The sequence below is a fragment of the Ptychodera flava genome, unplaced genomic scaffold (assembly GCF_041260155.1).
Source record: "Ptychodera flava strain L36383 unplaced genomic scaffold, AS_Pfla_20210202 Scaffold_38__1_contigs__length_1544198_pilon, whole genome shotgun sequence".
Classification (NCBI taxonomy): Eukaryota; Metazoa; Hemichordata; class Enteropneusta; family Ptychoderidae; genus Ptychodera; species Ptychodera flava.
Window position 1 is genome coordinate 1,070,414 of NW_027248360.1, and position 72,089 is coordinate 1,142,502.

The window sequence follows — 72,089 nt, forward strand, 5'->3', positions numbered from 1 at the left end:
GTATAGGCCAAAGTGATATCACCATAAAGTAATTGAACGCCATATACACATTCTTCCAGAAAACCATTTTATTTTTTAAGAACTCGGGCAGTCCTCAGGCAGCTACGGGCAGTCACGGGAAGTAATTAGTATGACCGCACTTTTTGATTTTATTCTATTTTACAATGCAATCCATATTGGTTTGTGATCACTATAGTATGACTCAAGTACACCACTTTGCATGCAATGGATGTTTGTGTAAATGTGATCAAGGCATGATCCATAGTCTGTTGTTGACTGCTCAATAACTTGCGTGTAGTTGAAGTGCTTTGTCATAAGTTCAGTTAGTTGTTTTGTAGATTGTGTTTGTTTTAGTAAATCAACATTAAAATCACCAATGATCACGGTTGGTAGATTGTACTCAAGTGTATGGATGAGCTGAATGAGAGCGTGTTGTAAGTTTGATGTAGGTGATGATGGTGGATTGTAAACACCAACAACTTGAACTAAACCAAATGTTGTTTTGTGTATTGCAATTAAGAAATCTGTATTAAAACAATGCAGTGTCTGTGGGGTAGCTTCAAGAGTGTTTTCTTTGCTGTACATAACCATACCATGATATGGCCTGGTGTTGTGTTGAGGGGTTTCATCATCCTGTCTGAAAGTTTGAAGTCTGCTATTTTGAAGTCATCATTGTGATCGCCGGTTTGTAGTCTTGATTCACTGCAAATTAGTACATCAGCTGAAGTTAAGCTGAAATCACTAGCAACATCTTGAAAATGGCAATGAAGAGATCTCACATTTTGATAAGTAACAATGAATCTGTTAGATATAATATATGGTAATGTGAGTTGTAACAGTGAATCTGTTAGATATAATATATGGTAATGTGAGTTGTACAGAGTTGTAACATGGAATGGGTTCTCATGCGTTGCATCTCTTGTGTAACATCAGTGCTAACTGATATTTGATTTTCTTGTAATGTGGTTATGCTGAGACCACTAAGTCTAGTCACTCTGCTTAAAGCAACATAGTGTACATGACACTGATTTCTCTTGCTTGCTGTACTGAAGTCCACAACCACATTGTTAAGTGTATCACCTTGACAACGATGTATTGTTTTGGCACTAGCTGGTCTGAGTGGAAATTGTTTTCTCACAACTTCTGCATTTTGTGTCTTCCCACTCTAAATTGCCGTGATATCTGTAAAACTGGCGTCCATCTGTGAGATACTCTGGCATGTGTTAAGTGTCGTTTTTCTCGTCGCAGGTTTTTCCCAACACAATCGTCATCAAATAAAATCCATAGAATAGTGACATGATCCAAATCAGGTCCATCGATATATTTGATTACTCCTGGAGTACCATTTATCAATCCATCATTTACAGACAGATTAATGCAAAGCTCAATACGCTGATTTGTTCCAATTGATAATTTAGAAACTAACCCCATTGTTTTTTGAGCAGGAAGCATGACAACAATACCTAATGTTTTGTGTTTTATGATTTCAGAGACATCGCCAATGACAGTATCAGTAGCAGGTATACATGTTTTTATTCCTGCAAGTCTGTCATATGCTATTGCATTGTGGTCATCAACACGTCTGTTCTCGCAATAAAGATGTACTGTTGACTCATCAATAGATGAGGTTTCTTTATCAACACTGATTATTCGAGTTTGCAGAACTTTTATGTCATGAGATGTATGCTTTCCCTCACGTATACGGTTGAGTAATTTAGCAAAATTCTGGTCATCTTTTTGCCTCATAATATCTGTTAATTCAAACATTTTGAACAGGTCTTTCCAGGTATTGACAGCCAATGGCCCATAATCATGTTGAAGGTCGTTAAATATCCAACCATCAAAGACAGGTTTTAGTTGATATAAGTCGCCAAAGCCAACGACGCTGACACCACCAAAGATTTTATTGTTGGCCATTATCTGTTGTAGTCTGAGATGATATAATTTAACATACCATTACCAACCATGGAGATTTCATCTATGAATATGACTTTTAAGTTCCTGTATTTTGCTTGTAGAGTATTAAGTCTTTCAGATGTCAGTGGTCTATAATGAAAACCTTGAGATGCAGGAATTGAAAAGCTGAATGAATTGTAGTACCCTTAATGTTGTAAGCGGCTTTTCCAGTAGGTGCAACTAGTAATAAGTGTATGTTGTCAGGATTTTCACCAGGAAGATTGAAAGATATTTTAAAAGTACTTGATACAATGATTTGAGAACAACAGATTTCCCTACACCAGCGCCACCTGTTACAAAAATATGCAACGGCTCTGTCCTTGTTTTCATCCAATGTACTATGTGATAGAATATTTCTTTTTGTTTCTTGTTGAGTTTCTGTAAAAGTGGATATAATTCATTATCAGCCATTCGTGGTTGTTGAAGATCTTCAATAATGGGATTATTAGTACTGATGCCAATGTCCTGTCCAATGTCATATTGAGAATGACTGTCATCACGTGGTGCAAACATACTTAATGTTTCACTTGCCTTGATCCTTCTAAAATGTCTTGTTGTTCTTGATGTTGTGTGTTTGGAGCAACATTATCAAACATATCAATGGCTGTGTTCTGTACTGCTTCAATAGCTTGATCTAATTCCTGAGCATTTTTATTGTACTCCTTTTCTTTAGAATCTACTTCACATTTTACTTGCATATAGCGATCATAGTATGTTTTACATCCTGCAAGGAGTTCATTTTCATTTCGCCACGGATAAAACAACATTATTAACTCTCTGTAATGATTTTCTTTGTCTTTTTCCCTATGAAAACGAACATATCTGATAACTTTACTTTTGGTGCGTTTTTTATACAGAAGGCCACGTATCTGATATGCTGTTTTGTTTTCATCATCATCATCCTCTTCATCGGTTTTGTACAAGTCATCATTATCTTGATAATGATTTTGCGGGTTATCTTTTAACTTTTGAAAACTGTACCATGCTGCCAAGTCTGCCAAGCACAATTTTTCAAGAGCTTTTGGGCGCCTCTCATATTTTTTCAAGATGCTATCACTCTCTATGTCAGTAGCATTTGGACGCATGTTTTGTATGTCATCAAGAGGTTTCAATAGGATAACTCTATCATCAGGGGGTGATGTGTTAATAAATATGAAGCCGCGTGAAGCTCTTCTTAGTCTCATTTGCATAACAAGGTAAACTGCCTCTTGAGCACTAACTTCAACATGATTAAGGAATTTGTTTCTATATGTCTGACACTTTCTCTGATATCATGACATCCTTCCCTTGCTTCTTCCACAGCTCTACTGAGCAAATTACTCATTCCACGTTGAGCTTTACTAATGTAAGATGCGATGTACATGGCACATGCATATGGATCTAGTATGAATTGAATGTCCATGTTTGCTCTCCAAGCTTTGAGTAGGATTTCATTGTAGCTGTTAATTCTTATTTCATTTGGTGACCTCTTGAGGAATATTTTATCTGATGTTAGAGATGATTGTATTGCATTAATATAGGTTTGTTCATCAAGTTGTAGTTTATTTAAGAATTCAGAAAAAGAGACAGTTTCTCCAAATTTTTAAATCAGCAAGTACAGTCTTGATATTGTCATAGTGCTTTTGAAGGATCTGTTCTGTGTCTTTCATCAGTATCCATTGGCATGGCTGCAATATCATTGTTCTAGGCATAGGTGGTACAGGAAATCCAAATCTGCAAACACATTGGCCTTTTCTCTTACAGGTTTTTGCATGTCTGTGCATCTGATAATTTATCAATTCAGCGAAGGATTCATTAGTGGTATCATTTGAACATGTAATATACTGATCTATAAACTTTGTGATCTCATCATCACTATTTTCATTATATTGCGGTGCATCTTTAACCCATACAAGCATGTGTATATGTGGTGATCCTCTCTGTTGGAATTCAACTCTGTAAAAGTAATCCTGTATTTCACCAATTGGATGATGTGAGCTCATTAGGAAATCATGCATAAATCGTTGAAATGAATAGTCAAAGTGTCGAGCACAAGTAACAGGGTCAGATTTTATCAAATCAGATTTTGTATTCCATGACATGTTCAATACATCATCATCTGTGTATTCCTTATTGTGGACTGTCCTACCAAGAATTTTCAATAGATGTATCCATTTAGACTCTGCTGATGAAAATGACATGAAAAATGTTGGAATACCACGTTGACGTATCATGGCAAATATATCTTTCTTTGCGCTCTCCCAGTATGGCGGTGAACCTCTAAGTGTCTTAACACTCTAAATCCCTCATCAAGTCGAACAATTTTATCAACATTTTGTGGTGATTGAAGTTCACCAGCTGTTAATTTACGGCCTTTCAGATTACATTTTCGCAAACACAATGTTGCCTTGTCTTTAATCTGCTTGATTTGTAATTTTTTCAGTTTAAAGAAAATGTTAGGCATCGACTTTGCAACCCTCCTATCTTTGTGTCGAAGTTCCCATTTACACAATGTACTATATAGTACAGGGACTATGCGTTTCTTTACTCTGGGCTGACCACAATATATTGTTGGAAATGACAGTTCCTCAGAATATTTGTCTTGAAATATGCCTAGTGGTTTATTATTTTCGCCTGGTGCATAACAAACAGCGCCATCAGACTCTGTGTGCTGATCATATAAAGGTGACAGCATTGTATCCAATGTGCCAGCAGGATGATCTTCCAATTTTATTTCTTCAGTCCAATTATCATCATCATCATGATCATCATGATCATTACTGTCATCATGTTTACATGTTTGTTTGTCAGACATCTGAGAATAATCGTGACCATCATTTTCTTCACAAAATTCCTGCCAATTGTGGTTTTCATCCTTTCTGCAAACAACCCAATCTGTAGATATTGTAATCTGTTCTGCTTTATATAAGGGGCTATTTTTAACTAACCAATTAGCTGCTTTTAACACTTTCACTGGTCTGACATTTTCTACCTGATAGGCATGACTGTAGCTCATCTTTCTTTTAAATTTGACAGGTATTGTCTGTGATTCATTCAAGGTTCTAGGTAATGTAGAGACAGTAGTTGATACATCAGCTATAACATTGACTATGTTACCTCTGAGACTAACTTGTCTACCTCTTGGCAATTCTCTTATTTGCATAAATGGAATGCGTAAGGCAACAAGTCTTTCTTCCAGTGGATGTAACTGTAACTCAGGGGGAATTAATGGAAATGACATGTTATTTGCCACAGAACAAGGAGGCAACTTTGACTCTTTTAAATATGAATAGCAAGTTTTACATAATGGTGCCATATCATTATCTGTAGCCTGAGATGATGCAAAGGTGTTTAACTTTTCTTTAACATTATTGTAGTTCAAAACACTTTCTCTGTACCACAGCTGTTGGCAGCACACACATACAAAATTTGGGCCATTCTGAACTGCACCGTGAAAAATTTGTATAAGCTCTTCAATAGATTTGGCAGCACTACATCTTCTGTTGTTTAGTTTGTTTAATCTATCTCTCATTTGCTCTCTCTCTCTATATGATTTATCAGTTCTTTTAATACTTTTAATATTGCATCTCTGATCTTTTCGCTTTCCCTGAAGAGCTGGTCAGTTCTCTTTGTCTTTTTGGCATTTGCATTTCTTTCCCTTTCATTTTCTCTGTACTCATCATCACACCGTCTTAATTTCTTTGATGCCCTGTTTCTCTTCCGTTCAGTTTGTCTAAATAGTTCACCAGATCGTTTCGTTTTCTTATCATTCAAATCCCTTAGTCTTTCATTATGTCTGTACTCATCATCACACCGTCTTAATTTCTTCGATTCCCTATTTCTGTTGTTTTCAGTTTGTTTATATACATCATCACTTCTCTTTGTTTTCTTAGCGATTAAATTCCTTTGTCTTTCAGTTTGTCTGTATTCATCATCAGACCTTCTCAATTTCATTGATGTCGTGTTTCTCTTGTTTTCAGTTTGTTTATATACTTCATCGGTTCTCTTTGTTTTCTTAGCAGTCGCATCTCTTTGTCTTTCAGTTTGTCTGTTCAGTTCGTCGCTCTCATAGTTTTCTTAGTATTGACATCTCTCTGTCTTTCAGTTTGTCTGTACAGTTCGTCAGCTCTCTTAGTTTTCTTAGCATTGACATCTCTTTGCCTTTCAGTTTGTCTGTACAGCTCATTAGTTCTCATAGTTTTCTTAGCATTCATATCTCTTTGCCTTTCAGTTTGCCTGTATGCCGGATCAGCTCGTTTATTTTGCTTAGTTGTTAAATCTCTTTGCTTTTCGCTTTGCCTAAACTCTATTTTTTCTCTCTTTTCTCTCTTGGCAATCATGTCTCTCTGTTTCTCTATAATTTACACAATTTTCATTTTGCGCCATAGAAGATTTCTCTGTTTGTGCTGATCTATAACTGTTTACCTTTATTGCTTGTGACATATTTTGCTCTGTGCTTTGCAGAAAGTCATAGTGACCACTATCAATTTCTCCTTCAACACGGATTGCATGATACAAAAGATGTATAGTTACAGAAGAATTACCAACAGTTTGTAATGGTTCACTTAAAGTGTCAAGATGAACTGCAATATTAATGTTATATGCAAGTGCTGCAGCATTTATTTCAATGTCCCCTCCATAAGTTGCGTTACCTGGTTCAGATCTGGACATATACTTCCTATAGTCATCTTGAGTGACAATATGCCATCTTTCATATTCACCTTTAATTGGATCCTCATATCTGTCCCAGTGTTCAATTACATAGTCAACAGTACCTACTCTTATTGCATGATGATGATCTTGTGTCCCATAGAGTCCTAGACTTATAGCACGGAACAAGCAATTACCATCACCTTCGACATTAACCTTTGTGTAACATCTGTGAAGAATCTGCAACTGTCTTTTTCGTTGCATGTACATTTTACTTCTTTCATTTTTTGCTTTTATGCTCAGTTTTTTTACTCTCATTGTTGTATTGTAGTAACGTTGTGTTATGGGTGTGCTTAATATTATAATAAAGTTCTTGCAGTCAATTCAAGCACTTGTGTAGGTAGATAGAAATTAATAATTTGACTGATGTTGCTTATTGTTTCCTTGATTTCTTCTGATTCTATGAAAAGTGAAACCTTAACAGTTGAAGTATTGATGTAAGAATGTGTTTGTTGAGATTGTAGACTATGTATTTATTATTGCTTGTCAATATTGTGCAGTATAAACGTTGAACCCTTTCACTACCAAATTTAGGTCCAACTGTATTGGGGAAGCTGGACCTAGACAGAAAAAAGCAGTTAAAAGGGTTGTCAGATATAAGTAGACAATGATAGAGTGTGGTGTGACTGTTCTTGTTTATTATGAAGTAAATGAATGCAAATTTTCAGAAATTGTTGAGAAATGTCAGTCTTCCTAATATATTCAGTACGCTGAAGTAATTCTATTTGATTGCAAATAATCTGCCTGTAAACAATACTCTTGTTTCCTATCAGGAAGTAAATGATAGAGCACTAACTTGTGTGCTGTTAAATATTCACGGTATAATTTCACGATGTACACTGAGGAAGACAAAGACAAAATGTACTGCCTTATTTTTTTTCTTCTGCAAGCTAATACTGAATGTTATCAACATCAAATCAGTTGTGATCTAAATACGAAGTTAACCACAACAGGGATTTGCTCAAAGTTCTAATCAGCAATGCTGTAATCAATGCTTGTTGATTATCAATTTGTGATCTTGAATGCGCCTCTACAGGCAGTCTGTACCTCCTATGGGCAACTGTGCCTCAACCGGGCAGTCTGTACCTCTTATAGGCAAGTGATTGTGTTGTACCCCTTTGGGCAAGCTATTGTTTGCGCCTCCTATGGGCAAGTTATTATTGCGCCTCCTATGGGCAAGTGATTATTGCGCCTCCTATGGGCAAGTGATTATTGCGCCTCCTATGGGCAAGTTATAGCTGTGCCTCCTATGGGCGGGTGAATTTCACCACATATATGGCCTCCTGGTATAATCTGTTAAAGAAAGAAAAAATCAAAGTAAGACATCCATTGCACCTGTTAAATGTACATATTTGTACCAATGAGAAAAATTGGCAAAAATGATGAATTTGATGTTTTACAACATGTAAAGAACTTATTCCATTTTTTCATGGAAATTATTGACCAACAAGTTCATCATTGATGACACGACACCATTCCCAAACGGCAAGTTTCCATGAAATGGTCCAGGCATGTCAGATATATCTTTGTGAATGGCCAGAAAATGTAACATAATGGCTGCCTGATGGCACTGATAGGATCAAAGAACAAATTGAAATCGGTTTGGGCATGTCTGAAATATCTACCTAGATGCCTGAATGCACACACAATGAAAAGCTGCATGGACTAACTAAGAATGGCAAAAGTGAATGAACTCACACAAAGAATACGTGGATTTGATTGGACTGTCCTAATAAATGGCCTGTGGTGATGTAATCATCAATAGACCACTTCTGCAAATGAAAAAAACATAACATCAAGGATTAAAATGACCACTGTCATAAATTTTGTTTACTCCATGAAGTGCCATATAATTTACTAGAACAGTGATACAACATTATCGACAGCTCTGTTAACCTTTGTCACACAACTTTCATGTCCAACAATCTCTTCAAGTAGCTATTTTGATGTTTTTGATGTGTGCATGGTGTGTCATTTTATTTTAATGAAATAAAGGGGCAACACACGTATGTTAATCTCTTCAAATTAAGTTTATCTTTTAGGACCCATTTCAACCTCATTAGTTCATTCATAGCGTATACTTTTCATTAATAACAAGTCATTGACAATGACATAGTCCCCACTTGTAATAGGAGTATTAGTCTTGATGGGGCAGGGAAATGTGGTCATTAAGAAGTATAACTGGAGTGTATATGTTCAGATCTATGGGCACGTAGGTTTATGTCATTTCCCAATTTATAACAAGAGGCATGTCTAAGTTATGGTTCGAAATCGGGAAAAAAGATCAGACCTCTAGCTGTATTGGCCAGCCAAGAAATACATATGTGCATAATAAATGAGGTACAAGATGTGACATCTTAAGGTCTAATATCCTATCAAAATTGAAGCATATAGAACTTGTGGTTACTGAGTTATGTATATATATGAATAATCAAGGTCAAAGGTGATCAAGGTCACGTGACATTTTGGAAAAAAAAAAAATGTATTGCTAATTAATCCCTATATGCCAAAATTCAGACCTCCAGCTCTATTGGCTTGCCTAGAATTAGATATGTGCATAATTAATGAGGTAAAGCCTGTGTTGTGATAAGGTCTCCCATCCTACTAAATATAAAGGACATAGCACTTGTGGTTACTTATTTATTGACATAAACGTATATTTAAGGTAAAAGGTTATCAAGGTCACATGACATTTTGTCAGAAAATTTCTATCCTATCGTTATCCCTATATACCAAAATATCTGACAACCAGCTCTATTGGCTTGCTCAAAATTAGATATGTGCATAATTAATGAGGTACAATATGTGGCGTCATAAGGTGTCCCATCAAACAAAATATGAAGGGTGTAGCACTTGTGGTTACTGATTTATGGAAAAGTATGTATATTCGAGGTCACCAAGGTCACGTGACATTTTGTCAAAAAAAATGTATTGCTAAGTTATCCCTATATACCAAAAATCAGACCTTTAGCTCTATTAGCTCGCTCAAAATTAGATATGTGCATAATTAATGAGGTACAATATGTGGCGTCATAAGGTGTCCCATCATACCATATATGAAAGGTTTGGCACTTGTGGTTACTGAGTTGTGGACAAATATGTATATTTGAGGTTAAAGATCACCAAGGTCACATGACATTTTGTCAAAGTGTCTGAGATATCTGCGTGAATGGATGGACTCACGGATGGACATGTCTAAATCTATAAGCCCCCCTGGACTTTATTTGTGGGGACTAAAAACTGTGTCACTGCATCCTTTTTGCAATATGAATACGATGAGAAACCAAATTTTTATTTATCTTGGCCTTATACATAGGAGACTATGGAGAGCTGCCTTATACATGGGAGTCTATGGACTGCCTTATACATGGGAGTCTATGGAGATGTAAACTAAAAAGTCCTCTAACACGGCCAAATTTGATCGCATTGTGAAACAAATTGACGTGCATCTGTATGAGGTAGGGTACTATTCTTTTCCAAAGTTTGAAAGAAATTGACCTGGGCATCTCTGAGATATGTGCGTGAATGGACGGACGTACGGACGGACATGACCAAACCTATAAGTCCCCCCGGACGATGTCCATGGCGACTAATAAATGAATTCATGGTTTATCATCACTTTGTCCTATGACATTTCATCACATTAAAATTTTGTCCTCATGATGACTTCATTCAACACTAAAAGCTGGATAAGAAAGGGCACTAAAATTAATCTGCATATTACTAAACTTGTGTAATTGGTCTGTAAAGTTGTTCCAAAATTTGCTTCAAACGTTGCACCGACTTCTTAGCTGCGGTGAAAATCACACAGCTTTTATGGACCCTTAATAAACACACACCAGTGAGTAGCCTTTGCAGTGCACTTCACATACACAGAATCATATTGCACTCCTTACCATGCTGCCCTATGTTACATCGTATCACAACCGAGTCAGAGTTGGTATTAAAATTTTGTTGCCTTTCATTGCGTGAAGTTCTCTGGCAAAAACAAACATGATCCACAGGAAAGAGGTGTAAATAGGTAACAAGCTGTACTTTAGAAAATTGTCAAAATTTACAGGATGGAAAATCAGGAAATCTCCACACTACACACACAGACACTAATTGATCAGTTCCTTCCAGCCGACAGGCTTTATTGATCTATCAACAATTACAGTGGTAGCCTACTCACAAAGTCTTGCAAGCAATATTTGTCTGGAATTTTTGAATATGATGAATAAATGTCATTTTTGCATTATACAAGCCTTCCCACCCATGGACTGTTTTCTTCAAAATACTATAAGACACAAGATAGCTAGCCTAGGGTTCAACCCCGGTGCAGGGTATAAAAGACCCCTAACAGTAACACATCGAAAATTCATAATGGCGCTTGAGTGACAACTGGCAACAGCAAGGTAGACCGCTACGTGAAAATCAGCCGAAGCCATTCTCAGACAAACATTATTGGCATACCATAAACATAGACTGTTTCATCTTAATCATTGCCAGCCATGCAATAAAATATGACTCCATAGTAGTTGACGTACTAATAGGAAACTAAAAAAGTCTGTAAATGGTCAGACATATTATGGCGATTTCATGAAAATATTACCTGAAACCCTTTCGGAGCACAACAACAGACCCTATACACAAACAATAATAGTAACTATTCATCATTGCTACCAGTGTACCCATGTGATGATGTCCCCGCGATATCTAGAACGATAACTGTAGCCCTATCTAAAATCCCTAACCCTAATCTATGGTTTTGCATCGACCAGGTGCCACGACAAAATTAGCCTATTCAGCCTATGACTCTCGTCGATTGTCACAAAACAATCTTTACGTGGACTATCTTTATGAAGTAGTAATAATATTGACACCAGTCAAGTTGTTATGAGTAATCTTCGTGCAGAACCTCTCTTCAGTTTCGAGGTACACGCTTAGGGATACGCTTTCGGGCCCACGTGGGTTTTGGCCCGGCGACGTTGCAGCGTACACAGAAATCGAGCCAACTGTACAAATCTATGCAATGAAAAAGTCAAGTTCGGAACTACAGCTCCCAGTCGCGATCGAGTCCCAGTCGCGCTCCTTCTCAATGCTTTTGATGCATGTTCCGTATTATTCACTTACTCAATCGTAATCTCAAAGCATCCCAGTCAAATCGTGGTATCGAACAAAGGTGCATACATCAAATCATGACATAAAATCAACACACAAATAATCTGATTACTTTGAATTACTTACCGACAGTGCGACACCACACCGACAGTCCACCAAAATCACGCTTCAGAATTTGCGTACTCACAGCACAGAAAGGCTGTGGAGACAAGCGAAGAACTACGTGCTTGTACTTAAAATTCAAGTTATGATACGACGGTGTTACTTGGTTTACGCGACGATGGCGGCGAGACAAAGTGTGCAATTCAAGCACAGCCGGCCTGGCTCTATATGCTATTGGGGGCTCTATGCCGCTAGGGTTCGTGGGTAAAACGTATCAGGCATGCCGCTGTCAACATACTTTTTTGAAAAAGATAAATTCATTGCAAAAAAGTGAAAAACAAAACAAAACACATCTACATAACTATGAATGTGTCAAGCGTTTGAACAAATTTAATAAATTAATTCTGTCAATACACACCATTTGAAGAAGCAGTTGTAAAGCGCCCTCAACAGGAGATTTGGTAATGCCTTTTTTTATTTCACTGACAACAAAACCCCAATCAAATTAATTTCAGTTATGCCCATTTACCTAATTATGTATCCATATCATACATTGATTGAACAGGTAATGTCATTGCACTGTTGCAACAGCCTACAAACGTTCACTTCACTCAGACCATTCATTTGTAAGTTATAACAAGTTTTAATAAAATACATAATTATGCAAATGAGGCTTAATTATGCAAGCCACACCCACCAAAAACTAATCAGTTCTTGCCATTTGCTAACTGAATCTATGTACCAGATTTGATTCTGATCTGATCAGCCGTTTTTGAGATATCGGACCAACAGACAGACAGACAGACAGACAGACACACAGACAGACAGACAGACAGACAGACAGACATCGCTGCGACATATGCTCACGTGTGTGAACACGTGAGCAAAAATCGCTAACAAAATGGACACCTGTCAGCCATATTGGATCATTTCACAAAATAAATTGGTGTTCATATGAAGGGCATACTATTTTGCTTTTGTGCCAAATTTGAACAGAATTGGTTCAAGAATGTCTGAGTTATGGTCCATAGACATGAAAAATCGCAACAAAATGGCCGCCTCACACCCATATTGGATCGTATCGCAATATAATTTGACATGCATGTGTAGGCCATAGTGTTATGCCTTTGTTGCCAAATTTGAAGAATCAGTTTGAGGATGTTTGAGTTATGGTTTAAAGACACGAAAAATCGCAAACAAAATGGCCGCCTCGCGGCCATATTGGATCGTATCGCAAACTTATTTGACATGCAGATCTAGGCCATAGTGTTATGCCTTTGTGCAAGTTTGAATAGAATCTGTTCAAGGATGTCTGAGTTATGGTCCAAAGACACGAAAAATCGCAACAAAATGGCCGCCTCGCGCCCATATTGGATTATATCGCAAAATTATTTGACATCCATAGTGTTATGCCTTTGTGCCAAGTTTGAACATAATCTGCTCAAGGATGTCTGAGTTGTGGTCCAAAGACATGAAAAATCGCAACAAAATGGCCGCCTCGCGGCCAAATTCGATCGTATCACAAAATAAATCGACGTGCATCTGTAGGTCATAGTGCTATGCCTTTGTGCCAAGTTTGAACGAAATTGGTTCAGCAGTGTCTGAGAAACTGTTGATGACGGACGGACGGACGCACAGACGGGACCCAATCTATAAGTCCCCGCCGGACGAAGTCCGGCGGGACTAAAAACAAAATGTACAAGGTCTATATTCAGAAAAGAGTGTGTGAACAGGTAGATACGTTCACTCAACTGTTGGAAGTTGCATACATTTAGTTTTTTTAACGACTGATCAAGTGATATGTGTAACCCTTGGCTATGCGTCTTATTAAATAGAAACAAAAATATCGATACTTATTGTCATGATTGAAAGCATTAACCTTGACACCGTGAGGAAGGAGAGAACTTTAACTACATGGCAAGTTGACTTTGTATATGTTGCACTGGAGACGTGGATGTGGATACATGCCCAGCAAAACTCGATAGTACGCGTGTAGAACACGTCCGAGGCCTGGCGATGCAAATCGTCAGTAAAGAGAGGCACATTGTTTTCCGTGGGCGATCTCATTCACGCTTAGACTTGGTTCAAGTCGGTGAATTAAAAAACAAACATTTGTAATAGTTTCTCTTCTGTCTCTTGCATTTCATACAAACCTATTTGGAATTTGGGAGCTCAGGCCATGTTTTCCTAGCGATTGAATGCGTTACCTTCGAGTATGCGCAGTAGTAAGTTTCTGCCGGTTCACCTATATGATTGGGGAGAAACTCCCCTGTATAGCGTTTACCCCACTCACGCGTTTCATATGGAAGATGACACAAATCATCACGTTCATCCCACTCAACATTCACAAATCACCAACTTGCACCAAGTCTAATTCACGTTGTACAATACAGACATCGTCTGAAGAGAGGCACGTCGCACGGCGTCTGACATAAGCCCGACCACAGTCCCTCTGTGCCTCGACATGCTTTTGACGGTAGCGGCTCAAAAGCCGCAATGTAAGTGGTTATAAGCAAAGTCCCTTCAAACTCATTACTGAACAGAAATAAATCGGAACTTTTAAATTATGACATGGCACTAAAATACCTTGCGATTGGTACAATATCAATTTATTATTGTCTAAAAAGTATGAGGGGCGACCACAAAAGTTTAATGTATAGAAAATAACTTGATTTGTGACTTGGGCTTCAACCCCACTAACCGTTTGAAAGTACTAAATTTGAGTCATAGATTTTAATTATTTCCTTACTGTGAGACTTCAAATCCCAATGAAAGACACTCAAGATGGCGAAAATGCAAATAACAAAAAAATTCAACGAAACACACATTTATTTCTGTTCTAAACACTTTAATGAGATTAAAGTCACTGAGATTGCTAACACAATTAACAAAATGTCCCCGTCGAGCAACAACAAAACCATCATCATGATCAACATCAACAGATTTTCTACTTTAAATAACAGGTAACTAAGCAAAAACCGCAATCCTCCATTTTTACTTTTGCATGCTCCACTAATACAAGGAGATGTTACCCAAAGCGCAGGTTCTAAGCGCATATAAAGTATTAAATATCAAAACACTATGATCAGGGTAGGAAAGACGACCTTGAATTTGGAAAGGAAGGCAGCGGCATAGTGTCAAAAGTATGCGCCGTTAAGCTTATGGCTTTTCAAGTTTTAGAACGTAGAGCGAGCATCATGGAGGTCTCTTCCTACCTCAATGGAGAGAGTAAGGCACTCCTTGACAGCGAAAATGTTCGTGGTGTATTGCTGCCAACAAGAAAATATCTTTGCTGACAGTTAGGGATAGGAATTTGTGTGAATCAGCTCTGTTAAAGTAAAATTCGCGAGTATTTTCGGTGTATTGTACATTGTCAACAAACCAGATCGAGAAGACGCTCATATCCAATCGAGTCTGTGTACTTCCGCATTCATATGTTTCAAATAACACGCAACTCTTATCGCGATAATTTCGGATTATGAGCATTTAACTTGATCGTCAGTGAAATAAAAAAGTTGTCTCTCCATATCAACAGGGTGTACATACGATAGTTTATGGGTCCGTTTACTTAATAGACGTGAACATTTGGATTCATGATCTGTGATTCCCGATCCCGTACCCGGGATCCCGTGGCATGACTCACTGGACGTCTTTTAGTGTATGACCCCTGACCCGAGCGCAACCAAAACGCACGCCTGAGCATCGCCAGCTGTGGAAACGCAGCTATTTGGTGGTGGTGTAGCCCGCGTAGCTATGCGGGTCAAGCGTAAATCTAATTTTAAGCGTTGGAAATCAATCACATTCACCTTAAAAATCGAAAGTCTAAAATGCACATATTTTTCATGTCTGAGAGTATTTTGCTTTTGAACTTGCTGAACCAGACTTTCGTGCTGTTGTCTACAGCGCTGATCGCGATTTCAGGTTTGTACTATACCTGCACACGCGCGACTTTGTTGGTTGTGCGGCTCCGCGACAAACACGAGTATACGAGGACGTCCAACAGAAAAAATACCATGGCATTATATCTTTATCACATTAACAGTCTTCACATTTTTCTTTTGACGTAGATGGATCAAAGTTATTGTAACAAATTGCATGAATTTCGTCGCGATTTGAGTTTTATTTACGCGGATTACTCTCATTTAATGAGTAAGGTGTCAACTTGGAAATACGTCATAAATCCCACCAAACTGAAATTTCGATAAATCGAATGGTATCTCCACCAACCAGACGTACAATTCGGTCACGTGAACGTGCAATCAGTTATTCAGAATATTTAAAAATAGATTGATGAAGTAAATGCAACGACACGATCGAAACAGTATTTCTCATTCTCAGAGATGCCGTAGCTTTTGAAAATATCACACAAGTTTACGACCTTAGCGAGCGCAAAAGATTCCGTTCGATGACACACAGAGTGTACTTCATTGCATGTTTGTGCCCACAACGCTGCCGTCACCGGTCTCTGCCGGTGTCAACTCGTCAATCCCGATCTCAGTCGTCAATGTTTTCGTCTTACGGACTTCGATGTTTGCAGTGACACCTATTCCCCCGTTGATACATCCTAGATTTGTTACTTGACGGAAACTCTGCTTTAAGTGTTGTCTGAGTTAACTTTCGAAGTATATAGGATTCCACAGCGCTGCACTGCAGTGCAGAGTTAAGACTTACATGTATATAAGCTTACAGCTCGACAGAGAATGTCTTCGCTGCAGCCTTTAATACGCCGTGCTGAAGGTTTGATTCTCCGAGCAAGCGAGAATTAAGGAATTTTTTGTGTGATGAAAGAAATATATGCTTGTAGCTCCAAAATCACTTTCCCAAAGATTATACTGTACTTATTTACAGTATTCAGTTGAACTTAAAGTTGCAATATGGATCAAAATTGTTGATTTTTTTTTCGTAAAACTAAAGCAAATAGACCATACTACGTTGAAGTACTCTTCTTAGCTAAGCCTCTTACCAATCCCGGCACACAAACACGTTCATTTTGATACGTTGCGACCGCCTAGAAAAGCTGTTTTGTAAACAAACTTTCAAACAAAAACATTGGCGTTTTCTGCTGTGCACGTGACCAGTACAACCAAGAGTGATGACGTCTCAATAGAGCGCACGTTGGAGGGGCGATGTTGACACAATGACAGAACTTGACATATATAATGATAATTCATTGTAAATTTTGCGTTTGCCTAACTTTGGTAGCATCACAAAGTTTCAGAAATATAAGTATGTCGATATGATAAAGTACAGCAGTACAAAAGATCGTGTGATTGATTTTTTCACCCATATACATGTACCGGTATGTCAGTGCCGCGCCGTGTGCACCTACTGTGTACGTTCAATTGATCAAGCTCCAGACCACGTACACCGATCTGGTTGTGTTCACCGCGTGCCGGACAGTGTTTCCGCAATCCTCTCCCCGTGCATGTTGCTACATTTTTCATGTTAAAAGGCGAGGTATCTGCACGCTATATTTATTTGAAAGCTTTGCCCACTTCAGTATCATCCACCACTGCAGAAGTTCGGCAACTGTCTTGCCCCTCAGTTTGGTCTTGCATGGCCATGTCAGCGCGTCGATCGACGCGTCGTAAATGATACCGTGCCATCAATGATGGAGACTGCAGTTTTTCTTTGTTTCCGAAAAATGCATATTTAACTTGAAGGATATAGATTATCAATGAATGCTAATAGATTTAAGTTATTTCCTCGCGGAGGGACTATGTCCCGGTTCACATTGCAAATCGTGGGGTCCGCACGGTGTTGGTAGGTCGGTGTTGCCCGAGGAAACACCGCTGGCTAGCGAAGTTGATCATCACACAGTGGCGACGTTGGTGTTTTCGCGAGAAACTGTAGACAGTCTGCCTCCTGGACGTGGTGCAGTAGTCGCGTGTCACCCTTTTTTTCTGGTTCTATCTTTCGATCTGACCAAACAATGTTTATTTTGCCGACATTTTTGGCTAATTTCTTCCATTTTTACTGGGCTGAATAAGTCAGCAGAGACCAGGGCATGGGCAGAGACCTGACCGCTTGCTTGCCCGTGAGAAGGCCAGCTGGGCATGTTGACACGATGTTGCAACCGTTACCATGCACCAAATACGCATGCGTATATATGAGTCAGAATATGCTAATATGTATAAATGTGTATGCCATCATAAAATGTGTAGTATTTTCAACAGTTTTAATTTTTTCTAGGGTTTTTGTTTTTGAATTAACACTGTAATGATGGATATATAATACAGATATTACCACCTTCCTTGTCCCTCACTGTCCTTTCTTGACCATCATTATCGAGATGACCCCTGCCTAAAAAACATGTGCATCATGGGACAAATAACAATAGTCAAGCTTCAAACCTGAATTTTAAAGTGATTAAACAAGTATAAACAGGTTTCTTGTGGCCATTTTATATTTACATATATAGCGAATTGCCATGGACAAATACCAGTTGGTTTGATGAAAATTCTGGCGACAGGAAAGCAATATAATTTTCCTGTAACGCCCGTTATTGTGTCTGTCAAAGAGACTGTCCATTTTGCGAAGTCCGTAGTCGTCATATATTCGATGATTTTGAGGTCATTTCCTATTGTACCCCCTTTCTGTATCCTTTTTCATTATTTCCGTTGATGCTGCCATTGTAAGTGAATGTTTGTCAACAAAATTGTAAAAAGTCCGAAAATCTGTGTTTGTCTGTCAAATTTTGACGTCCGTTACGTGAACCCATTCTCACCCTGAATAATTTGAATACAAATGAATATGCATGAAGAAGTTTGGCGAATGCGTCACGTGATGAATGGGCAACAGAAACGTTCTTCCACTATCAGAGGAATGGCGGCGGCTGGTGTTTAGTCTGGTCTGTCCAGGTATGTAACGGGCGTGACAACCTTACGTCCGCATTATTTTAACCTCACGAGTCGTGTTATGACGAGACTTTGGACAAGTACATCGATACTCATAAAATTGTACAGAGTGATGAAGTTTTTCAGTCACATTTTCTTTCACGTTGGCGAAACCAAACACGAGTGCAAGTTCGAATTAGACTTCTATGACAGAAGCCGTTTGCACGGACGTCATCAGAGACGGACATCGGTCGGTGGTGAAATGATCAGAGAAGTTCTGTTACATCTAACGTTGATATCAAATATTTAGACGTAGTCTTTTGAGAGACAAATGTTCTTTGTAGAAAGAGACTGACATTATAATCCTAATTTATCAATTTTAATCAAAAAATATTTCAACTCGGTCCAGATTTTATGCCGTTTGTGTACGGACGTCATCAGAGACGGACATCTGTCCGTGGTGAAATGATCAGAGAAGTTCTGTTACATCGAACGTTGATATCAAATATTTTGACGTAGTCTTTTGAGAGACAAATGTTCTTTGTAGAAAGAGACTGACATTATAATCCTAATTTATCAATTTTAATCAAAAAATATTTCAACTCGGTCCAGATTTTATGCCGTTTGTGTACGGACGTCATCAGAGACGGAAATCTGTCGTTGGTTGTATAATGATCAGAGAAGTTCTGTTACATCGAACGATGATATCAAATATTTTGACGTAGTCTTTTGAGAGACAAGTGCTTTTTGTAGAAAGACGCGGACATTAAAATCGTAATTTATCAATTTTAATCACAAATATTTCAACTCGGTCTAGATTTTATGCAGTTTTTGTACGCCCGTTATATCTGACAGACAAGCTGTTGTGTTGGCCAGTGGGAGCACACTAAATGTGCCGAATCAAACAACGCCTTCGATTTTAATCCTGTAAAGCTGTTTAATAGTGGAGAAGAAATGACAGCGTTGGCTGTGACTGTGTGGTTCACCCCTTGCCATCATTTTATTTTCGTTATCATTCGAAACCCGTGTTTGACGAAAAAATAGTCGTAAGCATTTTTGGCGGAACAAAATGGCGGTGACTATCAAATGTCGATGTTTTTCATATATTTTGGGAACGTTTCGTCCGTTGATTTGAGTATTGAGTATCTGGCTACTGACATTTTAATTTTGTGGCAACGATTATTTTGTTACTCATGTAAAGTCGAAATACAGAAAATGTAAAGTCGAAATACGGAAAACAATCACAGACGTAGTGTTGACAGACATCAGAGTATGGGGTCGTTTGCCAAGTGACGCATTTGGTCAACGTATTACCATTAGGCGAATGGGTGATCGATAGCCGCCAAAATTGTACTTGGTTAAGTGCTTAACCTAAAATATTATCGTGTCATTACAATATAATGCGCGAGTATACTTGCAATTTCAACAATTTGAAAGAAAAAACACCAAATAAAGCCAGTCGATGAAAGAATGGCATTTTGGCACTGACGGATAAGTTCACCGCTGAGGGCGTTTTCAATGGAATGTCAATTACTGGGAACTTATGTTGAAAAAACGAAAGCATGCTCACTTTAAAAGTTTTTAAAATTTGTTAACATCTTTGAGATTGTCTCACGTTTTCTGTTCATTATTTTGGTGGGTGTTCCTTTATCAACGTTGTCTAGATTTTGTCCTGCAAGGTTGTGATTGTTGTCGTATTGTTTATTACTTTCACAGATTCTGGTCATGTTGGATAGGCTGCCACTTGTTGTTTTGAGACAAATCTTCACTTACCTAGACATATTTGGTATTTTGGCTGTATGTTTTACAAACGTCTACTTGTATGAAGTAATCAGTGCGTTTAATATTTGGCATACCATTGACCTATCAAGCCAGGAAGTAAGCAAGCAATATGCTGACAAGATTTTTCACCACTCCAAGGAAGTAAATACCCTCATATTTAAATATGATAATCAGGGCTTAAGAAATGACTTGAAACCTCAAACAATTGAAAATGCATATATTGCAAAATGTACTAATTTGCAAATTCTGAGCCTGTGTAAAAATTACACAATATCATCTTTATCTTTCTTATCAAAGATACATGCTTTGAAGAAGCTAGACATCACAAAGTGCTTAAATATCAAAGCTGCTGACATAGTTCGATATATTCCTGCATGTAAGAACTTGACAGTTTTGAATATCTCAGAATGCTTTGTGGAACTTTATCACATTGTCGACTTGTTGAAAATGACACCGAATTTACAGCAGCTGGATGCAAGCTATACAGTGCCTGTTGGAATTGGTGAGGCAGGTGAATTAATGAAGCATGAAAGTCTGAAACATATAAATTTTCATCCCGATGTATATGACCCTGATGACTGGCATAAATTTCTATGGGACCACATGGATTTATCATTCGGCAAACACGTAGTTAGTGGAACTGGGAACGACCAGGAATATTACCCAAATTTTAATATGTATATTGACCCTTTCTTGTCTGAACCATGAACAAATTGCGTCTTCGAAGTTTGGATAGACTCTGTAGTCAAACAAATTCAAACATCACAGTGACCAATACCGATACTGCAACACCAGCAGCACAGAGAATGAGAGCGTACAGAAACAGGTTGAAAAAAGACAAGGAAACATGGGAAACCTACAAACGGTATGAAGCACTGAGAAAATTTGAAAGTCGTTTGAGAAGAAGTGATGCACAGAAAGAGAGGGATAGAGAAAACGCACGCATAAGACAGAAGAAATATCAGGAGAGAAAGAGAGCAAGAGCTGCTGATAATCTTGTTGCACCCACCACAAAGCAGCAACCTGTGTTGACTCGAGCAAAAGTACATGAGCTGAGACAGTACTGGAAGGAAAAGAAACAAAAGGAACGAAGACTGATGAGTTCTCAAAAGAAGAGAAGAATCAGAGAAAAAGATAATGAACGTAAGAGAATTAGACGGCAGAAGATAAAAAAATGAGGGAAAAGCTTGCAGCTGAAAAGCAAATTAACAGACGTACAAAGAAATCAAACATTCTAGATGGTCAACCACACAGTACCGGTAGTGCTACTCCAGATGGTGGGTACCAAACTTCTGATGCTGCAAGGAAAGCTGTATATAGGGCAAAACAATCTCTCCCAAACAGTCCTAACAAATACGCACAAGTTGTTAAAGGTTTAATGAAGAGCGTGTCACCTCGAAAGGCCAGTGCATTGAAAGCTCAAGGTGTTCATCATGAAACTGGGCTCGTTGTAGATGGCGTTATCAGAAGTCTGCAGGCTTCTTTGAAGGAATTAAAGAACAAGAGAGCAGACAGAGACAGACACATAAGAAAATTACTAGTCAGTTCAGTACTTGTGAAGAAAAAATACAGAAAAATCAGAGCACAGGCAAATATGCTCGGGCTTCCATATGGATTTGTCAGAAACTGTACTGGTGTGTCGGTGTCAGAAATCAATAGAGCCAGGAAAACCAGGTCAGATAAGATAGCATCAAACATATCACAAAGTGTAGTAGAATTTTACAAACAACCAGATGTTTCAAGAGAACTTCCTATGATGCGTACTGTATCTAAAAAGACCATGGAACCAAGAAGGGTGATGGAAGTATCGACTGATGATGCATATAGAAGGTGGACAGAAGAAAACCAACACATAAAACTTAGTGCAGCAAGCTTCAAAAAGATGCGCCCCAAAAGTATAAAACCAATCAGGACACAACAACTAAATCAATGTTTGTGCGAAAAATGCACAAATGTGATGTTGATGCTGAGAGCAGTAAATTCAGCGGCAGCTCGTTACAACTTCTTTGAAGTAAAAGTCAAAGACAAATATGATCTTGTTAATTTGACATTGTGTGAGCGTGAACACGGGAATCATTCCATCGAATGTGTAGAAAGACTGTGTACAAGCTGTGGGGTGAAGAACCTAGAAAAGAGGTTTGAGACACTGATCAACAAACATGGTGAAGAAAACATGTCATGGCTGACATGGGAAGTGCAGAAGTCGAATGTTACAGTTGATGGAGTTGCAAAAGTAAGGTCTAGGAAAGTGATAGCTCAGAAGATTAACACACTGAATTCACTGGTACAACAATTGATACATGATGCTGACTCATTAGCAAAACACCTCTTTGTGGCCTCCTGGCAGCATAGACAATATTCAAACCTGACAAGATCTGTGCCACTTCCTGCAAATACAGTTGTGATGGTGCTCGACTTTGCTCAAAACTACAATTGTATTAACCAAGATGAAATACAGTCAGCGCATTGGACCAATGTACAAGTCACACTGCATCCCATTGTCACTTTCTATAACTGTACTAACTGTACTACAGACCACACGATTCAGGAAGCCTTGGTATTCATAAGTGATGATCTCACTCATGATACCCATGCAGTTCAGCATTTCATAACATTAGCTAACTCACATCTTTCCGAACACAGAGATGTTACCATTGAGAAACAAATTCAGTTCAGCGATGGATGTGCATCCCAATATAAGTCTAAAGGGGCGTTCTGTGACTTATCTTACTGCAGAAGTGAAAATGGATTTGCAGTGGAACGGCATTTCTTCGGTTCTCAGCATGGAAAAGGGCCGTGTGATGGTGATGCTGGGACAGTTAAGACAACTGTTAGACAAGCACTTGTTGCACATAAAGTAGTGGTTGGAAATGGTAAACAAATATATTCATTCTGCCATGAGAAGCTGACCAAGGATGGTTTGTGTACCAACAGACAGTCCTTCTTGCTTGTTCCAAATGATGTTATTGAAAGGAATAGGCTCACAAGAAATGTGACAAAATCAGTTCAAGGCACTAGACAACTGCTGGCTGTAAGAGGTTTAGCCCAGGGATGATCAGTGTCCGAAAACTGAGTTGTTTCTGCAGAAACTGCATGATCGGCAGCTTTTCACAGTGTCAAAATACAGCTCATGTTGGATCTTGGCAAAATGTACCGGTACAGCTGAAATTAAAATCTAGTCAGAATATCACAGAAGAGATCAGAACTGATAGTGCAGTTCAAAAGAGAAGTGAAAGAAGGCGTAGAGTGACAAAGCAGCAGGGGAATACTGAATGTAACGTTGATGGAGCTTTAAACATGCATCAGAGTAATGACGATTGCAACAGTGATATTGGAGCAACACAACAAAGTATGAATGAATTCAATAATGATGTCAGAGCCATGCAACAGAGTGGAAGAAAATACAGCAGTGGTGTCGCCATGCAACCATTGAGTAGTAGTGAATACAGCAGTGGTGATGTAGCCATGCAACAGAGTGGAAGTAGTGGTGATGTAGCCATGCAACAGAGTGGTAGTAAACACAGCAGTGGTGTCGCCATGCAACCATTGAGTAGTAGTGAATACAGCAGTGGTGATGTAGCCATGCAACAGAGTGGAAGTAGTGGTGATGTAGCCATGCAACAGAGTGGTAGCAGTGGTGTCACCATGCAACAGAGTAGTAGTGAGTACAGCAGTGGTGATGTAGCCATGCAACAGAGTGGTAGCAGTGGTGTCACCATGCAACAGAGTAGTAGTCAGTACAGCAGTGGTGATGTAGCCATTCAACAGAGTGGAAGTAGTGGTGATGTAGCCATGCAACAGAGTGGTAGCAGTGGTGTCACCATGCAACCAAGTAGTAGTCAGTACAGCAGTGGTGATGTAGCCATGCAACAGAGTGGAAGTAGTGGTGATGTAGCCATGCAACAGAGTGGTAGCAGTGGTGTCACCATGCAACAGAGTAGTCAGTACAGCAGTGGTGATGTAGCCATGCAACAGAGTGGTAGCAGTGGTGTCACCATGCAACAGAGTAGTAGTGAGTACAGCAGTGGTGATGTAGCCATGCAACAGAGTGGTAGTAGTGGTGTCGCAGCCATGCAGCAGAGTAGTAGTAAATACAGCAGTGATGTAGCCATGCAACAGAGTAGTAGTGAGTTCAGCATTGGTGATGTAGCCATGCAACAGAGTGGTAGCAGTGGTGTCACCATGCAACAGAGTAGTAGTGAGTACAGCAGTGGTGATGTAGCCATGCAACAGAGTGGTAGCAGTGGTGTCACCATGCAACAGAGTAGTAGTCAGTACAGCAGTGGTGATGTAGCCATTCAACAGAGTGGAAGTAGTGGTGATGTAGCAATGCAACAGAGTGGTAGCAGTGGTGTCACCATGCAACAGAGTAGTAGTGAGTGCAGCAGTGGTGATGTAGCCATGCAACAGAGTGGAAGTAGTGGTGATGTAGCCATGCAACAGAGTAGTAGCAGTGGTGTCACCATGCAACAGAGTAGTAGTGAGTGCAGCAGTGGTGATGTAGCCATGCAACAGAGTGGTAGCAGTGGTGTCACCATGCAACAGAGTAGTAGTCAGTACAGCAGTGGTGATGTAGCCATTCAACAGAGTGGAAGTAGTGGTGATGTAGCCATGCAACAGAGTGGTAGCAGTGGTGTCACCATGCAACCAAGTAGTAGTCAGTACAGCAGTGGTGATGTAGCCATGCAACAGAGTGGAAGTAGTGGTGATGTAGCCATGCAACAGAGTAGTAGCAGTGGTGTCACCATGCAACAGAGTAGTAGTGAGTACAGCAGTGGTGTCACCATGCAACAGAGTAGTAGTGAATACAGCAGTGGTGATGTAGCCATGCAACAGAGTGGTAGCAGTGGTGTCGCAGCCATGCAACAGAGTAGTAGTAAATACAGCAGTGGTGATCAGCCATGCAACAGAGTGCATTGGTGATGTAGCCATGCAACAGAGTGGTAGCAGTGGTGATGTAGCCATGCAACAGAGTAGTAGTAAATACAGCAGTGGTGTCACCATGCAACAGAGTAGTAGTGAGTTAAGCATTGGTGATGGAGCCATGCAACAGAGTAGAAGTAGTGGTGATGTAGCCATGCAACAGAGTGGTAGTAAATACAGCAGTGGTGTCACCATGCAACAGAGTAGTAGTGAGTTCAGCATTGGTGATGGAGCCATGCAACAGAGTGGAAGTAGTGGTGATGTAGCCATGCAACAGAGTAGTAGAGAATACAGCAGTGGTGATGGAGCAATGCAACAGAGTAGTAGAGAATACAGCAGTGGTGATGTAGCCATGCAACAGAGTGGTAGAAGTGATGTCACAGCCATGCAACAGAGTAGTAGTAAATACAGCAGTGGTGTCACCATGCAACCAAGTAGTAGTGAATACAGCAGTGGTGATGTAGCCATGCAACAGAGTGGAAGTAGTGGTGATGGAGCCATGCAACAGAGTGAATGCATTAGTGATGATAATGGTGAAGCCATACAGCAAGGTAATGATGGATGCTGCAGTGATGTGGTCGTACAACCGTGTACAGATGAATTCAGTAGTGGTGTTGGTGTGGCATGTTACAGTCCTGGCATGTTTGTTGCAGTAAAAATTGAAGGCAATAGAAAACACAACATCTATGTAGCTCAGGTTAGTTGTCATTTTTTTATTGATATTTGTTTTCCTTATGTGCACCTTTTTCATTAAATGTGAAGTTTCATGTAGTCCATACATTTGGTAATATTAAATGCATGCATATGCAGTTTCATATCCAGTCATGATTGACATTGTTACAAATATTACCTCAGTCTACTTGGTTTGAGAACCATAATCTTACCTTAATGAGCATTGGTAACCGAGACTATGGTATTTTTATTTGTAAACAGCTGTTATTTTGTAAACAAATCAAAAATGGTTATCTGCAAGTTATTCTACTTGGCAGAGATAACTTTTGGTATGGAAGATTTCACAGAAAATAGTACAACAAAGTTTCCTGTGTGATGAGTCTTTAATGAAAACATAAACCGTATGTTGATTTATGCTTGTCACTCATGCAGGGGATCGCGGCAGAATTAACATGTACATGTAGTGAAAGCACATGGGCAAATACCTGAGCAAAGGGAGCTTGCATTGTCAGGGTCTCACCATGAGTTTCTGTTATATTGTTTCTTTACAGGTGCAAGCAGTTGACGATGATGTACTTCATTTGAAGTATTTAAAGAGAACTGGGTCAAACATTTATGTTTGGCCAATTAGAGAAGATAGCTCATGGGAACCGATGGAATCTGTGATTAGTCCAGTGACATTGCATCTTGGACATGGCAGATCACTTCAGTTTGCACTGTCCACTGAAGATCATACAGCCCTTTCTGAAGTCATGAAAAAAAATAAATACAGACTATGTTAGACACAAAAAAGCTGGATTATAAAAGCTGGATTATCGTAAATCTATGCAAAAGTAGAAAAGCCTCACTACTGGTTGGACATGCTGTGTTTGTCCAGAATCCCACAATTTTGCCATGTTTCAGACCCTCATTGTGATTGAATCTTGCATGTTGTCTGTGAATATTATAGCGACTATACTTGAGTCGAAAACGAATTGAGAAAATGTTTTTTTGTCAGAAAACTCACCTTTCAAAATGAGTTCACTCATATTCACCATGTTTCTGAAGACAGCAAGTTTATTCATTGCTATCCATGTTTAAGAATGTGTTCACTCGTGTTTACCATGTTTCTGAAGACAGTTTATTCATTGCTATTCATGTTTCAGAATGTGTTCACTCGTGTTTACCATGTTTCTGAAGACAGCAAGTTTATTCATTGCTATTCATGTTTCAGAATGTGTTCACTCGTGTTCACCATGTTTCTGAAGACAGCAAGTTTATGATTTATTGCTATTCATGTTTCAGAATGTGTTCACTCGTGTTTACCATGTTTCTGAAGACAGTTTATTCATTGCTTGAAAACTGAGAATAATTGACTGGTTTTGTACCAGTATAAATGTTTCTAAAGCATTGTTTGAAAACTGAGAATGTATTGGTTTGAAACTCATAGTTGCCTTTAACACGTATGTGAATGCAACCGTGCATTTTTGTCAGCAAAGAGAAAGTACTAGTATCCTGGTGCTTGCAGTCTTTTATTTTATTGATAGGTAAACAATTACGAACCAAAACCACTATACTTTGGGTCTTCTTGTGCAAAAATGCATTTTCGCAGATCTTGATATTGAAATTGTAATCGACAAGTTTTATGAACTTTTTAGTAACAAGAAATATCCCAAATACCATATTTTTATCAAGCATACTCTACAGCATTGAGAACATCACGAACTCATGTGTTTATATAATCAACATTTACAGAGTTGGACAAACTTTGAAAGGATTGTATGGCTTGCACTGCTCGTTGTGTCACGACGCACCACTCCGCAGAGTGTCTAATACCAAACTCTTACAATCTCAGAAATAGGACAATAAATGCATTACAATCTCAGAAATTGAACAATAATTGCACTTCAACCTGGATTTATTTGTATGTATTAGGGAAATATTGAAACGTAGTTCTTTCTGACATGTTCACCATGAACATTTCTTGTTGGATGTAAGATGTCCTGGACTTAGCATATTTCAGGATTACTAATGGTACAGTAAAGGTTGTTATGACATTTGTGCAATTAATCCTGTAAAGTAGTTATCACAAATTTCCTTTATAATGATGTTTAGGGCTGTTGTTGACTATGGCACCTATAACATAGTCACCTCATTTGTGTTCTCTCTCAAGACGGCTAAATAATGGCCCAAGGTTTCTTGACTGTCCGTCCCCATAACGTCCGTTACATATCAAATGAGGAATATTTTTCTCCATTTAGTATTGTTCTGATGCCAAAATGATCTACTTACTCTTATCAGTATAGCTATTTTACCAATGAGAATGCACTTCAGTGATAATTATGGTCTTATACTGTTGTCAGGGGAGTGAGGAATGAAAGAATAATTTGACATGGCTGACAGTCAGTTTAACAAGTGATAGCTACGCTTTAAAAATACCCCAAAAAATGATTTAAACGTCCATTTCTAAAAGAAAATTACCAATTTCAAAGGGAAACACTTAAATCTGCATAGTTGAAAAAAAACTGATGTCTAAACTGTTAAGGAATGTAAGTTTGGTGTTTTGTGTGCAATGTCTGTCAAATATAACGTCCGTTACATCCATTTGAATGTGACAAATTATAGACAAAATGTGGCTGTTAGTTATCTTTTTAATATTCAATATGACTACACTCTGGCATGAGGATTATTTATATCTGACCTATTTCTTAGGGGTTAGACTTTTATTTTTTGTGTCCTTGTCCCACTTTTTATACACTTTAGCATATTCTGACTCATATTCAAATAGTAAAAATGACAATTCAGATTCTGTGCTTTACTCTCGCAAACAGTACGTACCAAAACAGCAATTTATTCGGTAATTAAATCAATTTACTCAAATTAGAGCCATCCCTGTGTTCCTGTTAATGGTCGAATCTGCAAATGAAATTGTTATGGATTTTTCTATAAAGTTAAATCTTCGAAATATGAATGTCAATTCTGATCCATATTGCAACTTTAAGTTGAGGTGTAGATTTCGGGTTTATCGGCAACCGGGATCGCCAGGTACGATATCCACATATATATTGAGCCTTACGACTCGACTGGAGCTTAGCCGCGACGTTACTGAGCCATTAAAATAAAACGATCGACGGTATGCCCATTCGATTTTGAGTTTTAGCAACTCAAAATTCCATCGACAAATACATGTGAACTGGCCCGAATCGCCCCCTGTGTGACGTAATAGAACAGGACGGATAAGAAATCTGAATTACTCCATGCAGTTCCCGGCCCCATCCACGTCATTATACCGTTGATACATGCAGGTTGCGACACATACCGATTTGTTGTAATCGATGCCGTGCTAGCTCTTATGACATTGTTACAAAAAGGTGACCCGATAATTCCAGACATGGAAACATAGAAGCATAAATTTCTGAGAAAGCCCGAGGTGCAATCATGAAGCTAGAAAACGCCGCGCCGCGCGGAAGTACACACAGTTTTAACAGGCTATCCAGAGAGAAGCGTGGATCGGCATATGACTAAAAATGAACCAGTATTTTATTCTTGTTTTAACACTTTGCTGGGATAAAAATCCATTTCGCCACATCAGTTTTCAATCCACACTGGTGAACGTGAAAATGTGCAGCGCTAGTATCACATAGTACTGCATACCAAAAGACACATCACGGTCCGGAGGGACCGTGCGCACGTGTACATATTCATAGGTTTTCATTCTATCGGCACAACCAATATCTGTCAAATACTTACGTTTATTCCCATTCTTATATCTTTAAAAATGTCGGTATTTGCTGAGATTTGTCGGCACTAAGGGCAAATACAATACAATGTCCATTAGTCGAAATATCAACTGAAAAAAAAAAATTACCGTAAATAGTTTTCATAAGAGCCGTTCAGGCAATTCAGTCCAGTCGGCCGTATGAATGTTCACATCACCTGAGTCGTGGTAATCCCTGCGGAAAACGATCGACTAGTATACCGCGGGACGTATACCAGGTAACACCTTTCTGAAAATGATATCTTCCATTATAATTCCCTCTATCTAGGTCACATTCCCGGGCACGGTTATGCCAAAGTTTGGCGAAACAAGAGCTTTGTCACTTGCCCTGACTCTTGCAAATTTGTCTTACCACGACAGCTGCTGGCTTTCCTTTCAGGCCTTGCACTTGCAGAAAGCAAGAGGCGAAAATCTAACACCACGTACAATGCCGTGCATAATTATTCATGAAAATGTCATGGACTAAATAAATTAAACAGCGACGCAAAGCAAAGAGACACAGTGTAAGCTCAGCAAGGTCGGTTATTATATTTACTTCAGCCCTAGGCCCTGGACAACCGTGCGCCATGCTTACCGTTCCAGTAAAATATCGGACCGCAGAAAATATTAAACCCCTCTTGTGTAGAGACGTCTCACTGTTACCTAGCTGATATTTGCCGTCCGACCCAAATGAAATACCCAGGCAAAACCTCGAGCTACTGTACTGCAGCTAACTGTCACCGTGACTTCCCCTGGGGATTTCACACAGACTGTCTGTACTTGTCGTGAACACACATTATTACTGCCAATGTCATAGTGAGCGGAGGTAACAAAATTACGTCCATGCATAGTGAAAACTGAACGCAATAAACAGACCGTCTTTTAGTACAGAACTACGCACGGCATTACTGTTTATTTTTCCCCACTTCTGTCAAAACAGGCAAACAGCTATATACAGCAATATACAAGGGATAAGCTATTGTTTCACAGTGAATTATTCCATGGTAAAACTAGTGAAACAATTACAACCAAAATTGTTGCTTTTGTTACAGCGGGTGGAGGAAGTTTGCTTTTGTATATCATGCTACTGCACAGAATAGCCATGGCAAACATCGATAGGTAGTGGTTCGACCCTGAGCGTTGAGGGCACAGTCAAATAAAAACTGGAGAACAATAAACAGACGTGTACGCAAAGGTCAAAGTACACAATGTTAACTTTTGAGCGAACCGACCCACGTGTTCGTCTGATCACACAAGCGCGTATATGCTCGCGTTGCACTGATATTACGCGATAAGAAACCGTGCGTACAGGTAAAAAAACTTCAATCACGTAGGGTAAATATATTGTCCTGTCTGGCCGCCTGACACTTCTTTATGAAAATTAATTCTCATTGTCAAACACTAACCATGGAAATTCAACAAAACATTCTCATGCAGTTTCCTCGTTTTTTTTATAACTTGTCTTACCCCGCAACTCGGCGAACGGGCTGCAGTCACGGTGCAATTTTCTTTTCCGCTGACTTCGAAGTTGTGCTCGGACATGCCAGCCAGCCTAGCATTGCTGCACGTTGTATGTATATGTAACTGCCTCTGCCGTCATGTCCTTCTTCTCGTCCTTGTCACACTGGTTTCATTCTGTTCACCAGCCTTGCGACCATCGGCGGCTGCTGTCAGCTGAGCTTTTGAAAGTACCCCGCAATCGAATAGTGTTTTCTAACTGCGTAGGGCCGTTGTTTACAAAGCACTTGTCATGAAACGAAATCACCACATGCAGCCATCTCGTGGCAAAGTACTCCCTCAGTTACTGATTGCAATACATGTCTGAGACTGCGCACTAAAGCAAGGAAAGAATGGCTACCTAGGGATGTTGAAAAATCTCTCTGCCTGTCTGCTGCATTCTCGATCAGCAAATTGGCCCCCTGAAAAATTTGGTTCGCCAGTTTGGCGAAGAGGGGCTGAAAACATTCGCCAATCCGACGTTTGATTCGCCATTTTGCTGTCTGGCGAGCGGCAGTGGAAACACTGCATAATTAATACTGAATCGCATGGTGTGCATGCCCAGCCGCCTCACGATTAACGGTAAAAGGAGTGAAAAATGACTTCTTGTCCGGACCAGAAGTCAGCTTTGTTGACACACGAACGAAACGTAATCACACCACCGCGCATGCTCAACCACATCTACGCAAGTTTTACTGTGGCGTCCGTAGAAACTATACGCTCTTCGAAAAGGTCTGGTCCATCGAAACTGGAGACTCAGCTAAAAACGCGCGAAAGTTGGGTGAAATACCGTAAAGATATAAATATGTAAGTGTTCACAGATTGTTCCGACTATAATGAGCCGTGCAACAAACAACGCCTTGAACAGCTAACTAACGACGGAGGCAGTCGATTATAGGAGTACCAGTCAACTCGCACTTTTTCCAACCCGCCCAGAACCAACTCGCCCGATTCCAACTCGCCCGATACCAACTCGCCCGATTCCAACTCGCCCGATGCCAACTCGCCCGATGCCAACTCGCCCGATACTATTTTGCAATTTTATGAGTACCTGGTACTTATAAAACGTTTTATTTCTAACAACAAATATTTCTAACATTGAGAACCACAGGTGCGGCTTGAAATATGTGCCAACACGGAAAACTTTTTATTTGCGAATTTCACGTTTTGCAAATCTCTTGAAAAAAATAAATTTCGTTCGGCTTCTTTACGTATAGAGATAGTTACTGCGTACTGGCTCACGTCTTTAGGAACAGCAGGACCGTCTTTCACGAGTTACTGGCCCGGGGTTACCGGCCCGGCATGATATGAAAATAGCTGGCCTCGGGCCATCGGGTACATGGAATCTACAACTACACCCCATCTCAAAACAACGGGCAGGTTGGCATCGGGCGAGTTGGTATCGAGCGAGTTGGAATCGGGCGAGTTGGTATCGGGCGAGTTGGAATCGGGCGAGTTGGTATCGGGCGAGTTGGAATCGGGTGAGTTGGTTCTGGGCGGGTTGGAAAAAAGTGCGAGTTGACTGTAATTCGATTATAGGCTTCATGCATGCATTGCACGTTTTGACCGACGGTACGGAGATCAAGTTGGGTGCTGAATGAATTGAGAGAGAAAAACATATATAAATAAAAATCCAACACTTCACCATTGTAATCATTGAACTAGTTGTTTCTTCCATTATGGAGTATAATGAAAATTTCGTTGAAAACAAGTCATCGTTGATGACACAGTCCCCACGTTGTTAATGGGTACTTTGATCACATGTCCTCAGAGAGGATAGAGACGTCCTGTGATAAAAATACTTTGATACAGATAGCGCTCAATGGCCAAGAATGACCTACACACAAAAAGACCTACATATGTATGACATAGGTTAATGTCCTTGTACCAACTTTGAATAAAATCGTTTGAGATATGCCTGAGTATTATGGCTCTGTACATGAAAAAATCGTAACAAAATGGCCGCACGGCAGCCATATTGGATCGTATCACATAACAAATTGACATGCATATGTATGACAGTAGTCAATCTCCTTGTACCAACTTTGAATAAATTCGCTTGATACATGTCTGAGTATTACGGCTCTGTACATGAAAACATCGTAATAAAATGGCTGCCTAGCGGCCATATTGGATCGTATCACAAACCAAATAGACGTACATATGTATGACATAGGTCGATGTCCTTGTACCAACTTGGAATAAAATCGGTTGAGATATGCCTGAGTTTTGGCTCTATACATGAAAAAATTGTAATAAAATGGCCGCCTGGCAGCCATATTGGATCGTATCACAAAACAAATCGACATGCATATCTATGACATTGGTCAATGTCCTTGTACCAACTTTGAATAAAATTGGTTGAAACATGTCTGAGTTATGGCTCTGTACATGAAAAAATTGTAATAAAATGGCCGCCTGGTGGCCATACTGGATCGTATCACAAAACAAATTGACATGCATATCTATGACATTGGTCAATGTCCTTGTACCAACTTTGAATAAAATCGGTTGAAACATGTCTGAGTTATGGCTCTGTACATGAAAATATCGTAATAAAATGGCCGCCAGGCGGCCATATTGGATCGTATCACAAAACAAATAGACTTGCATATCTATGACATTGGTCAATGTCCTTGTACCAACTTGGAATAAAATCGGTTGAAATATGTCAGAGTTTGGCTCTATACATGAAAAAATTGTAATAAAATGGCCGCCTGGCAGCCATATTGGATCGTATCACAAAACAATTGACATGCATATCTATGACATTGGTCAATGTCCTTGTACCAACTTTGAATAAAATTGGTTGAAACATGTCTGAGTTATGGCTCTGTACATGAAAAAATTGTAATAAAATGGCCGCCTGGTGGCCATACTGGATCGTATCACAAAACAAATTGACATGCATATCTATGACATTGGTCAATGTCCTTGTACCAACTTTGAATAAAATCGGTTGAAACATGTCTGAGTTATGGCTCTGTACATGAAAATATCGTAATAAAATGGCCGCCAGGCGGCCATATTGGATCGTATCACAAAACAAATAGACTTGCATATCTATGACATTGGTCAATGTCCTTGTACCAACTTTGAATAAAATTGGTTGAAACATGTCTGAGTTATGGCTCTGTACATGAAAAATTGTAATAAAATGGCCGCCTGGTGGCCATACTGGATCGTATCACAAAACAAATAGACTGCATATCTATGACATTGGTCAATGTCCTTGTACCAACTTTGAATAAAATCGGTTGAAACATGTCTGAGTTATGGCTCTGTACATGAAAATATCGTAATAAAATGGCCGCCAGGCGGCCATATTGGATCGTATCACAAAACAAATAGACTTGCATATGACATTGGTCAATGTCCTTGTACCAACTTTGAATAAAATTGGTTGAAACATGTCTGAGTTATGGCTCTGTACATGAAAAAATTGTAATAAAATGGCCGCCTGGCGGCCATATGGATCGTATCACAAAACAAATCGACATGCATATCTATGACACTGTCAATGTCCTTGTACCAACTTTGAATAAAATCGGTTGAAACAGTCTGAGTTATGGCTCTGTACATGAAAATATCATAATAAAATGGCCGCCTGGCGGCCATATTGGATCGTATCACAAAACAAATCGACGTGCATCTGTATGACATATGAAGTAATCCTTGTACCAAGTTTGAATGAAATCGCTCCAGGCATCTCTGAGATATCTGCGTGAACGGACGAACGCACGACACGCACGGACGGACGCACGCACGCACGCACGGACGCACGCACGGACATGACCAAACCTATAAGTCCCCCCGGACGGTGTCCGTGGGGACTAATAAATGACTGACTGATTCTGCTCCGTCTACTCAAACGAAGTTTTGTGTACGGCCAGGCTACGCTGCATGCAACACAGCCTATCAACTTCGTATATTGTTGCCGTAATTGATAATGCTGACTGAGAAAGGAAAAATTATATCTTAAAAAAGTCTTACTTATTAAATTTAAAAGTATTTCCAAATAATATCGAACGTAACGGGTATCTAATCCTCACAAGGACTACAGTAGTACAATTATCAGCTACTACTGAGGCATGGTAGAAGTTCGAACACAAGAGAGATCCGGTCTCACTGCAAAGTCGTCCCCTGCACACCCGCGCCCGGCCGACAGCAAACTAACCTCTTGGTTTGATTCTGTTGTTTACATATTTTTGTATAAAATTCATGATACATATATCTGACTTTCACAACTGTACAATTTGCTTAGGACTGTGATTTTGGCTGTAGTCTACAGACGATCGGAGGGAGCTAAGGCAGGTCCCAAATTTGCATGGACAATGCCGGGACAATTATACACGCAGATGAGAAAGTCATTCAAACCTAAATGAAGTGGTCAATACAAAACTTTTAAACATCACTGGTTCTGAAAATTTATGATCAATGGTTCTGACCTATGGATTTTACACTGCGGCGCTGTTTTTTTTGTGTGTTTGGCCGGCTGCTAGTCCTGTAAGGCTGTACTACATGGAGGTAGTAGACTGAACAAGTGCAGCGGGGCCGGGCCGAGATTGGCGTGGGGCCTGCAGCAAGGTAAAGTTGACAGCGTCCATTGCAGAATGCCCGCGTGTTATCCTTTCGCGTTTGGGAGGAAATTTACCGCTGTATTCAGAATGCCTTTTTACCAGTATAAAAGCTCAAACTGATGCATCAAGAGCCAAGAGTCTGTAAATTTCTTAGCAGTAGCTCCATTGTTTTTTCTAAATTTTCGCTGAGATACAGCAGTCGTATACTGGTCCCGATCGTTCTGACTCAGGCGTTCACAGCTGTTTAGGGAGCCGTCATTATTTACGACCTGGGGGTCGGAGTAATTACATTAGAAACTCCGAATTTTTGAGTCACACCCAGCCAACCATGATGACTTTGAGTAACCCCCTCTCTAACAGAAAGTTTGGCTTACCTGAGCCCATGTAACAATATGTAGATATAAAAGCTCACCTAATAACCAGTCTATGACCACATAGGCCTAGTATTGTTAAATTTGGATGGGTAGCATGTCATTATGGTATGGTTAAATGTTCAAATGGTTCTGGAACACAAGTCAATTAAAATATACATTTCTATGATAATACAAAGGATGAATTCACAACAGTTCAGTTTTGTCCTATATCTGTCGAGAACATTTTTCCATGACCAAGCCTCTCCTTTCACCTCTGGTAATGACTGTAGAAAACTACTGTGTGACATCATCATCACCACTGTCGATCCTCATCTTTACTGTCACTGGTGCCATTGAGTACATGAACAACGATATCATTCTCATCGTCACTATCTTCTCTTTCATAATAAGTATTGCTAGTAGTAGCAGCTACTTGTAGTTTTTTGCCTTGCTTCATCTAGTTGATATTTATAGTTCTGTTAAAATATTATTTTCTTTTTATTTAATATGTATCAGAGTAAAATATACATTATCAATTAATAATTATGTCATTGAAGACAGAGTAAGACGAAGAAAAAACATTTTGAGCACCCCCTTATTAGCTTTCAATTTTTGAATGACCCCAGGTCGTAAATACTGACGGTTCCCTTACTTGCTGCCAAAGACCATCGTGTTCACAGCATTCGACAGCCTACCATACATTGCAAAACTATGTTGCTTCGATTTCGCAGTCATCTTGCCGCTAAAGCAACAATGAGCTGAAATTTATTACTTCAGTTACTCAATTTTGATAGCTATTTGCCTACAGAAGTGAGCCAAGTGTATATAGTGTCGTCTTGATTTTACATCGGTACCCGGAGTTCTGAGTGACCAACTGCAGGGTGCGCATCGGTTCACTGCCGACTGCAGTTTGAATAATCCGTATATAACGCACACTGTACCAGAATAGAATGTCAGCCTCCTCTGCCAAAGTTCTGTATCCTCTGAAATACAGTAGCAGTACGTATTTGAACAGAGAAGAACAAAATAAAACCATTCGCAGGTCATTCAGCCGGCGATCATGGGCGATTACCCAGGCAGTGTGGCGTGGCATGGCAAGGCCCCAGGAATGTTGCAGGCTCGATGATGTCATCAGTATCGGCGTTCTAGGTCACGTGCACAGCCTACAAGTTGTCAACAACCCGCGCGGCAATCCAACTCGATCGGGCAATATTAGCGTTTGTATGTCACTACAGGAGCACAAATTTGGCTTATTTCTTCACTGAACAACATTTCACGATGGATGTAAGAGAATAACATGTAATTTCGAACATAAAAAAAGGTTAAAAGTTACAAATACTGGGGCTTTGATGAAGGGGCGCAACGTACTTTCATAACTGAAGAAACAGCACGCAGTTTATGTATTCGAGATGAAGACTGCCAGGCCGAACATCTCAACTTGGGTTCATTCGGAAATGAAGACATGGGTATACGAGCAATCAAAGTACAGATATCAAACTGAAGACCAAGTCAGACGACATTACCATGCGAACATTGATAGTACCGAAGATCAGTTCACCAGTACGAAACCATGTACATGCAGCTGTAAATAAACACCTATTTTTACAGCAACTGCCTCTCGCTCCACAAGTACAGTCAGGTACATTTGAAATTGACATGCTGATCGGGGCAGATTATTACTGGTCCATCGTAGAAGACCGCATTGTCAGAGGCGATGGCCCACAGCAGTAGCATCAAAACTCGGCTATCTACTTTCGGGACCCACCAAACTAAACAACGTGTCCGTCATGAACACCACAATAATGAGAGTACTGGCCGACACGACACGAACAAGATCTAACGTCAAAGTACTGGGAACTAGAGACAATTGGGATATCAATTCCCGAAGAGAAAGATGGAAAGAAGATATTTTTCGAAGAGTATCATGACAACAAGATAAAACGCGATGGTAACAAGTACGTTGCAATGGAAAGAAGATCACGCTACACTTCCGACAAACTTCGCGCTCGCCAAAACCAGAACCAAAGCAATGGTAAGACGATTAACACCTGAATTACGCAACGTGTACGATTCTATCATCAGAGAACAATTGAACCGTGATTTTATCGAGAAGGTTGAGAACGATGACCCATCACACGGACATTATATCCCACACCATCCAGTAGGGAGTTCAGAATCCAATATGGCCGCCATACGAACTGACGTGCACTGTAAATATGCTGTATTTTTCAACTTTGTTTTTTTTACGTTCTTGATATCGTTCAGTACAAATTCCTCACGTAACATTGACTGAAATGACCTTTCTATTGATAGAGTAATTTATTCCCTCTGGCAAAGTACTACCGGGGCTCACTGTACACAATGGTGGACGGCCATGGCACCAGAAATCTGAGGGAGTATACTCAGAAAACTCAAAAGCCAAGCTATAGCCAATGGCATATACGCTTTGAAAACAGTCTCAAACGATAGCCAATGATATAAGCTGTTATATGATATATGTTTTGTACATGAGGTCATCGATAAATTGTCAATGAACTGAGGTCAAACTTTTCCCGGGCCGATTTTCTTAGTGAAAATGGTAGGTTTCATGAAACAACATCGTTTTTAAATGAAAGTAGTATCTCAGGAATATTTCTAGGGTATCAGAATAAGTTTTGATTGACGAGCTCCAGGTTGGCTTTTCGAATTACGGTCCGAGGTAACCGGGCTGGGAGAGCCGGGTGGCCGGGTCTGTGCAATGGCTGCCGCGCCGTATTGAATTTCCAAATTTGCGTAAGTCAATGATTTTCTCGGCAGTTAAGTGACACTGACAACACTTTTCATTGAAAACATAAGTCTCTCATGGGAATTAAAGAATGTTCTGTTATTGTGACCACGACCGGTCCAGTTTGTTTTGACAGCAGTCAATGATACATACAGTAAGTTTACACTTACTGATCTGCCTTTGCCAAGGACATCGACCTCATGATGCGTTTCTGCTGTTGACTCAAATTTTTCTTTTGATAAGTGACAAACACTGATTCTACCTACATCAGTTTGTATAATTTTAACTAGAGTTTTCCTCCTTGTTCATTAAACTGAATTTTACCAGTTTTCAATTTCAATGTGCTATCAGTGGAATTCCAATTTCAGATACTACCGTATGTCAGGCAATTTCATGTAGCATGTAATTTTTGTGTTACTAATTGTATTTGAAAGATAAATTACCATAGTTTTTCTATTTCAAGCAAGAGTAAAAGATTTTCATATCTTTAGTTTTCTTTCATTTTCATAATAAAGAAGTTTACAGTCATGCAGAAACCTCAAACATGCCTATACTGTAATCCCTTATGGCAATCCAATATGGCCGCCGTGCCAATAATGGAAAAATTCAGGTTTTTTTTATTTTTGTTTCCATGGAGAAGGAAAGGTAGTGTTGAGATTTACAAATTAAGTACATTTCTATAATCTAGGTTAATAAGACAACAATTTCTCAAACATTCATTACTATCAAATGAAGCGTATTTGAACTAGGACTTGTCAAACCTGGCTAATTTTCAGTTTTTCCTATGGTGCCATGGTAAAAAAGACTAAGTCAGATAAAAAAAGTAAATATTTTGATCAGTGTTGTTTCTAAAATATTCTCAGATCTATCATAACACATACTTTTCTTTTTTGATTAGGTAAAATTCTTTTAGATTTTAACAAAATATTATGAAAGCATAACTGGTATTTTAAGGTAATGCTACTGAAAGTTATGAAAATATCACTTCTGTGGCAATTTTTGCCTGAGTTTGACCAAAAATGCGCAAATTCTGAATGTTCAAATGCGCGTATCATGAGAAGTTGATGACCGATTTTCATGATCTTTTTTTTGTTTTATTTCTTTCATCTTGATAAATGTATATAAGATAAAAATAATCAGCTACCATACATTTAAATTTTAACTGAACTCCCTACATCCAGTTGAGAAAAAATCGTCTACAACACCAATCAGAATCGTCTATAACTGCAGCGCGAAATATCGTGACCAACCAAGTCTGAATGACTGCCTAGATCCGGGACCACCAATCACAAATGATATGGTAGAAATTCTACTTCGCTTCCGTGTCAACCAGATCGCAATCTCCAGTGACATTGAAAAGGCGTTCCTGAATGTCAGCCTAGCCGATGAAGATAGAGAATATACCAAATTCTTCTGGTTGACAAACCCAGATGACCCCGAAAGCGACTTCGCAGTATACCGATTCAAAGTTGTCCTGTTCGGGTCCACCAGCTCACCATTCATGCTAAATGCAGTCATCAAAACCCACCTAGAAAACCAATCCTGTGAAATTGCAGATGATATGAAGCAGAATATATACGTAGACAATATGCTCAGTGGAGAAAAAACTACGGCAGATGCCATACAATACTACAGAAAATCGTCGGAAACTATGCGCGCCGCTGGATTTAACCTGAGATCATGGACGACGAATGATTCAACACTACGTAACATTATCGAAGATGATAATACTGCGGACAGTTCGAAGCAAGTGAACGTACTCAGGTTACGTTGGAACCCACGACAAGATACTATCCACTACGCAGATGATGAAGAAAAACACAATGACAACCGGGACGAACTGATTACAAAACGCGTAATCGTACAATATACTTCACGCCTGTTTGATCCACTGGGATATTTGTCACCAGTCCATGTCACAGCGAAAGCATTCATCCAGAAACTGTGGAAATCGAACCTCTCTTGGGACATTCCCCTCCCCGAACAACTCGCAGACGAATGGCAGAAGATTCGTCACGAATTTGAACAAGTCAAGAAAACAACTCTAAACCGACAATACTTCGAAGATGACGATACAGAAGACCGAGTCTACGAGCTACACGTCTTCGCCGATGCTAGTAAAACCACAGCATATGGAGCCGCAGTCTACTTGAAGAGAGGAAATCAGACCGCATTAGTTATGGCTAAAACCCGTGTTAACCCAATTCAAGAACTGACTCTACCAAAACTGGAACTTATGGCAGCAGTTATAGCCACCCGTCTATCAAGATCAGTACAGAAAGCCCTAACAAACATAAACATCACCAAACGTGTACTCTGGTCCGACAGTCAAATAGCGATACACTGGATACGCAGTGTGAAGAAACTACCAGTGTTTGTCGACAACAGAGTTCGCGAAATTCGTGCCGAACAATTTCAAGAAATCAAGTACTGTCCCACAGCCGATAACCCTGCAGATCTCCTAACAAGAGGAATCAGAGCTAATGATCTCAAGACTTCGGAACTTTGGTGGAAGGGTCCCCCGTGGCTATCTACTGGAAAGTGGCCGAAATGTGAACTCTTTGACTCAACAGCCACCCTGCTCGAAACCACCGAATCAGAAACAGAGCCAGAAAGACCAAACCACACATCATCCGACGAAACATTCATTGACGTTGGCAATATCGTTGACATCGAACGATTCCACTCCTTACCAAAGCTGTTACGAGTAACTGCACATGTTAACAGATTCGTATCAAATCTGAAGAGTAGCAGAGAAACACGCAACACCGGACCAATTACAGCCGAAGAACTCACTACAGCTGAAATTATGTGGATTCACTCTGCACAGAACAAGACGTATGGTAAAGAAAAAGAAGAACTCAAATCTCAAAAGAACTTTGCATTAGCAAAACAGCTGAATCTCTTCTTAGATGACAAAGATGTCATTAGATGCGGTGGCAGAATACACAATGCACCCGTAGAATACGATGCGAAGTTTCCAGTCCTATTGCCAACCTACCACAAGTTCAGCGAACTGGTAATTGATCGTGCGCATGCGCACCGAGAGTGAAAGCCATGTTATACCGCTGTGTCACGTGCAAGAAACTAAGTGGGAAACCATACAACGTACCAGTAACACCACCACTACCAACATGTCGAATAAACCAAACCCCTCCCTTCACGGTAACTGGACTTGATTATACGGGAGAACTGTACATCAAACGATACGATAACACAAAAGCTAAGGCATACATTTGCCTTTTCACCTGCACTGTAACTCGTGCAATCCACCTCGAAGTAGTACCAGACCTAACACCAGCCGCGTTCTTGAGAGCTTTCCGACGGTTTGCAGCTCGGCGATCATACCCGAATAAATTAATATCGGACAATCAAACCACCTTTATTGCTGCAAGTGACGAAATCAGAAAACTTTTCGATGACAAAGAAATCAAGACTTTCATGTCCGGAAAGAGAATAGAGTGGAGTTTCATTCCCAAACGAGCACCTAATTTCGGAGGGTTTTATGAAAGATTGATCGGCATGACGAAGAACTGCCTGCGAAAAGTACTCGGTCGCGCCTTTGTCTCCATTGAAGAATTACAGACAATCGTCTGTGAAATAGAAGCAGTGCTAAACGACCGACCACTTACTTACGTGTCCTCCGAACTTGCAGACCCACAACCATTGACACCAGCACATTTACTACACGGACGCATGTTGACACCTCTCCCGCAACCAACAATTGACACGGATGAAATATCTGACCCATCCTTCGCACCTGTAACACCAGATGAAGTGAATAAGCGTGTCGAATACATCGCCAGTCTACAACAAAACTTCTGGCGGAGATGGGCGTCTGAATATGTGCTAGCACTCCGAGAACGTCACCTCAACATCAAGAACAATACAACCACCAACCAAATCAAAGTTGGCGACATCGTTCTTGTACACCATGACAATCAGAAACGGCTGAACTGGAACCTTGCAGTAGTTGAAAAACTACACACAGGCAATGATGGTCTTGTCAGATCAGCTGACATCCGCTGGAAGTCCGGGAAAACCAGTCGTCCTGTATGTAAACTCTACCCTTTGGAATTGTCAACGGTGGAAACACAACAAGATGAAGACAACAACACCATCACAGCAGCCGAAACAGGAATCGATCGACCAAGGACACAATCGCGCCCCCGGAGAACAGCCGCTGAAATCGCTCGATTGAAAATTCAAGATACCTTTGAGAACTGATTACGTACATTGACTCTGACCGAACTCATGGACATTTTATCAATTTAATTTTACAAATCTGAACACTGAATCCATTCTAATGACCGCTTTTTACATAATGAACAGAAAATCAAAATCAGAATGATGTAAATAGATGTTCACGCGCCTATTCGTATATTTTTGGCCGCCCGGAGAATGTCGGGAATGGAAAACCGACCCAATTAACCCTTTTCCTGCCGAGCGCCCTTGTCCGTTATTCTCCCAAGTCAGTAGAAAACCGCCCCATAATATGTGCCTGCAAAAGATTGGCTCTCCTGCATGTTATCCTGCCAGGCATTTTGGCTGAAATCGCCCATTTTCAGGGTAGTTTTAGCCGTACTTATACGTGTTAGACTTCGATAATTTCTACATGCCCGTAGACAGGGGAAGGAGCTCAAGGGTTGCTGCAGAAAAAAATTGAGGTCACCGTCTTTGTTTGCCCCTGGGAGTGCGTCATTTTATTGCCGTTTCATGTTTATTTTTTCGGAAATAAACTCCTTCAGTATTACGTACGTCCGCTAGGCACAAACATCACCTCACTCGTCTGTTAGTCAGAGACCCTGAGGGTCGTGCTAGGGGTGCAGAAGCACCGTCAAACCTGTCCTGTTTCCCCAGGGTAGGGTCAATTGAATACGTACCTCCAACGACTTGGCAGTGTAGCACAAAAACTACGTTTTTGCCGTTGTATTAACGACATGGCTGAGCCATTGAAGCACAGCTTTACGCAGTTTTGCCAGCTCAGTTGGGAGTTGGCTTACGAGTGTTACCGTTCATTACTGACTTAATCGAGTGGTCCTCAGTCAGGTACGGGTTTGTACCGACATGGCTTGGGCTGCAGCTAACCAGTGATAACCAGTCACTACCCCCAAGTCTTCAGTTCACTTTTGCGATGTAGGGTGCAACGCAATATGCTTCCATTGTTCTAGCCATCGACGTGTCCACATGCTGGCAGCCATATTGTACTGCTAGCTGGTTTGCATAACAAAAGCAGTCCCTGCAAAATGCAGGCGCTATCCCCGTACATGTAGCATATTGACCTCATGTCACCTTTTGAATTCTCTGTACGCAAACAGCGTACGTAGTTACCAATGCGTCGGCAAGAGGATACGTTTGCCTGCAAACCAGAGCCAATACTTCGGACGATGGAATAAATAAAAATCCAAAGCTACGTCCATTGAATGGCATGGCCAAGGCGGTGAAGGACGTTGCCTGGCTTGAACTTGCAGAGCTGAAGCCCAGCTTAGTACGTCGGACACCAGTTTGTAATGGTATTTCCGAGTCGTTCATATCCGTTCCATGGGAGGAACAAGTCGAGCCGTCCCGTCAAAAATACGTTCTCATTTTCAGTCACGCACAACTGAATAAGTGACTTTCGTCTCGCACCATCGGCATATCTGCCAAGTCGTTTGCAAGAGGTAGCCTTCTAGATTAGCATTGCCGAGTTGGTCAAGTTCGGCAGCAATCTCTATAGTGCCAGGCAGCCAAGTACGTCCAACTCCGCCAGAAAACGTCACCATGCTATCCTGCCAAGTCCGCTAAAAAGCGGTAAAAAAACCAGCCCCCCTCGGTGTGGGGGACTGGCGGACAGGTTTCTGCACCTTTCCCTGTCTATCGACTCCCTGCGAACCCATTTCGAGGGGAAAAGGCGTTCCTTGTCAGAAAACCTGTCCTCGGATGACCCCTAAACGCACAGGGGATAGCAAAACGTAGTTCCGTCGACTAGGCAGGAAGGGGGTACCAAAAATAGCCCGATTTCCACCGCCTTAGGAGAATAACGGCCGTGGCTGCTCAGCTTCTAGCTACACCGAATTTCAAGCGGATTTTCACCGACTTGGCAGGAAAGGGTTAATGCAAAACAGATAGTTTATTTTCTGTTTATTATCCAGGGTTCTACGCATACTAATGTCGATTTCACAGCGTCAGTTTATCTATTAGTTTATTTGTTAGGTAATATGCAAATCTGACCTTTACGTAGTCTATTACCGAAATCATAATATGCAAATCTGACCTTTACGTAGTTCGTTACACAAGCCACAATATGCAAATCTGACTTTTCCGTTGTTTATTTTATGTCAACTTTGACATTTAACTTTGGTGTATATATAGAAGTAGAACCGTGGAATAAAGTGTGTGTTGTAGCAGCATTACAGAACACATCGTGTCTGCTTGTCTGTCCATCCGTCACACCAAGCCGAATGTTTCCATTCGCCACAAAAATATCTTTATTGCGAGTGTCGTAAAAAAAGCTAGCCAGAATAATTTTATTATGGTTATGTTGACAATCACATATCAAGTATTGTCAGTTAGTTTTAGTGTTGAACAACATCTAAACCTGTCTATGTTTTTTTACAGGTATAGGCAAAGACTAAATGGTAAAGAGCTAGTAGCTGTGACTTTACTGAGCGTTTCACTTTTTAAAATTCAAACTTCAATTTTTTGTCCGGCTCCTCGAATCATGGCAAGACACACAGTGTTGAGCTAGTCATCTCAGCCTGAACGTGTAGACCGCATTATTCTTGTTGTCAAGTGAATTATGGTGCAGACTAGGATTCAATGTCAACAACAAAAAAGTGTATTTTTCAAATATACATGCTGTGTTGGATGGCACATAGTTGGTTTCAGCATGCTTTAGGGAGTAGTACAAGAAGTTGCAGTTGAACTACAAAACAAAAGTAGTGTAAAGACTATCTAAAGTTACAGTTACTTGCCCTTTATTGAAGTCAGAGTCAAGGATCATCTGTAATCACCTGCAGTTAGCTTTCCTAATGACTAAGAACTTATCAAAGTTCTTAGTACTGTTACTGTATTTGCATTTGTCATTTTATTGCCAAATATGCCATAATAAAATGTATGCCCAACATACACAAACCAAACGGTCCTTATCAGGGCCACACATCCTCCAAAAAGAGAACTACTATTAGATAATTTGATTTGAATTAAATAAAATTATGTTATTAAATATCTAAGATTTGGATGACTTCAACCTGTTATTGTGTGTTACCAGTATTACATACAACTATACATTGCAATAGTATGAGTTAAGATCCCAAAATATTGTTACGTAGTTGCATTTCCATGGGAACATATGTTCAAATTATTTCATACTAAAAGTACTTCTTACATGACAATTGTAAATTTACATAGATACATGTTTTAAGTAATAGATCTGCAAGGAAGCTTTTAGAAATTCTATACTTTTATTATGTCATCTCTCTTAACCTGTGGCTAAATTGCTACAATGTTGCATTTCCATGGTAACATGCATTTCAGCTTGTTTGATGTGACGTTTGTTTATTTTCAACTAAATGTGCATGGTCATGTAGATTATTCATGAAATTAGCTGAAATTCCAATAAACCGCATTATAGGCTCCTAATAGGTGGATTCTATTGCTACAATGTTGCATTTCCATGGTAACATGCATTTCAGCTTGTTTTGATGTGACGTTGTTTTATTTTCAACTAAATGTGCATGGTCATGTAGATTTTTCATGAAATCAGCTGAAATTCCAATAATAAACATATAATATAGGCTCTAATAGGTGGACTCTATTGCAACAATGTTGCGTTTCCTTGGTAACATTATGTTTGATGTGATAATAATGGCAAAATCAGAAAGAGCACGAAAGTTGTACATGCATGGAAAATTTTATCATGAATGAGTTTGTAGAATTGTAGATATGAAATATATGAAAGTGAAATTTATTTATTTACAGTGCCTATTTGTGCCTTTATAAGTGCCATGGGAATTCAATCATGTAATATAATACTTTCTCACTGTTTGTTTATTTGTATAGGGATTAATAAATGATTAAAAATTCTCTAATTCGAGAACCATAAGTCGAATTTCATCGGGGAAAAAAGCATTTTGCTTCTCTCGCTATGATCTATTCATTTTTTTCACTTTTGAAGGCCAACAGTGCATTTGAAAAATTGACCTGAAACTGTTATTTACAGATCAATCGGAAATATAAAGTGAGATACTGAGTCATGATTATGGAGAACACAATTTTTCACGTCTTATATAGGCTCTGAATCTCACGTCAAAACCATGTCAAAGATTAGAAGTTTTCAGGCGTACATGATTCGAAAACACCGCAGCTCGCGCACTGTCTATGTCTTGCAACAGATCATACACAGATACATGATACACAACTTTCCACAGCACAGGTTTTTAGCTGTTTCGGCACTTGTAGGTTTTAGCCCAAATTGTTTCAGCCGGTAATGTTCACAACCCCGGTTTGTTCGGCGATGACAGCCTAGCCTTTTCGGCCTTTATCAGCGGCGCAGCCCATATCGTTTTATCAGGACTGACATGGAAGACAGTACGATAATACCATGGCGCGGCGGTACCAGAGTTGTTATACCTCCATGGATAATACGGACAGTGCGAGTGAGCGTTTTGTCAGTAGGACTAACATAACATTGGACGACAGTACGATAAAGCCAGCGAGCGTTTTCTCAGTATGACTGAGGTAGAGTTGACTTTTCAGATCCTCAGATTCAGATCCTCAGATCCTCAGATTCAGATCCTCAGATCTCAGACCTCAGATCCTATAACTTCAGACGCAGATTCGGAATTAAAATTTCACAACTTTCAAAGTTTGATGTAATATACTGATATATAAAATATAGATTTGAAAAGGCTTTAGAAATTATTTTATTTCTATCTTGAATCTTGAACTTAAAAACTTCGATCTCAGAATCAGAACGTCATCAGTAGAAGACAGGGTGCGCAATGATTCGACTTGAGACATAGCCTTTGATAAACACACACCAGCGATCGCGAACGATCAGGACCGCGACGATCATGTAAATGATGGCTATCGGCAGTCCGTATTTTACCCAGGCCAGGGAATATAACTAATCCCACAGGTTATCATAACGTTGCTTGGATAGTAACTTCGAGGCGGGCGGCCGCAGGTTGCCGTTTACTTGGAAGTAAACAGTGACCTGTGGCCGCCCGCCGTTTACTTGGAAGTAAACAGCGACCTGCGGCCGCCCGCCGTTTACTTGGAAGTAAACGGCGACCTGCGGCCGCCCGCCTCGAACGACTATTCAAGCAACGTTACGATAACCTGTGACTAATCCATGTTGGAAGCCAGTGACCTGACCCCGGGCTAAATCAGAATTCATGGGGTCGGAAGAAGCAAGTTAGCTAATCTGTAATGTAGACCCTTGTTCGTTGAAACTTGTTAAGCGAAAATGTTTATGTAGACATCCGACTATTTTGTTTTCATTCATAGCTGCCTTTTATATGTCATATTCAAATTATTTTTTAAAAAATTGCAATCATACTGTTAATACGGGTATTGTAAAAGGCTTGTAAATTTGAATCTGCATCTGAAGTTATAGGATCTGAAATCTGAGATCTGAGAACCTGAATCTGAGGAGCTGAATCTGAGGATCTGAATCTGAGGATCTGAAAAGTCAACTCTACCGTATGACTGACACAATTTGATAGAGACCTACAGCTACCATGTACAGCCCAAAATCTTGCTGTTGTTCGTCCTCTAACACTGTCTTGGTCGCGCTACTCGACAGAAGTCGCCATCGTGTTCCATACAAGTACAGATAGGCTACTCTTAAAGTGACGTCACACTTCCGGGTTTGGTTTTTTCGCGGGAAAATGTGACTAAGCTTCGGAAAACGCATTTTTTCCCCGGAAAATACGCACTTAAACCATTTTTCTGTCGTAAATTTTTTTCTTGTGCCTTTCCATGTATTAATAAACGAGTGAAAATCACCTTTTGAGCGATTTCATTTTTACTCTTCACCAGGCAACGGTTTGTTGATGTAGTATATCAAACTCTAAAATACTACCTAAATCCGATTATTTGAACTTTCCCAGAAGAGCTAATCTCTCAATCAAATCTTTCAAAAATTAAATTTAAAAATTATTCTCACAACAAGAACTTCTGCTTCCTTAATGTATGCACCTTCATGAAGCACGCCTGTTACCGTCAGAAAATGTGTCGAGGAAGTTCATGTCTTTTGGGTCCTTAAAATTTAGTAGAGGTGTTCTCGAAGGTAGTCGAGGATATGAAGACGTAAGGATGGTCATGTATCGACTTTCAATGAACAAACCCTGAAATGTATTTAATACTGTTTTACGGTATATTATAAAGTGGAAAGGAACTAAAAATTATGTTTCCACAAATGGGTTGCGCAGTAATACAGCACTTTTCCTATTTTACTGGTCACTAAGTGTTTGCTTCGCATTGTAGGGGAACCTTACCTTCAGTTAGATGGCCCGACAGTTGTTCAAAGAGAGCATGGAGAGGGTCTATGCCAGCGCTGTGAGAAGCCATTCTTCAAGCTGTTAATCAGCTTTCCAACGTTCTTCAAACAAAGTAACGATAATCCACTGAATCCAAGATTCTTCACCTCATGTGTCAGCACGGCTGTACGTATCAATATATATGGGAAGACTGATGGGAAGCCGTGTCTCACTGGTACCGTTGATCTGTTAAGATAATGTCCCAACTAATGTCTAAAAAGCGCCTTATCCGGAGCATATCTTGGGACACTCTATCGCGAAGCAGCGAACACTACAGACCCATTCTCGCAAGCCAGAGCAATAATTTTCGCTCCGCTGACCTCCGCAAAATGACGGGTAGCGCTGAGCTGTTGCCGTACAGAGGCACGTGGTTTACCATGTTTACGACGATGTCGGTTTACCCAGACTGCAGTGGGGCTCTGTGTGGGCGGCCGGGCGGAAGTAGAGCCCCACTGCTGCAGTCTGGGTAAACCGAGACTAAAATTACAGTGCAATGAGGTAAACATTTAGAGGTTATAAACGGCAAGCGAGGGTATTTGGTTGCGGATATAAGACCTCTGGGGTGAAAATTAGCATATTTGGCGGGAAATAATCACCGAGCGAAGCGAGGTGATTATTTCACCCAAATATGCTAATTTTCACCCCAGAGGTCTTATATTTTCGCAACCAAATACATACATACATACAACCATATTCGCAACCAAATACCCGGGTTTATAACCTCATTATAATATGCTTAAGTTAAAAACAAGTGGACAATGTCGTTATTTAGGGCCGAAGTTGGAACGAGAGTTTAGGAGCGCCCAGCCGCATACAAACTCTAAAAAAGAACGTTTCAGAACGCGCGCGCGTGCACAGTTGAATTCATAAAATACGGTTATGCAACGCATCGATATCGCGATTAGACATCGAACTTGAAGAATTTTACTTCAAAAAAACGCTCAAAAAACTTTTAAAATTATGTGTTTGTGTAACATAACCTCCACTGCTTACAGAAACTCTTCATTTGTTGGTTCGTCAAGCTGCACTAGACTAAATTTAACAATCAAAATCAATCTGAAGCCATAGACTTGTTCGACATTAGGCCTACGGCGCGTTGAGCTCTCAAGTTGACGTTCGAAATTTGCGCGAGCTCAAAAATGTTATGCGGCGCGCAGGTCTTCTTGTTGAGAATATAAACCCCGGCTCCAGCCAATCAGATTGCCGGATTCCAGCGAAGCATATTATATATACATATTACTGAGACCTACAGACAGGGTCTAGCCAATCATGCATTGTAAGTGGGCCTTGCACGACCACAAAACAATATCTATGGACGGAACACATATCTAGTACAGAAATCGGAGGTCATTTTGAAACAGGACTAGTACGTATCTTGTGGTCTCGGATTTTGAAAGTTTACTCCAAAGCTATGCTTGAGAGATAGTTGTGATATTTCAATATTATAGTCTCCAATGAAGACCTTTAATCCTTATTATCATTTTTTTCGATTGTATTATCCAGAGATTTCTGTCGGTCGACACACACACGTCAGTGTCGTTTTAGTATAATGGTACCTTAGGTGAAACCCATAGTAGTATGTTGGCATGAAAACTCCAACGACGAGTGAGTAATTGTGTTTTTGTGTGACAATTCTAGATGTGTTATAGTCTTTGGTACGGTTTCTTAAGGTATACATAGAATGCGCCTCAGGTACAGATATTTGGACTTTCAAACTTGTACAATTCTTTTCTGACATACTACAGCGGTGAGCAAATCTTTTTTGCTCACTAGCCCCCGAAACTACAAGCCAAAAATATACTAGCCCAGCCTCAGTTTCCACTAGCCCGCCAGTGACGCTGTGAATTTCGTGAGGTTTACACGAATGATGGGTAAACATACGATGGTGTGTAATATACAAGCACTGTTCCAACTGTATTTTTATTTTTTAACTCTTCCCACAGAAATGTCGTTTAGCGGTGATTCAGCAGTGTTTTTAGTTTTGTGTCCACTCAAATGTCTTTCTCCTGCACCACATGTAAACCAATGGTTAATTGCTTTATCAGCATTAAAGTCAGCAAGACTAGGGCCTTCACATACAATTTGTAACTGGTCTGCAAAAGTCTGTTTGGTAGTTGTGTCCTCAGACTAGTTTTCACATTATTCATGTTGCAAATCCTCTTTCAAACCAGCTGTTGAAGGGGAAATGGTGAGGACAAACTCAATTACTTTCAAGATGTGCAAAATGGTGTTTGGTTTCAGTCTCAGAAGTCCTGAATAAACATCAAGGAGGTCATTTGACCTTAGCGGTCTAATGTACATTTTCAGAAACAGCCATTCTCTGTAAATACACTGCCTATCTTCATCAGTGAAGCATGATGCAAGTTGAACAACTATCTTGTGTATGTCTTCATTTCCATATACTGCTAGCTCTTGATTGTTGTAGGCCATTTGTGAAAATCCAGCACTACTAGCGAACTGATTGGTTCGGCATTTAAGTTACTGAACCTCTTTTCAAAGTAATTCAGTATTGTCTGTCACGTTCTTGGTATCACGTACTGTCCTTAGTGAAGTCAACTGGACCTGGTTTTCTGCCTGTCAGGGAGATATCTCCAATGTCATCTTTGATGGATCATACAACTCGATGAAATCCTTCATGTGTTTCCCTGGAGTGTTTTTCAGTGCAGTCACTATTATCAGTGTACATTCAACATTGTGTGGTAATTCCATCACAAGGAGGCCCTCCTGCTTTGGACAAGCTAGTATAAAGGACTGACAGATAGTCAAGCATGAAATAAATATGCTTGATAAAGTTTACAGTTGTTACCTCTCTGTAGTATCCCCTAGCCTCGTCTGCATCACTCAGTTGTAGAATGCTTAACAACAGCTGGTAAATTCATCTTCAGGGCTTTCACAGCTCTTTCATTGCTAACGAGCCATCTCACTTATTTAACACCGGAGAAGTGTGCAGTCCATTGTTGAATGACATGGCTGCACATATTTCAGTCAATTCTCTGAGTTGCTTTGGAGAATAGTGCCAAAAGTTAAAATTCCCTTAATGGTATCTTCAAATTTTTCCAATGGATGGATGTACTTATCTGACTAATTAGCATCAAACGCTGATAGTTCCAGTTTATCTATCTATTTATTTCACTTTATTTCGGACTAAATAAGTCCATATAATTTTTATTTCACGTGTAGAAAAACTTTTCTAGAGCATTACAAAAATAGTTTTCTGTGTTGGTAGAGAAAGACAAAATCAAAGGTATAGGGAATCGATCTACAATTTACAAATATCAGAGATGAAAGGAAGACGATAATGCACCAGCCTAATGATCATATTTTCACTTCTCGATAAGCGTACGTGTCATAACACCATACATTTGTTTTCTACAAAGTGCATCAAAGTTGTACAATTATATTGGTAACAAACATTTACTGACACTACTCCGTTTGTCAAATCCTAGAAATATCCGAGCCGCATTGTTGTAGGCGACCCTTAACTTTCTCAGGGCACTGGCAGTACGGCTGAACCAGAGGTGAGCCCCATACAGTTGATGACAATACATCTTAAATATCGTACATTTAACATCAAAAAACATAAGGAGAATTTCCTGAGACGCGTATTAGCTGAAACGTAGAACGATCTTTTTTTGTCGTTCAATGTCAGCATCGTCTCTGAAGGGAGTTGTTAATATATAGCCAAGACACTCTTTGTTCTCTACAAAAAGAAGTTTAACACCATGAAGATATACCGTGGACAAACGAACAGTACTTGTAAGTAGTGACACATAAACATTCAGTCTTTTCAGTATTAAAGGTAATGTCGTACATATCACCATAATTACTACATATATTTACCAGCTTCTGTGTCCCTTTGACAGAGGGACTTAACAAACAAATATCGTCAGCATACATGAGGTGGTTTATGAAGCAACCCCCTACATAACACCCTGTTAAAGAATTTGTAAGTCTTATACTTAACTGATCAACATAAACATTAAAGAGTTTTGGTGATAAAACTCCCCCTTGTTTCACACTGTTAGAAACTGTGAAACCAGATGAAACACAGTAGCCCCAACGAATAAATATACACTGAGTCCTGTACCAGACAAGGAGAAATCTCACAATAAAGATCGGTACTTTACAAGAAATCAACTTCTTTAAAAGTGACCAATGATTTACTCGATCAAATGCTTTAGATGCATCTACAGCAAAAAACAGGATGGTTGGACAGTCTCATATACATTACGTTTACTTTTTTGTACGTGGCACACAAATTTTGTAGATAACATTGTAGATAAAAAGAACCGACTCATTTGAGTGTCTGGATAGAACACACATGGGAATTGCTAAATTACTAAGCTACTGCAGTGAACTGCAATAAAACTGCTTACACTAATTAGTTTCAGCTGTAGCCAGCTGGCAGATTAGCGTGTAGTGTGTTATACTGGGCAGTTTCTGTTTCACCCGTGGCCACTTTAGAGTTGACCGAGGTTACTTGATACAGACAAAAAATTCTGCTTGTCCAAAGGCAAAACTAGCTCTGTCTGGGGTTGTAAGCTTAAATAAGTTACGATTGGCACCCTGTGTACAATGTAACATTACCATGCACTGGTCCATGTACAAATCTTGTTTATTTCAACTTCCCCAGACAAACTGTCTGCTTGGGACATACAATGTTGTCTACTTTGCCAGCTGGCTACAGCTGAAACTAATTAGTGTAAGCAGTTTTATTGCAGTTCACTGCAGTAGCTTAGTAATTTAGCAATTCCCATGTGTGTTCTATCCAGACACTCAAATGAGTCGGTTCTTTTTATCTACAATGTTATCTACAAAATTTGTGTGCCACTTACAAAAAAAGTAAACGTAATGTATATGATACTGTCCAACCATCCTGTTTTTTGCTGTAAGAAAGTTACAATTACATTATTTCCATGTTCCCTTTAGTGGTTGATTACTTCCTTTCAAACGAAAAGACACATATCAGTTGAATGTCCTTTCTTGAAGCCAAACTGGAAAGGCGAAATTTCTAGAAACGACTCAATTTTACTCAAAATAACAACTTCCATTATCTTAGAGCAATGTTCAATATTGCTATCGGACGATAGTTGTTTATGCTACTTATCACTATTTTTATCTTTGATAATCGGGACTAAAATAGTTTCAGAAAGTCTGTTTGGACATACACCATGAACTATCATTTCTTTAAAGCACATACTTAGCAAAACTGACACTTCGGTACTAGCAAGTTAAGAATAAAGTGTTCTGCTGAAAGTGAATCAGGACCAGCAGATTTACCCTTTTGTAATTTACCAATGGCACACTTAATGTCATAAGATGAAACAAGAATTGCATCATCATTACACAATGATCTATCATATCCAAAACAAACGTCTGATCCATGTTATTATGCACATCATTAAAGAGATTACAATAATGTTCCCGCCACATTTTGGCGATATTTGAATCACAACAGCAGCCGTTGACGCTGCTGCGCCTGGATGGAGTCTCAGCATTAATTGATTATGAGCCATACAGTGCATCACAGTCACTTGTGGAATTATAACAGATATTTTCTGGCCACTCTAACTTCACTCTCATCATGAGGGCTGCACCATCAAAGTTGACACCCACTAACATTGGCCCATGTTTCACAGACTGCAGGCTAGACTGTAGTGCTTGAAACACACCATGTGCGTTAGCATTTGCCAGAGGGATGATATCAATCTCCCTTGTCTTGGGAACACACTCTGTTTGGTCTACATACCTCAAATCGACGATTTCCTGTTCAACAACACTTGCGTCAGTACTACCATCTCCCAAAATACTTAAACATTTGGATGTTTTAACTTCAGCGCTTATTTCATTCCGGATGACCTGGACAATTGATGATAAAAATGTTCTGCAGGCAAACCCTGTAATATAATTTCCCCGAGCTGTATATTGTTTTACAGTTGAATGCTGCAGAGAAATTAATAGTCACTAACTGGTCGTCCTGCTTTCAAAATAGCATATGCTGTGTTGCACAACATAGTAAGGGTCTCTCGTTGTTTTGTGGGAACATTTGTAACTGCCTGAACACAACGGGGCTATGTTTTGTTATTTTCAGTTGACATTGGCCCCACAGACTTCAATACACATACTTGGTGTGTTTTGTTCTTTCGTGCCCTTTCATTTCCTCTACTCGCCAATTAGTTGATCCTTTATAAAATGACGGTGTTTTATCTGCATATAAAGAATAATTGGGCAATTGTGGCCCATGAGGGAATTTTGGCCTACACAGGTTCTCTGTTTTTTAAAGCGCCATCTATCAATACGAAGGGCATATGAACGTTAGCTTGTATAGAACCCGGATGTTTTCAAATCGGCCATTTCTGAGCCTGTAGACGGAAAGGGTTGCAGAGAGCGAAGATTTGTCTGACAGGTAGCGATATTTGTGCAGTCTTGTCAACGAAAATTAAGCATTGAAAATCGTATTAATTTAACCGTCTGTGTATTAAGTCTTCAAGCATATTTCAGTCAGGAAACAGCACAGAACGGAAGCAAACCGTTGTTTGTAACCAAAAAATATGAAAAATAGTAAAGAATGAGCTACAAAATCACTATCAGTTTTCAGTTGCAGGTAGAATAAGTCTGTGCCTTTGTAAAAAATAATATAAAAATAGTAGAAAGTGAAAGAACCAGCTGAAAGTTAGTTGAGGAGACCTTGACCGCATATCATTTGCATCTCATTGTCGGCTACATGGACTGTGTGCCGATTTACCTATCTATGTAGGCCTACAGTGGCATTGCCCCGAATGAGAATTTGTCGTCTGCCTGGTCGTCTTCCGGCTGGTTTTGTTACATTTAAATGTGGCGGCCATTTTGAATTCATATAATAACGTCTTGTACAAGAAACGTAGAAGTTTTGGCATTTTCACCTGTCTATATCAGTTTTCGGGTCAATTTCAAAGCCCATACACATATGACTATTCTCTGTGCAGTACTTGATATCGAACCTAGACACTCAGTCATGTATGATCATCTGACCATGCTAATAACAAGTGACTGAAGCGGTATGACCATCCATATTGCTGTGATATATCACAATATGTAAAGATGCTAGTGCTTATACTGAATGTCTAGATTTATCAGGTAATGATGAAAAAACTTTCAGAAATGTGAGTAAGCCTGTGACTAGCTTTCATTTTAGGCCTATAGAATCAGTGTTGTAATATGCAACTAAACAAATATATAGGCCTATATGATGCACCGAGCAGGATTCAATTTGAAAACCGCATGACGTACTATTAACTGCCTAATATATGCTAAATTGTTGTGTGATGCTTACGAATAAATCTATAGAATTAAAAACTACATGATCAATTTCTCTCAGTCTAATAATAGCTTTTTCTGGATTGACTATATCATAAAGTAGAGTAATCAATGTCACTGAAAGCAATATCTACTTTAAACAATTTTAAACTCTCTGTACTTTTTCACAACTCGATTAAATGTCTCCCATAATAGTTAACAGCTATATCATGTGACTCACGTGGTGGTATAAACAGGATTGATGTAGCTGTCATCATTTGGTTAAAAAGTACATCACAAATATCATTATAATTGTTTTTAATTTCGTAAAAGAGAGCAATTGACATTATAGTGTAATTTCGAATCATGCCACCTTTGGTCAGTTAGAAGCAATTTTATTCTCTTAATTTGAAAAAGAAAATCACGGAAATTCGTACATATATTTTCTGTTATTGATCATAGTGGCGAGTTGAAGCAAAGGATGACTGACATAATTATTCTGACATGATGTGAAGTACATTTTCAATTATGAAGTACATTTCAATTAAAAAATGGCTAATTTCATGACATGAAAATCTGCTTCCTTAAGATCTAATATCGATATATTGGAAGTGTTGAAATCATTGAATAACGGGCAACACCTTAACCTGCTCTGATTTCCCATAGAGGGGCATAATTGAGGAAATATCATCGGTAAATTATTTTTAGGAGTGAAATAACACTTGGAACTCGAAAGACGTTAATATTAAATTAACATCATGAATTTAACCATTTAGTCAAATAGACATCCGTGCGACAACAGACCCACGATTCTTTCGATAATGTTAATCGCAAAGAAAAGGAAATGCGCATTTTGTATGAATGTTGTTCTGAGAAAGAGCGATGTATATACCTCTCCTAGGACAGTGCAAAAGGGTCGATGTCTTTGTTTATCTTCACGTTTTTTCATGTTAGACGGCTTTTCTCAGAGGATAAAATGCTTGTTATACACGTCCATAAACATTATAGAATTGGACCAGATATGAAGTGAATATGCTCTTGTGTTTTACAACAGATTCATTAATAGTAGTACGCTTCACAGAACAATAAGATATCTGTTATATCACTATATGTAGCAGGTTTTATCGCACAGTACTCTCAGAGATTAATCACTAATTACAAAACTTTATTTATTATGCAAATGAGCTGTTAATTAACTTTACACTGCCCAATGCTTCATGGGACAATTAGATATCCATCAGATCAACATTTGTAGCACGTTTCATTTAATTTGATGCTGTAATTTTAGAGTAATGTCACTAATTACAAAGTTCATTAAATATGCAAATAAACCCTAAATTAACTGTTCAATGTTTCATAGCACAATTAAATATTTATCAAATCAATATCTGTAGAAGGTTTCACCAAATTTGGTGCCGAAACTCAGAGTTACATACCTAATTACAAAGTTTATAAAATATGCAAATGAACCCTTAAGTAACTTCACATTACTAAATGGTTTACAACACTGTTAGATATCTGTCGGATCAGTATATGCAGCAGTTTTCATCGCATTTGATGCAGTTATTTCGGAGTTATATGACTTATTATAAACTTCATGAATATGCAAATGAGGTAATTTTTAACTTGACACTGCTCAATGCTCCTCAGTTCATTTGGATATTCAATAGATCAATATCTGTTGCAAGTTTCATCAAATTTAATGCTGTAATTTTGGAGTAATATTACTAATTACAAAGTTCATTAAATACGCAAATGAACCCTTAATTAACTCCACACAACTAAATGCTTTACACTATAATTAGATATCTGTCGGGTCAGTATCTGCAGCAGATTTCATCACATTTGGTGCAGTTATTTTGGAGTTATATGACTAATTACAAAACTTCATAAAATATGCAAATGACCTATTTGTTAACTTGACACTGCCAAATGATTCTCAGTACAATTAGATATTTATCAGAACAATATCTGTATCCGATTTCACTGACTTGGGTGCCGTAATTTCAGAGTTATATACCTAATTACAAAGTTCATTAAATATGCAAATGAACCCTTAATTAACTTTACACTACTAAATGCTTTACACCACAGTTAGATATCAGTCGGATCAGTATCTGCAGCAGATTTCATCACATTTGGTGCAGTTATATCGGAGTTATATGACTAATTGCAAAACTTCATAAAATATGCAAATGAGCTATTTATTAACTTGACACTGCCCAATGCTTTTAAGTATAATTAGATATATATCAGATCAATATTTGTTGCAAGTATCATCGAGTTTGGTGCAGGAATTTTAGAGTTATCTCACTAATAACAAAAGGTCATTAAATATGCAAATGAGAAGATAATTGACATGACACTCACAGTATCATGATAATGTTCTGAGATTGTCATCTGTGAAAAGTTTCATGAAATTTTTGGCAGTATTTCTTGATATACGTCTACACTGTCATTACCGTCTCCATAGGGAAACCATTGTACAGAAAAAATGATATTGCATAACTTCATTAATATGCAAGCCACACTAAAATCTAATCAGTTCTGGCAAGTAGCATATGGTACCTGTGTACCAAATCTGACATGAATCTGTTCCGGCGTTTTTGAGTTATCGTGTAAACAGACAGACAGACAGACAGACACACACACACACACACATACGCGTGCCGCCGTGAATGTGAGACCCATGACAAACTACAGAGAAATGGAACCCCCTATTTCCTGCATTATTTTCAACCATTAACATTCACTGAATTAGGCAGAAACATATGTGTGTCCACAAAATAACATTAAATTTATACAAAACTAAATCAAAAAACTTTTATACATCAAATACAATGTGAAGCCTATTCTCGTTGATCAGTGAAAGTTAAGCCTGGTGTATAGATATTGGTACATGCAGAAAAGGTGAGCCCAGTGTATGAATATTGGTACAAATAGAAAAATGAAGCCCAGTGTATTGATAGAGGTACATTATTGATGTTTTATGTGAGTTAAAAGAACACTTCTATGTCTATGAAGTGTGATGGGGTCAGTGCTGAATGCCACTCTCTCAGTAAGTAGGATGGAGGCTGTGTTGCCTTCCGGATTACATATTGATCTCTCAAGGCACTGAGAACAGCCTATTTACAAATAGAGAGCTTGAATGATAGCATGACGAAATATAATATTTAAACTCACAAAATTTGGCAGTAAGATGTTTTTTTCCCACCAAAATATTCATTTTAATCTATAAGTATACAGTTTTTGTAAAAGTGAGAAGTGAAGCCCAGTATATAGTTATTGGTGAAAACAGAAAAGTGAATCCTAGTGTATGGTTATTGGTATAAACACAAAAGTGGAGCCTAGTGTATCAATAATAGTACAAACACAAAAGTGACGCCTTGTGTATGGATATTGGTACAAACACATAAGTGAAAAGATACAGTGAAAAACTTGCCATAAAGCACTCACAATCTCAGTTGATACACACAAGGTCACGGTCACTCCTACATAAAACAAGTCATTGACAATGACCTAGTCCCCACTTGTAATAGGAGTATTAGTCTTGATGGGGCAGGGAAATGTGGTCATTAAGAAGTATCACTGGAGTGTATATGTTCAGATCTATGGGCACATAGGTTTATGTCATTTTTCCCAATTTATAACAAGAGGCGTGTCTAAGTTATGGTTCTAAATCAGGAAAAAGATCAGACCTCTAGCTGTATTGGCCTGCAAAGAAATAAATACGTGCATATAAATGAGGTACAAGATGTGACATCTTAAGATCTAATATCCTATATGTATAATTAAGGTCAAAGGTCATCAAGGCCACGTGACCTTTTGAAAAAAAAATGTATTGCTAATTAACCCCTCTATGCCTAAATTCAGACCTCCAGCTCTATTGGCTTGCCCAGAATTAGATGTGTGCATAATTGATGACATAAAGAATGTGTTGTCATAAGGTCTCCCATCCTACTAAGTATAAAGGACATAGCACTTGTGGTTACTTGTTTATTGGCATAAACATATATTTAGGTAAAAGCTTATCGAGGTCACATGACAATTTGTCAAAACATTTCTATCCTATAGATATCACTATGTACCAAAAATCAGACACCCAGCTCTATTGGCTTGCTCAGAATTAGATATTGCATAATTAATGCGGTACAATATGTGGCGTCATAAGGTGTCCCATCATACCAAATATGAAGGGTGTAGCACTTGTTGTTACTGAGTTATGGACAAATATGTATATTTGAGGTCAAAGGTCATTGAAGTCATGTGACATTTTGTCAAAATAATTTTATTGCTAAGTTCTTCCTATATACTAACAATCAGACCTCGAGCTCTATTGACTTGCTCAAAATTAGATATGCACATAATTAATGAGGTACAATATGTGGCATCATAAGGTGTCCCGTCATACCAAATATGAAGGGTGTAGCACTTGTGGTTACTGAGTTATGGACAAATATGTATATTTGAGGTCAAAGGTCATTGAAGTCATGTGACATTTTGTCAAAATAATTTTATTGCTAAGTTCTTCCTATATACTAACAATCAGACCTCTAGCTCTATTGGCTTGCTCAAATTTTTGAGGTTAATTATTAGGTAAAATATGTGGCATCATAAGGTGACCAATCATACCAAATATGAAGGGTGTAGCACTTGTGGTTACTGAGTTATGGACAAACATGTATATTTGAGGTCAAAGAACAGAGGTCACGTGACATTTTGTCAAAAAAATTGCATTGCTAAGTTATCCCTATATACCAAAAATCAGACCTCTAGCTCTATTGACTCGCTCAAAATTAGATATGCACATAATTAATGAGGTACAATATGTGGCATCATAAGGTGTCCCGTCATACCAAATATGAAGGGTGTAGCACTTGTGGTTACTGAGTTATTGACAAACATGTATATTTGAGGTCAAAGAACAGAGGTCACGTGACATTTTGTCAAAAAAATTGCATTGCTAAGTTATCCCTATATACCAAAAATCAGACCACTAGCTCTATTGGCTCGCTCAAAATTATATATGCACATAATTAATGAGGTACAATATGTGGCGTCATAAGGTGTCCCATCATACCATATATGAAAGGTTTGACACTTGTGGTTACTGAGTTGTGGACAAATATGTATATTTGAGGTCAAAGGTCACTGAGGTCACATGACATTTTCTCAAAGTGTCTGAGATATCGTATGGACTCACGGATGGACATGTCCGAATCTATAAGCTCCCTGGACTTTATTTGTGGGGACTAAAAACTGTGTCACTGCATCCCTTTTGCAATATGAATACGATGAGAAACTATTTTTTTATTTTTCTTGGCCTTATATATGGGAGTCTATGGAGAGCTGCCTTATACATGGGAGTCTATGGAAATGTAAACTAAAAAGTCCTCTAACACGGCCAAATTTGATCGCATTATGAAACAAATCGACGTGTATGAGGTAGGGTACTATTATTTGCACGGACATGACCAAACCTATAAGTCCCCTCGGACGGTGTCCATGGGGATTAAATAGAGCCATCCACTGCAAAACACTTACAGCGAACGTCAAAATGAACCGGAGATCAACTTTGATAAGCCCCTATCAATTTCCCTCGTAATCTTCCAATATCCCTTGGAAAACACCGAGGTACTTTGCTTAGTGTTGCCGAAAACAGGCCAATAAACATACAAGGCGCCTGCTGTGTTACTGCCATTCGATCTCCCTTCTATTTCTGGCTCCCTTTCCGGAAGAAACCATTTTGAAGCCCAAAGTGGTTGACAAGAAATGAAATAAAGGGTGCGATTTTAAGACCTTTAATTGTAATAATAATTTCAAACTCGATTTTTCACAGAACTTGTTTTGCATTGTTACGTACGTCGATCCTGTTATCGTGAAGTATTTCCCGTATGCAGTCATGTCACCACATACTTTACCCAAAATTGAATAGTAAATTCCATGAGCTTGCAAAGTAAACAACTGTCAGTGTGAGAGCCCAATAAAATTAGAAACATTCACATGGATAAAATTAGAAGCATTCACATGGAACGACTGAAATACAGCCAGTATATCTAGTGAAATACAATGTTGTTGTACTGAGTGAGGCCCTGATTTGACTCTCGGCGGCTGGTGAACTTCTACTCGTGGAAATGCCCAGTTCTCCAGTATTTCATTATGACATCGTTCACAGTGCTGAGCGATGCATTTGTGTCAATACTGGTTTGGGAAATGCCTGTCAACCATTTTTCTATGATGCTCTTTCTTGCCTAAAATTCCATTGCAAGGCAAATCGATGTCGACAGAAAAAAAAATATGCTCACGATTTTATGAACTGGCATACCTTGATTACATCAGGGTCTCTCTATGGGCCCTAATGCAGTGCACATACTGATCGACAACCGTCCATAGGGCACACAGTCCATGTAGCCGACAATGAGATGCAAATGATATGCGGTCAAGGTCTCCTCAACTAAGGGACGGACCATTAGATCTTGGGAGGGGGGGGTGGTCAAAAACAGAAAAAAAAAATTTTCAGAGCAAAAAGTTAGGAAAAAAAAAATCTTCAAACTAGTTTGCAAAATAAAAAAAAAATAAACAAGAAGACAAAGGCGTTAAAAAAAAAATCTGCAAAAGTCTTTAAAATTTTGAATTTTTTTTAGATTTTACCGACAGGAAGCAACTTTCTGTATTTTTAGTACATCCTCCAGGCACATTTTTAATTTTAATTTATACATTTAGAGTGACTGTATCCCTTATACTGGAAGTTGCGATTATCTTATCTTTTCAGGAGTTTTGTATTCTGATCACTTGAAAATTATGAAATTATAGAGCCTGTTTTCTACTTGTTTCCTGCGTACAAACCAAGCAGGTACACTAGTTAAAACATTGAAACTATGGTATGGTTGTCAAGACGATAGTTGTATTTGCCTTTTAAGATCAAGGTAAACAGATGCAGGCCACATCAGTTTCATTTTTTTCACAGCATTTTATTGCAATGATGAATGCAAGAATGGGTGAACAAGTAGAAACACGTCAATAATGATAAAACAACATATCAAGTCATTATGTATTATTTTGCTTTAAAAAGGCATTTTCAATTCTTTTTTCTCAAAAAACAGCATCAAAAAACAACAGCAACATATGTTTTAACATTCAACAATACACTACGTAGAATGCCATCTATCCAACAAATCCCAACACAAAAACACACAAAAGGGTTGAACTTTGAAAGTTTCTCGATAGCAAATACTGAATAAATCTGCATGAATAATCGTTTTTGTGTAGCAAATTTCAAAGAAATTGGACAAGCCCTTTCAGAGGAATACAGATTTTTTGACCATGAATGGCATAAATTGCCCTAAAAAGACAAATATTGAAATTTCAACACATCTATACACATCCAATCAATTTGGACATGCTGTTACAGAGAAATAGATGTTTAGATCAAAAATGGGCAACAATTGCTCTAAAAACACAAATATGCAAATTTAACTATATTATTTAGCTTATTTTAGCTTCTCAGCTTGTCAAAATCAATTGTAAATCATGAGATATGCATGATGTTTGGTGGGGTGAATGTAGGCATTTCACCACTCAGTAGAAAGGGAAGCCAGGAAACCAAAATAGTCAATTTTCAAAACTATAGGAAGCTACTGAGGAGCAAGAAGACCATGTTTCAGAGGAAGATGTGTAATCCGAAAAAAATGCTCCCAAAGTGCCACCAAATAACACCATTTTTATCTCTATTTTTCAAAAGCTCCAACAGCAGGAGGGGGACACCCCCCTCCTGACCTCCCCCCGCAAAAATACTCCCCAAGTGCCACCAAATAACACCATTTTAATCTCTATTTTTCAAAAGCTCCAACGGCAGCAGGGGGACACCCCCTCCTGACCACCCCCGCAAAAATACTCCCCAAGTGCCACCAAATAACACCATTTTAATCTCTATTTTTCAAAAGCTCCAACGGCAGGAGGGGGACACCCCCTCCTGACCACCCCCCCGCAAAAATACTCCCAAGTGCCACCAAATAATACCATTTTAATCTCTATTTTTCAAAAGCTCCAACGGCAGGAGGGGGACACCCCCTCCTGACCTCCCCCCTGCAAAAATACTCCCCAAGTGCCACCAAATAACACCATTTTAATCTCTATTTTCAAAAGCTCCAACGGCAGCAGGGGGACACCCCCTCCTGACCACCCCCCGCAAAAATACTCCCCAAGTACCACCAAATAACACCATTTTAATCTCTATTTTTCAAAAGCTCCAACGGCAGGAGGGGGACACCCCCTCCTGACCTCCCCCCGCAAAAATACTCCCAAAGTGCCACCAAATAACACCATTTTAATCTCTAGTTTTCAAAAGCTCCAATAGCAGCAGGGGGACACCCCTCTCCTGACCTCCCCCCCCCCCGTGACCGCTTGCGTGGCCGCTTATGGTGCTTGGCACCACATCTTTGCCCTCTTTATCTTCAGACAGCGACGAACTAAAAAAAAATTATAAATCTGAAAATTTACTCTGAAAAAAAAAATTTGCACAGCTAATCTCAATTGGAAAAAAAAAATTTCAGAAATTTACAATAGTAAAAAAAAAATTTTCACAATTTCATTGTGACCACCCCCCCTCCCAAGGTCTAATGGTCCATCCCTAACATTCAGCTGGTTCTTCATTTCTACTATTTTTATAGTATTTTTTACAAAGGCACAGACTTACCGGTATTCTACCTGCAACTTAAAACTGATAGTGATTTTGTAGCTCATTCTTTACTATTTTCATAGTTTTTGGTAGCCGGTAACAGACACTTCGTGTTCGTGTCGGCTACATGGACGATCTGCCGTCCATAGATATGACAGCAAAACTCAGCCGAAATTTCCAAGATTAACTGACACAGTGTTTTATATCGCTGTTTTAAATCAAACTGATCACACAATCTCTGCATACAGAAATGGTATTTGGGTGAAATTTCAGCATCAAAAAATCCTAAAACTTGACATGAGGACGTCATGTGCCGATCAACAGCATAGTGCACGTGTGAACTGGCATATTGACTCATGGACTGCAGCCTGTAGAGTGTAGAGAGACTGTCTATGATTGACTGCACGGAAAAGCAGTCTGCATCTTGTCAAAACAACAACATAGCAGTGAAAATTGTAATAGTCACCAGTAAAATTATTCACAGATGAAAGGATAATTGCTTCAAACTAATAAACTTCATGTTCAGAGGATGAAAATTAACATCGCTGTGGTCCGTGAGTGAAAATAAACAATGGCGGACGTAACTGTGTAATGAACTATACTATTAAGAAAACGGGGGTGGGCAGGGTCAAAAGATCAAGAAAGTACTGGGAAAACGTGTCATTTTCCTAACGATACTGTCTCGGGATCTCCAGCGTCCCATTGTTTTGTAATATATAACAAGTATGCCATGAGCTTCGTTGAATACACTGATATCAAACAGCCATAGCTGTAAACTGGCGCAAAATGGTTTGATCCATGCAGAAGCTTGCATAGGGAGATCGAATGGAGATAGCACAGCAGGCGCAGTGTGTGTTTACTGACCAAAGTACCTCGGTGTTTTCAAAGGGGTATTGGAAGATTGCCAGGGAAATTGATAGGGGCTTATCAAAGTTGGTCTCCGGTTCATTTTGACGTTCGCTGTAAGATGATGCTATCTCAATCTTTTATATCATTGACTACACTCTTTGGTTCAAGAAAAGTGACAAAATTAAGTTTAATTCATGAATATGGTAATATGTGAAGTTAATCCTGCATTGGAACGATAAAAAAGACATATACAATATTTTTGTCAATTTATTCTCTGAACAAACATGAACATCAACATATCGAAAGTGAATTAAGGTATTACAACATGAATACACACCATTGAGTGGAATAAAGCATAGCTGAAATGTACCCAGAGTATCATATCTACATGTGCAATGCGTGCACACTTTATAAACCAGCTGTATGTTGGATCCAAAACGTCACATTCTTTGACCAAAATCTAACATGCTCTCATATAATGCAATCTTATTATAATGCCTATCGTATCTTAATGATAATTATCTGTGTAATGTTTTAGAACTTCTTTTATGTCTGACCCTAATAGGTCAAAGGTGCAGACCTAAAATATAACATGTATCCCTATATATACTTGTATGTCTAAAATGAATACCATGCAACCATTTGTGAACTACAATGTAGCTTTAAATCTTTCATTTAGGACTGCAAGTTTGAAAAACATAGAATTGTTGTCTTCACACAATTAGAGCCTGGTGGCTGCTATCCTATAAGGGGGTCACCCAATCACTTGCCACTATCACTATCAGCGGTTATTTTATGAAGTTTAAGGAAAATACAAATTGAGGAAGAGTGAATTTAAGAAAAATACAAACGAAATAATAGAGTTTCACAAGGAGCAGTATGAGTTGAAATTGTTGCTTTTCTCAGGAAATGACTGACACTTTTCATGAAATAGAAATTACAAATATCAAGCACAGAGCAGAATGAACTCAGAGAAGCTTCACACCAGATATAAAAGATTGCTGCTGTGCAAAAGACAGAAATGACAATTTTGACCTTAACTGATCTTAATTTGAAGTTTTTACATAGGCTAAAATGGTAGGCATCACCAATATCAGTTTCAGTTACCTACAAACCAAATGTCACAGCAGCCTAGCATTTACCATTTTTGGCATACAAGAGCTATCAGTTCAAATTAGAAAAATATTAATATTCATACAAATCATATACATATTCAACTTGTGATAAAATATTAAATATTATATCCAAATTAATAAATATAATTCTTGACCAAAATTTACAAAAAACCCCAAGAAATGGGAAATTACTTCAGCAATACCTGTACTATAAGCACTGACAATATGTCAGCATGAATGTACAAAATTTTACTTTGAGGTGTAAACTTTCCAGATACGGGATTTGCAAACTTAGTGCTACACATATAGTCATATTTTATTTTATATAGAATAAAATCTGCATTTTTTTCCCTGTTACCAGCTGGAACTGTTATTTACAATCTGTTATTTTTTCTACCTTGCACTCATTTCCTACATCCCTGCTCCAAGTTGGTGTGTACATAATAACTATAACAATATTTTATCATTTGAAAATCAAGAAAATCAGGAAAAATGGTTTCATTTGATTTTAATTTGGCACTTCAAATTTCATCTGATTAGGCCAAAAAAGAGAAAAAGAATTTTTTCTCGTCAGTGCGTGTCACTTCAAAGTGGCCGCATCAGTCATTTTCTCCTTCTAACTTGTTTATAAACACAACATCAGCCAACTTAGAAAAAGTCACTTTGTCACAGATATCTATCCAACATGCAAACCTAAAATCATCTGCAGAAAGAGGACAAGTATTAAAACACATGATGAATCACTGCACTTTTAACACTGATATATTCAAAAAGGCACAAAAAGCTGACGATTTCACTGACTGTTGTAAAAAAAAAGAATAATATATAAATAATGAAAGCCGTGTCCCCGCATCATTTTAAAGTAAAAAGTCAAGACCAAGAACAATTTTATTTTATTTTATGGCCTTAAAGAGAAGCCTTTTGTATGTTCATTTTTCATATTAAAATTTTCTTTTACTTAATAAAAAAATTACAAAAATATATGTAAATTAGTATCATAAATAAATATCAAGACAAGTTATACATGTAAATATTTGTGAAAAGAACCTATTTCATAAATCATATTGGTACTGGGAACTCTATAGACTTCCCAGTACTTTGCAATCAGTTCTCCGTAAAAACAATGCTTTCTGTTAGTTGAAACAGGTTAGGGGAACCATCAACAGAGATACACTTCTAATATGCCGATATTCACAGAAAACCTGTTTTGAGTTGTGCACAACTAAGTCGTGCAGTTTCCACAATTATGCCACTACTGAATACACTTACATACAGCAAGAAAACTACAGGCAGATTTTAGTACAAGTCTGTACCAGGGTCTGATCAATACCTGTAAAAGACCCTGAGAAATGACTTCTGTTAAAAGACCTGTAAAATTGGTCATATCAGGGGTGTACGGACAGATCTGAATCAGGCCTGGTATCCAGTACTGTAATGACATGACTAAAACACAGGTGTATGAACAGTGTTGTGTCAGTGTTGAATTTACAGAGCATGGGTCTGAAAATTTGTAAGATTTCAGGGGTGTATCTTTTCAGAAACATGGCCAACTTTGTTGAGAGATACATGTATAAATACAGGCATAATTGTGTGCACATTAAAACAAGTTTTGATACTGTGACAGGTCTGTATTCACATCCATATGAACAATCCTGTAAATACAGTGATGACAGGCAGACAGTTTAGGCCCCAGCTGTCACTTCATATTGTGTCCCACAGCACTGGCCTAAACCTGTACATCAGCCCCTGTCTCAACAATAAGACATCTTTGTTGACACATACCTGTACCATGGGGTTGTGTCACTGGGTTTGTAGAAGGCCTGTCAACAGCGAAATTTTTTTGGCAATGTAAAACATAACATCCTGCCATTTCCATTGGTATGAATCCATCAGTTTGATAACAGTCAGCAATAATTACTGAATTCTATACTGCATTGACACTGTATACTCATTTTCAACCATTTTTTCAGCAAAATGCAGAAATTCAATACTACATACCACAAAATAGCTGGAAGTGGGGGTCAGGCAAACAGCCCCTTACAAACACACTGAACAGTTTCAGTATTATGCAAATAAAAGAGAACTATTAAGGTGCTACTGAGCAATTGTGGCTGATGTAATAATGTTTGAATGTTTGAGACAAAAAATTCAAATGTGCACACTGCACATGTCTAAAATGACAACTATCCCAGTCAGATCTTAAGCTTGACACTGGAATATCAATCAGACCTCCATAAAATATGCAGAACTGATATATGCTATTGCTTCTAACATGTCAATAATGGCATGGCATAAATGACAAACATGCAACAAAATGTGCACAGAACAAAGACGCGCACATAACATGAAACATGCAGAGCAAAAATGCACCTTCACTAACTTATGAAGAACACAAAATGTGCAAGCAGCAAAATGTCTACCATGAACACCTCAACAAGACTGAATCCTCACCACTTCGTTTAAAATGAAAAATGTTCACCCAATTTCCCATCCGTTTGCTGGCATGACACTAAACTCAAAAATGTTCAGCCTTATTTTAAAGCCATAATAGCTGCAAATATGTAATAAGCTGATCTCAAAATATCCTCAGTTTTCCAAGAGTATTCTTTGAACAAGATCTATTAAAGACTTATAAAATGTAGAACACAGTCACAAGGGTCGTAAGTGGCATGTAAATTTAAAAGTAAACTGCCAATTTCTTCGTAATATACGAGTTACGAGCGACAGCGAGAGCACATCATATACCCATTTGTTTCTCTGCAAACATAGTTTAAAACAGAATAAAATTACATTTACAAAACAGACCCTTCGAATTTTATTTTTCTTTCAATCACAGAAATCATAAGCAACATCGAGCAATATATTTTTTGAAAGCCCAGGACCATCGACAAAAAAATCAACTAGCTTGTGTAATCGCGGCAAGATTTATAGTGGAGATTGGTGCATGGGCAAAGCTTGGTAACATACTAAAATGTAAAGTGTGATTTTTTTTCTCTGAGCATCCATCTATGACGTTTAGACACAAAGACATTTCTTCCACATGATCTCACCCTGATCTGAACCTTCAACTGTACATAACAAAATGCTCATAAAACAGACATGGTTTGGTGGCATGTAACCAATCTAAAGTCTAGCTGCCAATTCACCAGTTTCAACCGAAATTTGCTTAGAACACATAACCCCCCCCCACCGTGCATGTTCTGCTAAGAGCAGCCTGTGACGATATGAAGGTTGCTGGCCATCACTCATGATTGCCAATAAAAAGCCCTGTAGCAATTAGCAGTATTGTATATTATCATACATGCGAAGTCCGTATTGCCACTGCACTCTGCTATTGTTCTCGCAGTGAAGATATGAGCCCGTATTTTTACCTAGTAGTAGTTAAAATATAAATCGTATTTTCACTATTGCCCGAACTACTTTCAAAGGGCACGCACTAAATCAAAAATACTAACTGAAACCAATAGGATTAGCGTTTTAGAATGACGGAAGAAATTTCAATCTATTACAGATATATGACATTGCATTGTTAAAAAAAATTTGGTCTCTGAAAACGCACATCAAAACTACAAAGAAGTTTGGTCGCATCGGAACTCAAGCTCTGCTCACACTGCAAGCCATCGGCAGCGCGCACGTATGTACATTGTGGGACGTCTCCAAATATTCCCTAAATTTCATGATGTTATCCAAAATTTTGTGGTATGGTCTTTGGTATCATGATATACCGGTATGTGCTGATTTCACCAAAAATGCAATAATTGTATTGTAAAATATCAGCAAATCACTTTGAGAAGACCAAACTGAGACATCCTCAGCCATGCAGACATGACCTTTGACGCACGCGATCAGGTGACACACCGAACAAACCACTACCGGGATGTAGATATTTGGTGGGAGTGGAAAATTTCTGTACCAGTTTTGGTCATTAATAACTTCGTCAACATTGATTAGGATTTTAAACGTGGCAGACTAAATAAGAAATATTGTGAAGGCCGACACAGGAAAGATTAAATAAAAGTCTGATGTTTTCCCTCAAAACAGTATCAGCTTCCTGTGAGATAAAATGGTATCATCCATGTGTGGAGGAGCATAGCAGTGAATGAGCTGAGGACGCGCAGAGTTCGCCGACGCATCGTTGTGTGGAGCAGCGTTCGTATTTCCAGTAAAAATACGTAGAGTTTAGTGCATTTTTGCATAACAAACATTTTTGAAGGAATGCATGTATGATAAAGGGGTTATTACACGAAATTTGGTCAATATCGCGTTGCATTCTCGTGATGTGACCACATTTTGACTCGTTGCTCCGCAACTCGTGAAAATATGGTCACATCACTCGAATACAACGAGATATCGACCACACTTCGTGTAATAACCCCTAAGAATCCCATTAAAAATATATCTCCATTTCTGATTAGACTATCACTTTCTGCATAATTCTCACATGGCTGCCTCATGCACTGCAGCAGCAAGCAGACCTCTAAATGTATTTTTGTGGCAGCAGACAGAAATAACTTGTTCCTGTTTGTCCATATGTAATTGTCACTGCCTAGGTTAGGTGCAAATTGCCTCCCTGGCCATAGGCAATAAAAAGTGGCAAATTTAGCCACTCGGGCACATTTTTCAAGAACTGGCACAATAGGAAATACACAAAAATTCTGAA

The 72,089-nt window shown here is 39.0% G+C and overlaps 2 protein-coding genes and 1 long non-coding RNA gene across 3 annotated transcripts; 2 read left to right on the top strand and 1 right to left on the bottom strand.

The window, feature by feature from the left end:
- Positions 1-7,645: 7,645 nt before the first annotated feature.
- Positions 7,646-12,060, bottom strand: LOC139127840 (uncharacterized). Its single transcript, XR_011551150.1, has 3 exons — positions 11,872-12,060; positions 8,344-8,417; positions 7,646-7,938 (listed from the first exon to the last, which is right to left on the bottom strand). It is a non-coding gene; the product is annotated as an uncharacterized lncRNA (long non-coding RNA).
- A 5,927-nt stretch (positions 12,061-17,987) lies between these two features.
- On the top strand, positions 17,988-23,520 carry LOC139127871 (uncharacterized). The gene is made up of 2 exons (XM_070693728.1): positions 17,988-18,707; positions 20,400-23,520. Exon 2 carries the CDS (start codon positions 21,640-21,642, stop codon positions 23,518-23,520), a length of 1,881 nt encoding a protein of 626 aa, XP_070549829.1. The 5' UTR covers positions 17,988-18,707; positions 20,400-21,639.
- A 1,288-nt stretch (positions 23,521-24,808) lies between these two features.
- On the top strand, positions 24,809-27,552 carry LOC139127876 (sericin-2-like). Its single transcript, XM_070693733.1, has 2 exons — positions 24,809-26,085; positions 26,612-27,552. The coding sequence occupies exons 1-2, from the start codon at positions 25,396-25,398 to the stop codon at positions 26,840-26,842; spliced, it is 921 nt and encodes a 306-aa protein (XP_070549834.1). The 5' UTR covers positions 24,809-25,395; the 3' UTR covers positions 26,843-27,552.
- The last annotated feature ends 44,537 nt before the right edge of the window (positions 27,553-72,089 follow it).

Bases quoted from the DNA above. Each gene is read 5' to 3' on its own strand.
- LOC139127871 (XM_070693728.1), top strand. From the start codon at position 21,640: ATGAGGGAAAAGCTTGCAGCTGAAAAGCAAATTAACAGACGTACAAAG.
- LOC139127876 (XM_070693733.1), top strand. From the start codon at position 25,396: ATGCAACAGAGTGGTAGCAGTGGTGATGTAGCCATGCAACAGAGTAGT. The intron at 26,086-26,611 runs GTTAGTTGTCAT...GTTTCTTTACAG, and splicing joins ACAACATCTATGTAGCTCAG to GTGCAAGCAGTTGACGATGA.